This window comes from Canis lupus, chromosome 6 (assembly GCF_011100685.1).
Source record: "Canis lupus familiaris isolate Mischka breed German Shepherd chromosome 6, alternate assembly UU_Cfam_GSD_1.0, whole genome shotgun sequence".
Classification (NCBI taxonomy): Eukaryota; Metazoa; Chordata; class Mammalia; order Carnivora; family Canidae; genus Canis; species Canis lupus.
This window is the reverse complement of record NC_049227.1, coordinates 36,590,130-36,643,836: the sequence shown is the minus strand read 5'-3', so window position 1 is coordinate 36,643,836 and position 53,707 is coordinate 36,590,130. Positions and strand designations below refer to the sequence as shown.

Genomic DNA, 53,707 nt, shown 5'->3' with positions numbered 1-53,707 from the left:
GTGGGGGGGCGTGAGCTGCCCGTGGGGGGGCTCCGGGGCTCACACGGAAGACGTAGGCCCTGAGCTGAGGGCCAGACAAGTGTGGGGAGAGGTGCCTGCGGCAATACCTGCCGTGCAGGTGAGCTCCCGGAACTAGGAGGACTGGCTGGAGAAGTCGGACTTTGTCGGGCAAGGAGGGTGAAAGAAGAGTAAGAGGGCTTCTGGGGTGGTGGGGGTGGGGAAGGAAAGGAAAAAATAATTGTTTTCCTTACACGATTTACGTCTGGAGTGAAAGGCAAGAGACTCGGCAGCCCACCGTGCTGCCCCTGGAAGTTGAGCTGGGCTCGCAGTCTAACGCGCTTCCTTTTAGCACATCTCTCATAAAACTCCATTTGGAAGATTCGAGAGCTAATTTGCTAAATATACTTGCAGAAGGTAGATGAAGGGACAGATTAAATCTTATTACCCCTTTCAGATGAGAAACACCGAGCCCTGCTCAGCTCCGAGAACGAGAGAGGAGAATGAATTCTAATTGAATTCATTTATTCTCCTATCTGTTGTTCTCCCACCAGCACCAGGTGAGCTCAGGATCCAACACAAGAATGGTTTTTCTTTTATTCCATTGACCCCGTTGATTTAAATAAAGATGGTGGACTGTGATTATTGCTGTGTTTTTACACAGAATTAATGGTTTCTGGGTCGCACGTTGCAGAAACCCCCTTAGTCATAATATCCTGAGGTAGAATCACTTGAGATATGGCGATGAGTCTCGGCCAGGGCTGAGTCTTGGTCCTAAGGGAATGACGCTTCAGAACTGGGTCAGGCGGATTGGTCCACTTTTGCTGTTTTGATCAGCTCTCTGCCTGCAGTAGACAATGAAAACCAGTGGGAAAGGGTCAAACTCATAAATATTAGGCTCATTCTGTTAACTCACATAATAGCTATTAATTGCCTTTCTTCTAAGGAGCAAAAGGGCATGTACAGTCAATGCCATAATAAGTAATACTGTATGATGTTATACTAAGATATTAATAAATCTAGGCTGGTTCAGCCTTCCCTGATGCCATAGAAGGAATGTAGGTTGGGAAAGGCCCCCCAAGTGGGGCATAGCACCGACTTGCACTTGGAAGAAACCTTTACTTTGGGGTGTGAGCTCTTAGGAGAGACAAAGGTCACAAGGTCATATATCTCAGATCTGAATCTGGAAGAATCAAGGCACTGAAGGGATTTTTTTTATGTCTCTGTGACCTCCTAGATGTACGTTCAGGTGTAAGAGATGATTAGGACTGTCATTTAACACAAAAACTAAAAATTCCAGGGGGTGTCTATATGAAGAGAAGCATTACGACACATCCCACAGTCCTGCCAGCAGCAAGAGGGAATACGTATGTGCACATGCTATATTAAAGATTTGGTTTCTGGATTTGATGCTTCTAATAATAGTAATAGTAATAGTAATAATAATAATAATAACCACCACAACCACCACCACCTAATACATTTTAACTGTATGGAATGGTTGCCTTTTAGAAATTATGCTGTGGGCATGGCAATTTAATCAGTACCTTGAAGTTTTTTCCTTTATCTCTCCTATAGCTAATGGTTTCTGTAGAAAAGGACCAATTGATTTCTTTTTAAAATGTTGCTTCAGGGTAGAGACCTTTATAGGTCATGTTTCAACTTATAGGAAATTTTTATAGTTCAAATATAAATTACATTAAATGTGGGTTTTGTAATGGAGTTAAGGTTAAGTAAAGTTCTCACTTTCCTTAGGCTGTTTATGGTGTTCAGGTGCCTTCCGTTCTATAGAGATAGGAGCTGTGTTAAAGCAGAATAATGGCCAGGGTTGGGTATAATAAGGAATATAATTATTGAGATATAGAAAGAGGTGCACCAGGCTCTATAATCCTATGGTTGGTGGCAGAACCAGTGTTACAAATTAGATTGTGTCTCTCCCAGAAAAAATGTTGGAAGTCCTAACCCCTGGTACTTAGGACCTTATGATACTAGTGACCTTATTTGGAAATAGAGTCTGCAGATATAATTAAGATGAGGTCATCCTGGCTACAGAGGGCCCTAAATACCATGACTGGTGTCCATATAAGAGAAGAGAACACGGTAAAGATAGAGACACAGGAAGAAGATGGCCATGTGATGATGGAGGCAGAGACTGGAATGAATGTATCTATAAACTGAAGAATACCAAGGATTGCCAGCGACCACCAGAAGCTAGAAGAGGCAAGGAAGGATTCTCCCCTACATGTTTCAGAGGTGGCCTGGCCCTGCCGACAACTTGATTCTGGATATTTACCCTCCAGGTCTGCAAGACAATAAATACCTGTTGTTTTAAGCTAGCTAGTTTGTGGTACTTTGTTACTGCAGCTGTGGAAAACTAATACATGTAATTTGGGGGGTCCAGTACAAGATGAACATAAAGGGTCCTTGTTTTTTTTTTAGGTTTTATTTATTCATGAGAGAGAGAGACAGAGACATAGGCAGAGGGAAAAGCAGGCTCCCCACAGGGAGCTGGACGAGGGACTTGATCCTGGACCCCGGGATCATGCCCTGAGCCGAAGGCAGACACTCAACCACTGGGCCATCCAGGCGTCCCTGCAGGGTCCTTGTTAAAAAAATCAAGAATTCTGAAATGGCAACAGCAGATTATTAAACCAAGTTGGGGACTCTCCTGAGCCTTGGGCCTTGAGTGGTTACTCAGGTCACAAGTCATGAATCTGGCCCCTGGTTGCTGGGTTCTCAAAGTTCAGGACCCCTTTTGGTGTGCAGGAAGTGCTTGAAGTGGATTATTACAATGTGCACTGATTAACCATGGGAAGCCCGAAGAATACTCACTTCTTTTTCCGATGAATGGCTGTGTATATCACGCTACCAACAAACAGAACTGCAAGAAATCCTGTGACACTCGCGAGACCCAACGCTGTCTTTTGGAGAGCCAATGTCCTCTGTGTCTCTGCTCCTGATAAAATATCAGGTGGTTTTTATTTTTTTAAATTTTTATTTATTTATGATAGTCACACACACACACACACACAGAGAGAGAGAGAGAGAGGCAGAGACATAGGCAGAGGGAAAAGCAGGCTCCATGCACCGGGAGCCCGATGTGGGATTCGATCCCGGGTCTCCAGGATCGAGCCCTGGGCCAAAGGCAGGCGCTAAACCTCTGCGCCACCCAGGGTTCCCTATCAGGTGGTTTTTAATTGTCAGATTATTAAGAGGCTGTTCTGGATGCTCCTGGGTCCCTGGGAAGTTTTCAATCCAGGCTCTGGTGAATATTAATTAAGGAAATGAAATGTACATTTAACCCAAGAAAGTGCTCACTGTAGAGAAACCTTGTAGGGCAAGTCATTGAAAGCCGATTTACTAAACGACCTATTCGCCAAATGACCCATTTTCCTAATGACCACTTTGCCAAGTGACCAATTTGCTAAAAGCCAATTTGCTGAAAATCAGTTGGTGGGACATCCTGCTTATTGGTAACTGGAGACAGTCAAAAACCTTACACCAGGCTCCCAATGGGCTATGGGACAGGGGCAGGGGCCAAACAGTTGTAGCAAAACTCTAAAACTTAAAAAAGATAGTTTGGTGAATTGGTCATTCATTTAATTAATTTCCTATAAAATGGCCTGCTTCCTGTAAGTTCACAAGAATATCGTGGGCAAGGGCACCTGGGTGGCTCAATGAGTTAAACATCTGCCCTCTTCTTAGGTCACGATCCCAGGGTCCTGGGATTGAGCCCCATGTTAGGCTCCCTGCTCAGCACCTGCTTCTCCCTCTCCCTCTGCTCTTCCCCCTGCTTGTGCTCTCTCTCTCTGTCAAGTAAATAATAAAATCTTTTAAAAAATATTATTTATTCATTCATTCATTCATTCATTCATTCATTCATTCATTCATTCATCAGAGAGAGAGAGAGAGAGAGAGGCAGAGACAGGCAGAGGGAGAAGCAGGCTCCATGCAGGGAGCCTAACTGGGACTTGATCCTGGGTCTCCAGGATCACACCCTGGGCTGAAGGTGGCGCTAAACCGCTGAGCCACCCAGGCTGCCCAAATAAGAATAAAATCTTAAAAAAAAAAAAAAAAAAAAAAAAAGGAGGACCGTGGGCAAGGCTTAGAAGAAGGGAAAAGGTTGTCCTTTGTACTCTGTTTTAATTGAGCATAGTTGTTTTAAGTATAATAAATCACCGGGGACTTTCTAAGTCTCTCACTGCAGAAAAATTGCTGGCCAGTGTTTGCAAACAACTGAATTCTCAGAGATGATTCCATTCTTCCTTTATATCACCCAGGTTTAAGATTTTGAATTCTTAAGAATTAGCAACCTTATTTACAGGAACCACCTCCTTCTCCCTTTTTTCAGCAGTGAGTGGAATGGTAAAGCTTCATTCCTCCCTCCTCTGTGAGCAGCTTTCTTCCAGGCACCAGCAAGGACTGAACTGCTGAAGGAAGTCTGCATTTCTGTATTTAGAAGGGGAATCAGGAGGCGACTGCATGTGATTTCTGAGGCTCAGAAGGATTATTGCTTGACTTTTTCTATGGAGAGCCTTCCTTTTGCCCCAGAGGCATTATATGTAATGCCACCAACATGTGGAGGGATTCCCTACTTCCTCTGCTATCTGTTTAGAGCTGCTGCTGTCTTGCACTGGGGGTGCCAAAGCTGCCAGGGAAACAGGATTTTTCTGCTTGATTCTGTCACCAACCTCCCCCTCCTCCACTCCAACCTATTTTTGATTCTTTTCTCAGGACAGAACAGACCACACTATCAATTTTCCAGTGGTTGTTTTTGTATCTCACCTGGCTGCTGGTCATATGAGTCCACAAGCATTTCCTGAGTGACTGCCAGGGAGCCATTGTGGGGCTCTGGGGTAACCCCCAGGAGCTTACACATGAGTGGGTAGATGTGGATGCTGTCAAAAGGCTCAGCTAGGTGATTCTTCTTGAAATCTGGCCCAAAAGCTCTGAATATGGTCTTCATGTCCATGAGGACATTATCAAAGCCATGATCTCCTTTGTTGAAATACATTATAAATTGCTGAAAAATAACAAAAAAGCCATTTTAGATTCCAATCCCCTGAAAGAAAACTGTCCCTTAGTTATTGTCATGCTTGTCAGATCCATGAAATCTTTGAAAATCTAAATAAGGAAGGAAGGACTCTGCTCTGTAGTGCCAAAGAGAAGAACAGGAATGAAAGATCTTTAAGAAAGAGAATAAAGAAAGCATACCCATTCTAAGCATACACAGCAAGAATACTGACAATAGGCTCAAACATAGTGCCTCTGGTGATGGCCTCATGTGCTTTGCAAGATCCTCAATCATGAAGAGAGAAAAGTAACACCTGTAACCCCTACTTCACTGTGCCCACCAAAGCAAGCAGGTGGATGGGGATCCGAGAAGTAGACTCAGTGAGAGGAATTAAGACTCGAAGGATTTTCTGCCTAATGATCAGTTCAGAAGGTTCCCTACTCCCTCAAACCTGGTTGGTTATGTTGGGAATGTGACTATTCATTAAATTCCTTCACATCACTCTCAACTTGTTATATCATGAAGATTTACAAAGAGGCCAGTGACTGTGGGATCTCTCGGCAAGACCTGAGCTTTGGGCATACATCCTCAATAACCTGGGCCGTGTGAGGGATTGCAAACTATCAATAAATTGTTGCATTTTGCTGTGACTATTTCCATCAATGTTAAACAATAACCTTATGAGTTTTCCCATACCTATTATACTCTGAACTTGTAGCAATACAAGAGTATGCAGATTGCAAACATCATTATAATGTTCAGCTCCTGTCCATAGTCTAGGATGAGCGTTCTTCAAGCTATACCTGGGATGGTCTTCTGTCATGTGATGTTTAGATACCACCTAAACTTTGTTCTGCCATGAATTATTGGTTGGTAGTTTACAAAAAACAGACCACCTCATTTATGTCTCACAATTAACTTTGATTTTGGTATTTTCTTCTTTAGATTTGCTTATTATTATTTTTTTTAGATTTGCTTATTTTTTCATAGCAGCTTTGTTGAGATATAATATGTATACCATACAATATACTCATTTAAAATGTACTACTCTGATTTTTAAAATTTTGAGAGCTGTGCAGCTATCACTACAATCAATTTTATTTTACTTTTTTACAATCAATTTTAGAACATTTCATCACCCCCCAAAGAAACTCTGTACCTTCATCAGTCACTCCCCATTTTCCCCTGACATCTCTCACCTGCTCTAGACAACCACCAATCTGTGTTCTGTCTCTATAGATTTGCCTATTCTAAACATTTCATTTAAATAGAATCATACAATATGTAGTTCTTTGTATCTAACTTCTTTCAGTGATCATAGTGTTCTCAAGGTTCATTCAAGTTGTAGCATGTATCAGTACTTTGTTCCTTTCAATGGCAACATAATATTCCATTATATGGATATACTATATTGCGCTTATCCATTTATCAATTGATGGGCAGTTGGATTGTTTTAATTTTTTGGTTATTATGAATAATGCTTCTGTGAGCATTTGTGTATAATTTTGTTTGTGAACAAGTTTGCTTAGTATTATTATTATCATTATTATTTTTGATATGTGCAAAGGGCAACCAGCAGGTGTTTTTTGTGTGTGTGTGTTTTTTTTTTTTTTTGGTTGTTTTGTGTGTGTGTGTGTGTGTGTGTGTGAATATACTGGTGAACTGTGCATAATGATCAAGCACACAGGCTTGGGTTCAAACCTCAGGCTTATACTTTTTTTTTTTAATTTTTCTTTATTTATGATAGTCACTCACACACACAGAGAGAGAGAGAGAGAGGCAGAGACATAGGCAGAGGGAGAAGCAGGCTCCATGCACCGGGAGCCCGACGTGGGACTCGATCCCGGGTCTCCAGGATCGCGCCCTGAGCCAAAGGCAGGCGCTAAAACGCTGCGCCACCCAGGGATCCCTCAGGCTTATACTTCTAATCCCAAGTCACTTCTCTCTAGCTTTGGTTTATTCCTCATTAAAATGGGGGAGATAAGAGTATATATCTTTAGGGTTGTTGGGAAAACAAAAATGAAATAACTCATGTTAAAATTTTAGTACAGGGCTGGACAGAGCCTTGGTCAGGGAGGGATGTTTGTCATTATTATTGCATAGTGGTAACATGGGAAGGGTTGGTTGGGTGGGATATGGGGTTGGGGGTGGGAAACACTTAGGAAACAGTGGGTTACCGCTTATATTTTAGTTTTTTTTTCAGAACTCTTTCTCTCTAGAGGCTGTCTCCCAGACCCAAGATGACTTTATTCATTTTAGAATCAACTCACCCCATTGATGTTATAACCAGAGTCGGCATACATCAAGATTGGCAGGACCCGCTTGTGTTTGGCAAAATGGAAGCGTTCTGGGAATTCCTCCTTCTTGTATACATTGAGGTGAGGGTGTGCATTCTTCAGCGCTTGGTAAAGAGCTTCCTCTTGCCCTGGTTTGGGCAGGAGCATCCCAAAGCCACCATAGTCCACGATATCAAACTTGACCGAGTCGTTGAACTTGATGTAGTCAATCAAGAGGATCTCAGTGACATTGGGTTTCTTTTTTACAGTAGTCATGCCATGGTCTGATGTGATGATGACATTGAGGTGGTTGGTCAAGCTGTGCCTCTCAATGGCTTCCACCAGGTACCCAATAGTTCTGTCGATTTGCTGAATAATCACTCGTCTGTTCTCTGTCTCAGGCCCAAATTTGTGTCCCACGTTATCTGGCTCTCCATAGTACAGAGTAACAAAGTCAAAGTCTTCCTTGGTGAACCAGTTCATGACAATATCAATGTTCTCCCTCCACTCTGTCTCGTTGCTATCTGGGTGAGTATAAGACTCCACCAGGGACCGCTGAACAGCCTCCCCTTTGTACTTTGCACCTCCCCCAGGATAGTGGAATGATGCTGTCTTCCTCCCCTGTAAACACAGGAAGAGAATTCTATTAGGGCTGTTTCTTATATCTTTGTAATAATAGGCAAAGCTTAAGTTGTTGATGTCCCTGCCCTAGTCCAAAGGCATAGAGAACACGTGAGCTTTGGAGTCAGATGGGATTGGACTTCATTCCTGGCTTCACCAGGATCTCATCAAATCTACAACACTGTTTGTTGCAAGACATGCTATTATTTTACGTGCTCCTAGAAGAAAACTGCTGCCTGTTTTTTTTAATATTTTATTTATTTATGATAGACATAGAGAGAGAGAGAGAGGCAGAGACACAGGCAGAGGGAGAGACAGGCTCCATGCCGGGAGCCCGACGTGGGACTCAATCCCGGGGCTCCAGGATCCCGCCCTGGGCCAAAGACAGGCACTAAGCTGCTGAACCCCCCAGGGATCCCCAAAATGCTGCCTGTTAATCCACAACACTCCACTGATTGTAAGATGCACTCCAACTTTAGAGATGGTAAAATGAAAAAAAAGTGCCTTGGAGTGGAGGAAAAATGATACTTTCTATGTTGGTGATGGTGAGTGAGTTCTTTAATATCTTATGGTTCAGTGTTTCTACATATAAAATGCCAAAAAGTTGATTGTATTTTTGTGAGGATTAAGCCAGATAACTTCAAGATGAAGTGTTGGGATTATGTTTTGCATGTGGTAGGCACTCTTTTCTTTGCCTCCAGCTCTAGCAAACCACCACAAAGCCTTCCCCAAATTGTGTAGAGGATAGTTAATAGGTTTGCCCAGCACCCATTCCACTTCTGCTGGTTTAGAGAACCCTCACTTCCCTTAGAGACTCTGCCCTTGCTTCTGGCTGGTTTGGGATGTGTGGATTTCACATCAGGCTCCAGAGGTGGGATGTGATTGTGGCAGAGGATATTGCATCCACTGGCCACAGCAGTTGGTTCAGTCTTGGGCCCATGTCTCAGTCAGAGCCAATGAAATTTGATCTTGGGACTTCTGAGTAGGAGGAGAAAGGGCCAGAGGAAGGCTTTGGACCAAAAGTGGGGTTATTTTTAACAACATACATGATTGCAAAGTCATGAAAATATTCTTCAGTGATCCACTTCAGCAGAAAGGTGGCTTTTGACAAAGCTTGGTAAAATTGTTAGGAAAAAGAATTATATATGCTCACCGATGAGCTAACAATGAGATGGACACATCTCACTAAATAAGTCCTGTTGTAAAGGAGCTCCTCCACCAGGACATGTACATAGTGGGGGCTCAATGGATTTTTGGTTTAGTGAATGAATGACCTCATTTGGGGAGCAAGTACTTTGTTTTGTCTTAGCAAAGCTATTAACTTGAAGAATGTACTGTGACACTTCCTGTATCAGCCAAGATTTTGATGTTCTGAAAAACTCAAAAGTTCATTGGTTTTAGGAGAACCAAGGATGATGGTGGCATCAGTGTGTTGATTTGGAATGGAGAATAAATGACCAGGAATAATTTTGGGATAATGGCACCTGGGTTGTGGCTAATTGGTCAACAAACGAGCAGAAAAGTATGACCAAGAGTAATGACAGAACTTCCAATGTACTGTTTGAGAGAGAGAGAGAGAGAGAGAGAGAGAGAGAGAAGCAGGAAAGCAATTTGGAAGTTGTAGGGGATACTGTTGGCTTTCTACCCAGATCCTCTTACAGGACCATTGTGCTCGCATTCACTTCAGCTGCTCCACATTCCAGAAAATTACCTTCAGACTTTCAGCCAAGTGACCAAATCTTGCCTCACCTGGGAAGGTGTTCTATAATGCTCCTTCACTCCTAGCTGCCCATGGCCAGTGATTGACTGTTGGGAGGACAAAAGACCAGCTTCCTTGCCTCAGGTTGGGATACCATGGAGGTGCAATTTATGCTCCAAGGTCTTTGTGGGATTAGGCTGAAGCTGGTCTCTAACTGTGATCACATCTCACTTACCTTCTGCCCTTTCAGTTTCCCTCACTCCTATCTCCTGAGAACTCTCCCTCAATGCCTTACATGTACCAAATCCCTGAAACTTGAAATAAGACAGAAGTCTTTTATTTTAAAAAGATTTTATTTATTAATTGATGAGACACACACACACAGAGGCAGAGGCATAGGCAGGGGGAGAAGCAGGCTATCTGCAGGGAGCCTGGGGCGGGACTCCATCCCAGGACCTTGGGATCATGACCTCAGCCAAAAGTAAATGCTCAACCACCGAGCCACCCAGGCATCCCAAGACAGAAGTCTTAATACTAAATACTGTGCAAGGCCCAGAAGCTCTGCTATTTATAGCTATAGGTGAAATATTGTATCCTCTGCCCTCCAGCATTCATTTTCTATCATGTGGTTTAGTTTTATTTTCTCTAAAGCACTTTACCCAATCTGAAATTATCTTAATATGTTTCTTGTTTACTGTCTTTTTCCCTCTCTCAGAATGTGAGTTCCATGAGATCAGGGACCATGTTGATTTTATTGACTGCTCTTTTCCTGGGACCCAGAAGAAGCCTGGCTTACAGTAGGTGGTAATTGTTGGTTAAATACATGTTGAATGAATGCATGAATTGCATCTGCTTTTATGGGTGCAAAACCCATCCTATTCTCACTTCTGATTAACTTATGGAAATAGTTACAGAAGCTCTTTCTTTTTTGGGTTCTAGCATCTTATTTGTAATCTCTTCAGGCAACACATTTTCATTTCTGATAATAGAATTTCTATGGTTGCTTTAACTTGCAAATCCTCTAATATTTATTTATTGCATTTCTGATTGGCATTACTCATAATTCTCAGTTTTTAGCGATGGTACTTTGTTTAACTTACATATAAATTGACTTTGCTCTGAAGTATGGAATTGGCTGGAAGGATAAAACTTTCAACATTTTGTAGAACATAGTTTGACTGGCTATTTTATTATCTAGAATAAACTGACATTAACATTATGAGGGACTTAGGCAGCTCTACATATCCGGTTGACTTCTTGATGTTTCCATGTTAAATCTCAGGTGTTCCCAACTTGAAATTGGTTTCTTGTGCTGTATTCTCAATGCACACCTTCTTTTTTTTAATATTTTATTTATTTATTCATGAGACAGGCAGAGACAGGTAGAAGCAGGCTCCATGCAGGGAGCCTGATGTGAGACTCGATCTCAGGACCATGGGATCACACCCTGAGCTGAAGGCAGATGCTCAACCGCTGAGCCACCCAGGCGTCCTACAACGCACACCTTCTTTAAAGATATCTCAAGCTGTAGCCTTAGGAAACTATGATTTTTTTTTTCATTTTGTCCTATAGGGATTTTAAGAGTTATACTGCTCCATGGAAGAAGCTACAGAGAGAAATGCATGTTTGAGTGTGTGTACACACACACACACTCACACAATTCTGCTTATTTGGGACCTGTGATAATCAAAAGTGCTATTTTCAACAAATACTTCTGAGAAATAATCTGAGCACTTAATAGGATGCAAAAGAGTGGGTATTTACTATTCTACCCTTTAATTAGCATAATCAGTGTTTCCAGTAGCAATAGCAATTGGAAAATCGCTGGTTTTATTAGGTTCATTATTCTTCCTTAGTGTAGTGTTGCATCAATGTGGCTATTACTCTTAAGTTGCTTTTTTAAAACGAGAGTTGGTACTTCCTATGGGCAAAATCCTTGGGTTTTGAACAGAGTCCACCAAACTTCTCAGAACTAATCATTAGAACAGAAGTTTCAGTTTGATTTTGCATTTTGTCTTGTCTTCCTTTAGGATAGAGTGAAAGTCACAAGGTGAACTTGTTTTAGGAAGGCCCTTGTAAAGACTGCTAACTCTGGGAAACGAACTAGGGGTGGTGGAAGGGGAGAAGGGCGGGGGGTGGGAGTGAATGGGTGACGGGCACTGGGTGTTATTCTGTATGTTAGTAAATTGAACACCAATAAAAAAAAATAATAATAAAAAAAAAAAAAGGAAGGCCCTTGAACATATTTCTTTCTTTCTTTTTTTTTTTTTTCCTTGAACATATTTCATCATGGTTGTGCTTTGGTGGGAAGTATGTGTGGTTTAGGGAAAGGAGTTAGTTTCTCCTTTTAGGAAGTGATTGAGTGGAAAGAGATGGACTCCATGTATGTGATATTCAGAAGTCAAGGTTGATTCTGAGTGTTTTCATTGCTTTTCTGTGCTCCAGAGGAGTCACTGAACGGAAGGAGACAGGTGGCCAAGATTCTATTTTTCTCCCCTTCCACACCCTTTTGGAGGTCAGATTATTATTCTTAGAGCCTTTTGATGCATAATAAAGACATGCTTTGGGTCAATATTGGGATGAATTATCTTGTTATTAATGCTCTAGGCAAAAGCAGCTGGCATCATCTTGCTCACAGCTCTTCCAAGTCTAGGAGACCTGGCTTACAGTGATAGCTGTAGCTGCCCTCCCCACCCTCTCTCCAAATCCCCTTTTAGTTGTAGCCTACAATGGTCCTGATAGAGACTCTTGGCAGCCATGGGGATGTCACTCAGAACATTCCCTTCCATTTCACTCCTTACTATGCTCTATAGGTCCTCCATAGAGAGGTAAAACATGCTGCTAGGTTTTTATGGTTTTCCTGGGCCTTTTTTTTTTTTAAAGATTTTATTTATTTATTCATGACAGATACAGAGAGAGAGAGAGAGAGGCAGAGACACAGGAAGAGGGAGAAGCAGGCTCCATGCAGGGAGCTTGACGTGAGACTCTGTCCTGGGTCTCCAGGATCACACCCTGGGCTGAAGGTGGCGCTAAACCGCTGAGCCACTGGGGCTGCCCTGGTTTTCCTGGGTCTTTAAGTCATGGGTGCCTGCCTTTCTCTGAGGATTAGGACTTCTGAACTTGGTGAACCACTTCAGTCATTAGTCATGTTCAGTTACCAGGCATGCTCATTTAAAATCCAAGCTTGCTCTAAAATGGAGCATCTTTTTTCATACCCTGACCATTAGCGAAGTCTTTCTGGAGTCTGGATATGTTCCTGGGCTGTGAATTATGGAAACAAATGTGGCCAGGAATCCTATTTTTTAGGCATCATCCACAAGGCATGTCAATTCTTATGTATCTTGATGGACTCTGGAAGCATTAGTGTCATGGAAGGAAAACATTTTAGTCCTATTAAAGGTGAATGCCTCAATCTCCACCAAGCCTGCCTGGAAGAGACTCAGGAGAAGGATGGATTTTCCCAGTGATGCATACAAGTCAGGCCACTCCCCTAATAGATGGGCTCCTGAATAACCTTTAAGGCAGTTGGTATACTGTTACTGGGAGGCTGACCTGGGGCCATAGGTTTGCTCTGATTGAGGCAGCTTTCCTGGCAACTCCTCAAGGAGCTGGCCAATGGTCCTGTCCCATGGCAGGATGTCAATGGTAGAATGAGATATACCAGCTTGACTTTCACTTGCCAAACACATGGCATGTTGTCAGTCACCTGGCCCTGCACCAGATCCTGTTTTTGCACAACCACTTATGAATTCAGCAAAGAGGAAGAACACTCTGAGTATGAATTGAGCAGAAGGAAACAAAGTCCTAAAAACAAGTGGCAATGAGACAAGAACCATGAATAAGAAAAACTACAGGAAAGAATGCTACCAGAAGCCTCATATCAATGAATAAATACCATACCAAGAGACTAGGGAGGTCCTGGGTTTTGAACAGTGAATTAATGAAGACTGCCCACACCTCCCTAGCAGCAAGACAAATACGTGATTCACTATGAAATCCACGGCTAAATGTATTAGCCAAAGAAGTAATATGTTATGGTTAAGAGTTAAGAGTTGCTGAACCCAGAATGAATTCAAATCTCAGCTTTGCCTTTTGATAGCTTTGTGACTTTGAGAAGTTATGGCAGTGCTCTCGGCTTCAGTTTACTTCCCTGTTAAATGGGCATAGTCAAAGCACCTACCAAAGAACTATTATAAATTAATAAATGTAAAGCACTTAAGTCAGTACTAGGCACATATAGTAAAGTTATGAATGCTATTTTTTTTTTGGCGGGGGGGACAGGATTAATTTGCATGATCTCTGCCTCAAAGTTAAAAAAATGTGACAGAGGGGCACCTGCATGGCTCAGTGGTTGACCTACGCCTTCGGCTCAGGTCGTCATTCTGGGGTCCTGAGATTGAGTCCCGCTTTGGACTCCCTGCATGGAGCCTGCTTCTCCCTCTGCCTGTGTCTCTGCCTCTCTTTCTGTGTCTCTCATGAATAAATAAATAAAATCTTTTAAAAAAAAGTGACAGAAGAGGAAAGAGTCTAGAGCCTGACAGGGGAAAGATGGAGCTGAAGTAGACTCATTGACAATCCCCTATGATTCCCTGAGAGCTAATTTGCCCAATATTGTAGCCTTTAACCACACGTGGTATTTAGATTTAAATTGAAATTAATAAAAATTAAATGCAATTAAAATTTTGGTTCTTCAGTCTCATTAGTCACATTTCAAAGGCTCAATAATCCTATGTGGCTGGTGGCTTCCATGTTGGACAGTGTGCAGTAGAACATGTCCATCATCAAGGAAAGTTCTATCGGATGGCTCTAGCTTAGAGCTGTAGTGACCAGCTGAAGCACTATAATGATTCAGCCTCCTTTAATGACTAAGAATTTTTGAACATTTTGTTTTCAGCATGTTATATGCATTATCTCAGTTAACCTTCCCAATGAGCTTAAGAAGCAGGGACTCTGATAATCTTTATTTTATGGGTGGGGCAAATCAAGCACAGAAAAGAGGTTTTTGCCCAAGGTCACACAGGCGGACAAGGGTGGAGCTGGCCAGATTCTGCTCCGGGAGTCTAAGTCCACAACCTGCATTCTGAGCTGCAACAGCACTACCTTGCTGCATGACACGCCTGTGTATGTTGGAGCACAGGGATGAAGTGCCAGTGAAAAGGGGACCTTTGGAGCAAAGGTTAGTATCTTGGGGAAGACGAGGAGGTTCTACTCTGAAGTGATGATTGTGGAAGCTGATTAAGAAAACACGAAGCTGACAGAAGATTTGGGACGGGGACTTAAACATGCAGCTCTGATGTCTGCCTTTTTGAAGCAATAATAAATGGCCACTGGAATCCTTTCAAGTGAATGTTCTCAGAGTTTTTCATGGTCTGAAGATTCATTAAATGGTCAACTTCATTATTAAGGGCTTTTATGCTTAAGTCTGAGGCCAGTGTATAAACAGTTATTTCTGAAAGAGCTGCTGAATTCAGACCCTAGGGTGAGCCCTGGAGGTACAATCATGTTTAAGCTAGACTCTGCCCTCAAAAGACTCATCCGTCGATAATGGCTAAATGCATATTTCATTTAATACTTACATCAAATCTATTAAATAAGTACATCATTGTTATTCCCATTAAACATTTAGGGTAACATGTTTAGAGAAGTTAAGTCACTTTCTCAAGATCACAGCTTTTTTTTTTTTTAAAGATTTTATTCATTTATTCATAGAGACAGAGAGAGAGAGGCAGAGACACAGGCAGAGGGAGAAGCAGGCTCCATGCAGAGAGCCCGACGTGGGACTCGATCCAGGGTCTCCAGGATCACGCCCTGGGCTGCAGGCGGCGCTAAACCGCTGCGCCACCGGGGCTGTCCAAGATCACAGCTTCTAACCCCCGTCCCACATGCATAGGAATGAGAAGCAGTGTCCCTGGAAGTCAAACCAGGGTTTCTGATAGTACCTGTCTCTGGGCTGTGATCCAGAGGGGGAGAACACCATTGTCCCACCACTCAGTCTTCTTTTGTGTAGTCTTGAAGGAGTACTTCCAGCGTGTCTCTGTGTTAAACATCATGTTGTGAATCACACCATGATCTTCAATCCAGCGACCTTGGGAATGAAAGAGGGAAGGTGCTGGTAAGTTCTATGAATGGATACTGCCGGGGGTATCAAAGTGATCTTAAGATCTCCCCCAACATCCTTCTGGTTGGCCTACTTCTTCTGGGGGATTGCTGCTCTGGGTGGCTGCCCTGGAGCTTCAGACTTGGTTTTCTGGAGGTGCAAATGTTGGTGGCCATAAAGGAAGGGCTAATTGTATCTCACAACTGCCAGATTGGATCTACTCCCTGGAACAGACCTCACAGTCTTGGAGGAAGCTGGTATTGACTGTGGAGCCTGATGTGGGAGGGAAGGCAGGGCATGGGGAGGCCAGGTTACTTGGGTTATTCTGTGTCCAGAAGGTAAGAGCCTGGAATTTGGATATTTCCTATGGAATGATTTTCCTTGTCTTCTGCTGGCAATGATCTGATTCAATATTGAATATCCAGTGGGCCCAATTCTTGGGAAACATCACAGGGATTTTCCTAGGACTCCCATGCTGTTTGAGGAAAACAATGGAATTAGGAAGGATTTCTGACATAGTTAGGTATAGACCTTTTTCTCTCTCCTTAGAGAGGGAAGGCAGATATTGAGGAATGTGATTAAGCTAGATTATTCTTGAAAACATAAGAATGAACCAGATACAGAAAAAACCTGTAACCTTACATTGTGCCAAGGAAAAGGGGAGTACATGTTGGGGGTCAGTCTAAAGAGTGAACCAAAAGATCCATGGGGATAGCAGAGTCCACTTCCTTACCTGCTGGGACAGAATCCTCTGGGTGACCCTAGTGATTGTAATAAGATAGTGATGATTTCTCCTATTTCCCAGTTAAATCAAGGCAGGACATTTTGTGACTAGAACTTGATAGTCATGGAAACTGAGAAGGGAAAGCTCTTCACTGGCTCAGTCATTGCCAGGCTGCTGGTGGGTAAAGTCCCCTTAGGATGGCCAAAACCCTCAGCTGGGAAGAAGCAAAAACCATTGTTGCTTTATGGTTTCTGCCTTGTAGGTAGACCACACTTAGGGGCACTGAAAGAAGTTGTGCTTCTGTCAGGGATTAGGGCTTTGGGGTCAAGATCCCTGATCAGGAATAAAATTGGATGGTCAACAGTGGAAAAGCATGGACCTAGAGTCCAAGAGAGCTGAATGCCAACCCTGACTTGGCTTTTGAACTTGATGTGTGAACTTAAACAAGCCCCTAACCTGCCTGGCCTCGGTTGCCTGAATACTAGCATATAGGGTTTGTGTGATGAAATCATGGCACATATTTACCACCATGTCATAAGCTAAGATGTAGGGACATTAACTCATCTAATGCTCCCAACAACCCTGCAAGGTGGCTACTATCATAGCCCCTCCTTTAGAGAGTTCTCTCTTTAAGGAAACAGGCGCAGAGTTTGCTCAAAATCATGTAGCAGAACTGGGCTTTGAATCCAGGAGGCTTGGCCACAGCCCATACTTTTTTTAATAGGTAAAATTCACATAAGATAAAATTAACCATTAACATTTTGTTTTTTAAAGAATTTATTTATTTATTTGACAGAAAGAAAAAGAGAGAGAGAGAGCACAAGCAGGGGGAGCAGCAGAGGGAGAGAGAGAAAAGCAGGCTCCCCACTGAGCAGGGAGACCAATGCAGGGCTCTATATTAGGACCCTGGGATCATGACCTGAGCTGAAGGCAGATACTTAACTAACTGAGCCACCCAGGCATCCCAGCTATTAACATTTTCAGTGCACAATTCAGTATCATTTAGTATAGTCACAATGTCATGCAATAATAATCTCATTCTTTTTTTTTTTTTTTTAAGATTTTACTTATTTATTCATGAGAGACACACACAGAGAGAAGCAGAGACATAGGCAGGGGGAGAAGCGGGATGCGGGACTCAATCCCAGGACTCCAGGATAATGCCCTGAGCCAAAGGCAGATGCTCAACCTCTGAGCCACCCAGGCATCCCTAATCATCTCTTTCTAGTTCCAAGGCATGTTCATCACCCTACGCAGAAACTACGCATTAGCAGTCACTCTCCAGTCCTCCATTCCCCCAACCGCTATTGACCACTAATCTGCTTCTGTCTCTATTGATTTACCTGCTCTGGACATTTCATAGACATGAAAGCTCACAATATATGACCTTTTGTGTCTAGTTTCTTTTACTTAGCTTCATATTTTCTAGGTTCATCTATGTTGTAGCGTATATCTGTACTTCATTCCTTTTTTTTTAAAGATTTTATTTATTTATTCATGAGAGATACATAGAGAGAGAGACAGAGACAGAGACACAGGCAGAGGGAGAAGCAGGCTCCATGCAGGTAGCCTGACATGGGACTCAATCCCTGGTCTCCAGGATCACGCCCTGGGCTGAAGGCGGTGCTAAACCGCTGAGCCACCCAGGCTGCCCTGTACTGCATTCCTTCTTATGGCTGAATAATATTCCATTGTATGAATAGACCAGAATTTGTTTATGCATCCATCATTGATGCACATTTAGGTTGTTTCTGGGTTGTCTGGCTATTGTGACTAATGCTGTTATGAGCATTCATATATAAGTATCTGGTTTCAATTCTTTTGGGTATATATCTCAGAATAGAATTGCTGGGGTTACATGGTGACTCTATGTTTTGAAGAGCTACCAGACTATTTTCCGTAGTGGTTGTGCCATTTTACATTCCCACCAACAGTGTCTAGCAGTTCCAGTTTCTCTACATCCTCATCAACACTTGTTATCTTCCTGTTTTTGGTTATGGCCAACCTAGTGGATGTGCAATGGTATCTTGTTGGGTTTGATGTGCATTTCCTGAATGACTGGTGGTGTTGAGCATTGCAGTCTGGGCTCTTAATCCCTCTGCTATACCGTATGTCAGGAGTGGGGTGAAACACCACAGGTGAGAGTACTTTGTTATGGATAGGTGGGGCCCAAGTAGGCAAGAACTTTTAGAGCCTCGGGAATGAGTAATGGAAGCCTTTTGAAATCTACAATGAATTGTCTCCTTGTTATAGTGTCCAAACTTTCTCATGGCTGAGCTGTGCCATATCACAGCAGATGAAACGGAAGTACAGGGTCAAATCATCCAGGGAATAGCTTGCTTTTGCCTTTTTTTTTTTTTTTTTTTAACTTGTAAATCCTGGATTCTGTTCTAGGTGACTCTTCCTGCCCAGTAAAGAGCAAATCACCCTAAAGTGACAAACATCTGTCAATTCACCTAGTCTAGTATTTATCCATGGTATTTTATACTGCCAACATTAGAATCAATTGAACTACTTGTTAAAAATCACAAATTCCCTGGTCTCCTTCTAGGCCTTGCTGAATTCACACCTCTTGGGTGGGGTCTGGGAACTTGCATTTTGACAAGCTCTCCAGGTGGTTCTAGTGCCCACTGACATGTCAGACTACTGGTTCAGGGGCTATTAGCCATTCACATATGGATGTGGATTAGTTCTAGCAGACTGCTCATTACTCCAAAATCTGGGTTGATAGCAGCTCCTCTGAGTGACCAAAGGGAGAGCAGGTAGCCATCAAAACCTGGAGTACTTCAGTATCTGGGGAAGCTTGGGTGCCCAAAGACACTGGGGGATTTGGAGGAGGGATTGAAAGAAGCAGAGGATGCTGCAGGCACAGAAACTTCTCCCTCCAGTAATTCTGTCTTCCAGGCTCTGGGACCCAGAGGTCAATTATGATATCAGTTAAGTAGACTACTCTGGGAACCAATAATAGAATCCATTTTTCCCTCAAAGAGATGTCACCCAAGTTTCAAACACCTAACCTAAAATGAGTTCAGGGAGTATGACCCTTCTATTCTGTGGCATGGCTAGTCCCAGTAATTGCACAAAGGGAACTGTCTCCATGGTGTTTGGGTTATTTCCACTCTGACACTTAAAAGGCATGTTCTAAATCCAGCCAGCAGCTGGGACCAGCAATGACCCAGAAGACATTTCACTGCCCCTTGGTTCCTCCTTCCTACTGCTCAAGGCTCTTTATCCTGGTTAAGGGCCAGTTCTGGAATGTGGGCAGAACAAGACAAAGGATGGGAAATGCTAAGAAATGAACAGCTGCAGAGAGCAGCAGTTTTACTAAAATTGCATTTTCAACTCTGGAGAGAGTCAGGGACCGGACTGGAAAAGCTGTGTGAAGGCAACACTGTTGATCGTGCCTGGAGTTCCAGTAGCAGCAAAGGAACTGGTTTCACTTGGGTCAGATGACGCTGTCCTCCCTGCAGTGCAATGGCACAGAGGGGGCTGCTTTCAGAGGTGGGACACCTTAGTTTGGCTCTTGTAAGCACCTGCTCTCTCCCTGGGAATCAGTCTTCCCCTCCATAAAAGGAGAGGGTTGAGGGACGCCTGGGTGGCTCAGCGATTGAGCATCTGCCTTCCGCTGAGGGCGTGATCCTCGGATCTGGGACCGCGTCCCACATGGGCTCCCTGTGGGGAGCCTGCTTCTCCCTCTGCCTATGTCTCTGCCCCCCACCTCTGTATCTCTCATGAATAAATAAATCTTTTTTAAAAATGAAAGGGTTGATGATTTCCAAGGGCCTTTCTGGCTTTATCCATTCTGACAGTCTGTCATCCATGTCATTTACATGTCTGCGATGTGGGCAATTACGCAGGTTAAATAGGAAGTAGGATGAGCTCTCCTAGAGAACATGATTCCTGGTGCTTGCTACTTATGCTTTAATCAAGGTATAGGGCAGCCCAGGTGGCTCAGTGGTTTAGCCCTGCCTACAGCCCAGGGTGTGATCCTGGAGACCTGGGTTTGGGTCCCACGTTGGGCTTCCTGCATGGAGCCTGCTTCTCCCTCTGCCTGTGTCTCTGCCTCTCTCTCCCTGTCTCTCATGAATAAATAAATAAAATAAAAAAAAATCTGGGTATAATGCCTACTTCCACACCATACCAGTTATGGCAAGGCGCATTCACTCAACTGAGCGTTTCAGGTGTGGGAACCAAGCCAGCTAGATTTGATTCCTTTCTCTTGATTTTCAGAGACCTTTGTTTATATCTCAAACACTTGCAGGGTGAATTTGGGAAACCATCAAGTCCAGTGTTTGATCCAAATCCTCTCTTTCTCAAACATTTTGAGCCAAGTATTGTCCTTGATTGTGCCATAGCATTTACAGTCTAAGGGATGGGGGGAGAGAGTTAAAAAGAGATAAAGGATGTTCTGGGGTGCCTGTAATGCTCACAGGTACCTTCTCTTAGAATTCCCCTAGGAGGGATGCCTGGGTGGCTCAGTGGTTGAGCATCTGCCTTCGGCTCAGGTCGTGATCCTGGAGTCCCGGGATCGAGTCCCACATGAGGCTCCCTGCATAGAGCCTGCTTCTCCCTCTGCCTTGTCTCTGCCTCTCTTTCTTGGTGTCTCTCATAAATAAATAAAATCTTAAAAAAAAAAAAAAAAAAGACCTCCCCTAGGAATGGGCCTTGCTGAGAGGCAGGGCTAGGCACCATATTTTTACCACATGACATCTCTTTCCCACATTCAATTGGTTGGTGAGAAACCCAATTCTCTCTTTCAAGACTTAAACCAAGAGATGCAGTAGCTAATCAGCTCATGGTGGGCTCGGAGCAAAAAGAGAAAACTGGTTGTGAGTGAGTAGAGCAGAGACAAGAGAGTTCTTGGGGCTGATTAGAAGACACTAGGCTTTTGAGAACCAGAAACATAAGGTCTGCTTTCTTTCACTCTGTTTTCTATTTTCTCTGTCTCTCATTTGGTTCCCTTGCTTGAGTTTGCCTGTTAGAGCCTTGCAGGGCAGTTGTTTCTCTTGAGCTAGCATGAAAGGATTTCTGTGTTTTAACAGCTGTTGTTTCCTGACATAGCTGGTGATCAACACTTCAATAGACGCCGAACAAAGTGCATTGGGAACACAGAAAAGGGGTTCAGGGAAGGCTGCACAGAAGAGGTGATGCTGGAGCCTGGTGGAAGGCAAGAGCAAATGCAGTTCAACCTTGAACAATATAGGCTTGAATTGTGTGGGTTCATTTATACGCCAGGTTGTTTTCGATAAATACACTGCAGTACTGTTGATGTATCTTATCTTCCTTATGATTTTCTTAATAACATTTTCTTTTCTTGGGAGCCTGGGTGGCTCAGTTGGTTAGGTGTCTGTCTTTGGCTCAGGTCATGATCTCAGGGCCCTGGGACTGAGTCCCACCTTGGGCTCCCTGCTCTTCGGGGAGTCTGCTTCTCCCTCTACCTTTCTCTTTCTGTCTCTCATGAATAGATAAAATCTTTAAAAATTTTTTTCTTTTCTCTAGCTTAGTTTATTGTAAGAATATAGACTATTATGCATATATAAGACATATTAATCATCCCTGTTATTAGTAAGGCTTCTGGTCAATGGTAGGCTATCTGTAGTTAAGTTTTTGGGGAGTCAAAAGTTATACATGGATTTTTCAACTGTGTGGGGCTTCACCTTCAGTAACCCCCATATTGTTCAAATGTCAACTGTATTTGCTGTGATTTTTAACTATTAAAACTAAGCAGTTCACTGCTTGGGCAGAAGTAGATAGAGATGGTTTTATAATATCCTGCCCCAGTTGTACCCATTGTCAGTTACCTTGCTGAAAGGATTATGTAGCCTGGGTTTGCTTAGTGCTTTTTTTTGTTAATGATCTAAACTTCTCACATGGTATGCACTTGGAAACAAGCGAACAGTGTTGTTCAGTTATATTGTTGTGGGCAAACCACTCTCTTGGCCATTGTTAGAAGACTTGAGAGGTTAGTTCCAAAGTTTGAACTAAAATAGGGTCTGGTATCTACCCAGTAAGACTGCTGATGGGCTTTTCTTTTTTTGATTATGATGAAAAAAATGGCTGAGTTGGTTCATAACTTGTTTTTTCTCATCATCTCAGTCCTGGATTCTTGGCCCAGAAGCTCTGCTCTAGAACCTGCAGATTTTTCCGTTTTTGCTGATGTTCTAGGCTATTCCTGGCTTGTGATAGATGAAAGCGATTCCTTTTTTTTTTCCTGATCCTAAGGTCACGACTAGACCTGACTTACACCTATCTAAATACAAACCTTCATGGGCCTTCAGATCATACAAGAAATGGGTGCCTCTGCTGCATTGCAGAGGAGTCAGGGAGTACCATTGGAACTGGGCACACATGGCACTCATGCCATTCTATCCTGCTTATACTTTCCATTTTTTTTTAAAGATTTTATTTATTTATTCATGATAGTCACACAGAGAGAGACAGAGAGGCAGAGACACAGGCAGAGGGAGAAGCAGGCTCCATGCAGGGAGCCCGACGTGGGATTTGATCCCGGGTCTCCAGGATCGCGCCCCGGGCCAAAGGCAGGCACCAAACCGCTGCGCCACCCAGGGATCCCGTATACTTTCCATTTAGCATCCATCTCATTTCCTCTTGAATTTCAGATGATTGCCTACAAATATGTTTATTCCATTAGTTTATAAACTTCCTAAGAGTAGGGCTGTGCCTTGTTTATTCTGATATATCCCTGGCACAAAGCATAGGATTATATCCTTACTAGACATTCAACAATATTTGTTGAATTTAATTGAACAAACTCCCTCTTACTTCTGCCCCATTTGCAGATGGCTGGGTATGATCTGAACAAGTAGTAAACAGAAACTAACTTAGTTCAAAGTCAATTTGGGAAAAAATATACTTTAATGGATTAAAAGAATCCATACCATAACTTAATAACTGAATAAGGGCATGCCTCCTCCTCTGCTCTAAACATTTGCTCTGTTCCTACCTACTAATTTTCAGGTGTGACAGTGTATATTTACAGATAGTCCATTTGGGCATAGATACACTTTAATGCATTTCTTTCTTTAACAAAAATTTGAGGAACTGCTATATGTTAGTCACTAATTCCTTTAATCTATCATATAGACTATAAGCATGTCTTCATTTTCCTCCTGATTTGTGATTCATTTAAGTTCACATTCCCAAAACCAAAGAAGAAAATGTTGTGTTAGCCAGCTAGTATGAAATCAGTGAGGAAAAAACAGTTGCCAAATCACATCAACCAACCACCATAAATCAATCCAGTGTTCCATTCCTGAGCTGACAAGCTTATTGAGAAGAACAGCCAAGACACTGATGGGAAGACAGCCCCCACTGGAGCTCAAAACCACACTCACCCAAGTTTACACACCAGAGTGCCACCCATTGATAATCTACTGGACCCATAGCAAAAGTACTTGAAATGAGGACAGGTGAACCAATCAAAATTTAAAACCTTATCAACTACTGTTACAGAATTGAGGCTTGTCTCCAACACGAGGACTCATGATGGCAGCCATTTTTTGGACAGAGAATATAAAATCTTAGAAGCCCATTTTACTAAACTGCTCTTGCTCATGGGTAAGTGCAAATGAAAAATGCTGCTGCTGCTTTTTGACATTGCTTTTTAATTATGCTCATCTATAAGTCATTTTATCCTTGAATAAGACTTGAGAATGGCCCTAAGGCAGAGGCATGATTCCTTAGGAACTAGGCCAACAGAGAATGGGCTTTCACATACTCCACCTTTTCCTTTAATCTGCTGTCAAAAACAGAAACTTTCTCTCTGAATAGCTGGAAGCAGACAGCTGCACTTGAGTTCCATCTGGGAACTCTATTAACACACAGTTCTACCCTTGTCCTGCCTTACTGGCCACTGTTACAGAAATGAGATCTGTCCTCTACATTTTTTTCTCACTTCATTTTCTCCTCTTACCACTATAGTGGGCTGAATGGAGCCCCCCACCGAATTATATGTTCATATTCTTATTCCCAGAACCTGTGAATGTTGCCTTATTTGGAAACTAGGTCTTCACAGATGTAATTGGTTCATGATTTTGACATGAAGAGATCATCCTGAAAATCATTACATGAAGAGATTTACCCATGTTGGCTCTAAAACCAAAGGCAAATTTCCTTATAAGAGACAGAAGAGGAGGGGACACAGACAGAAAAGGAGGAGGCAACATGACCGTGCAGGCAGATATTGGAAGGCTGTGACCACAAACCAAGGAATGCTGGCAGGTACCAGAAGCTGAAGAGGCAAGGAAAGATTCTCCCCTAGAACCTGTAAAGGGAGCATGGCCCACTGATATTTTGATTTTGGGCTTCTGGCCTCTAGACTTTGTATTGCTTTAGGCCACTCAGCTTTTTTTTTTTTTTTTTTTTTTTTTAGGCCACTCAGCTTATGGTACTTTTTAAAAATTTTTTTTAATTTTTTATTTATTTATGATAGTTACAGAGAGAGAGAGAGGGAGGCAGAGACACAGGCAGAGGGAGAAGCAGGCTCCATGCACCGGGAGCCCGATGTGGGATTCGATCCCGGGTCTCCGGGATCACGCCCTGGGCCAAAGGCAGGTGCCAAACTGCTGTGCCACCCAGGGATCCCTCTACTGTGTAATCCATAGACCTGAAGCATCAGCATCTGATTTTTCTACATGTTGGAAATTAGCGTAATGAAAAGTTAGGAAATATCCTGGTTTTCCAGCCTTCTTTATTTTCGTGGCTTCCTTTTTTCTCTCCTTGTGGAAATGACTGGTGCTGGAAGCACATCTTTTCTGTCTCCATCTGTTTTTCTTTGCTTTGTTCATCTATGTTTTGGGGAGTTTGTTGACTTCCAGGACTTTTTCAGTGGAGAGTTGTTTCTGGGGAAGCAGGATGGGAGCCGATTAAGGTTTATGGCATCTTCTATCCAGGTTTCCAACAACATCTGCATGGTTTGTATTATTATCAGCAGCAGGGATTTAATTTCCTTTCCCTTTCCCTACCTCTCTTACCTCTTTCAGACTCTGTTTTTCACTGGTTAGAGTGTCACATGGGTTGCCTTTGGCTTTCTGATTTACATGTAATTTGTGTATTATATGTCTAGTCCAAAGATTCTCAACTAGGGGGTGATTTTGTACCCCAAGGAACATTTGTCTGGAGACATTTTTGTTATCACAACTAGGGGAGGAATGGTGCTGGCATCTTAGAGGCTAGGGATGCTGCTAAATGCTCTACAACACACAGGATAGCCCCCCTAAGACAAAGAATGATTTGGCCCAAAATGTAAGTGGTGAGATATTGAGAATCCCTCCCTAGTCTTAAAGATCATCCAAGTACATTTGTCCGTGCTTCCTTTACTCCTATGTCAGGTAGAAGGAGGGGTGGATTCATGAGTGGTTATGACATCTATGAAGAATTTTTACCTCTTATAGATTGATTTTGGGATAGAATGTAAGCAATCGATCATTTGTGCAAATTGTGCCCTGTGCACCTCCAGGGGATACCACCAACATAGTGTTAATGAAAATAACCTTCCTAGAATTGTGCTGTACACAATCTACACAGTTATAAGTGGTGGCTCTAGTTTTGGGGTTGTCCTGGTGGGGTTCTGGAATTGGGAAAGACTTAATTTCTGGCTGGTAGGGAGCTGGAACCTACCATTGAGTACCCTTTCAGGAAAGGAGAAAATGTTGAGCAGAGAGGACCTCACTTTTATTATTCTCAACCATCCTGTAGTTACGTGAGTTCCCTTTTCACCTCTGATCCATATCTATTTGACTAGATGTAAAATTGCCGAATTATAATATCATAGCTTACGTTTTCTGTAGCCTTTGTCTGAAACGTGGTGATAGCTTCTTATTTTCAGTAGGTTCCTTGGGGGAGAAAAATATATGCTGCTGCATAAGACTTCCTATCCACCCACCACTTGCTTGGCGGGATTTCCTTAGTTTCAGCAGTATAAGTTATTCTCACTGGTCCTCAATCACTTTGCAATAAAAACTGAGATTGCAAAAATGTTCACTGTCATTACCAGTGATGGAGCAGTAAGTACAGGCTTCTGGAGAGGGAGAAGGAATCAGGTGATTTAAACTGGGAGAATGAGCTGCTAACCGTCAGAGAATGGCTTTTCATTTTGGTGAGATCTGAGGGGAATTGGGACAGTTCAGAGAGACTGGGGGGGGCCATCCTGGAAGATGGCTGTTTGCACGTGTGCTTACTGAATCTACAGGGAGCCCATGCCCACTGAGCAGTCCCAGAGGTGAAGGTGTGATTTTTTGGGACTGAGTATTGGGGCACTGGATCGCATACCTCCATCTCTACATCAAAAGCACCATCAGGCTAGTGAGGTGGACCTTGGCACCTCCTGCCAGTCCTTCCTCCATTGCTCTTTTCTCTTATAACGGTGCTTGACTTTCCACTGAGAACTCACCAGGCCTCCACTTGCAGTCCACCTGATTTGTGTGGTGCTTGCCAGTTGCCTTAACCCTGACCTGGGGGTGGACATGTAGTCTTAGCTTGGGTGTTCAGCATTGTTCTACCCCCCACCCCAGGCCACAGAGGTTGGTTCTGAGAAGTAAATTGGTCCAATGAAAGCCAATATTGGGAATTTTGTGGTCACTCTTAGAAATAGAGAAAGAAAGGGAGGGGGAAAGGAGAGAGATTGATCATTCTGAGGACTTGGATTATTAATGCCTATAGATATTGATTACGTCTCATAGTACTGTTGTGGGTTGAACTATGTTCCTCAAAAAGGATACTTGAAGTCCTAAGCCCCAAGACATCAGAATGAGACCTTATTTGGGAATAGGGCCACTATAGAGTTGAGGTCATGCAGCAGCCCCTAATCCAAATGACTCGTGTCCTTATAAGAAGATGGCCATGTGAAAACAGAGACACAGGGACAATTCTGTGGATTGGGTGGAGGATGGAATCTATAAGCCAAGGAATGCCAAATATTGCCAACGAACCACAAGAAGTGAGGAAGACAGAAGGATTCCTTATAGATTTGAGAGGGAATGCAGCTCTATTAACAGCTTGATTTTAGGCTTTTGGACTCCAGAACTGTGAAACAATGCATTTCTGTTTTTTTTTTTTAAGATATTTTCTTTTCTTTTATTTTTTTTAAATTTTTATTTATTTATGATAGTCACAGAGAGAGAGAGAGAGGCAGAGACACAGGCAGAGGGAGAAGCAGGCTCCATGCACCGGGAGGCTGACGTGGGATTCGATCCCGGGTCTCCAGGATCGCGCCCTGGGCCAAAGGCAGGCGCCAAACCGCTGCGCCACCCAGGGAACCCTTAAAGATATTTTCATCTTCAAATCATCTTCACACCCAGTGTAGGGCTTGAACTCACAATCCTGAGATCAAGACTCACATATTCCACTGACTGAGCCAGCCAGGCACTCCATACATTTCTGTTGTTTTAAGCTGCTCAGCTTGTGGTACTTTGTTATGGCAGCCCTAGGAAATGACTATAATTACTTTCAAATTAATACTCTTCCTCCCCGTCCTCCCTTCCTTAGCCCCCTCCCCCCCATCATTTTTGCCTAAGCAACAGAAAGAGTTAATGCTGACGTGGTGACACACTATGATTGGAAAGCCCGGCCTCTGTGGACATCCATTATCTCCTATGGTTCAGGGATTAGCCATAATTCTGCAGGCTTTCTGGAGCTTCACTATGGGGGCGTGTCCTGTGTTACCTTTTGCCTTTCTACAAAGACGGATGCTCACCCCCTGTTTATCTGAGCCCCATCAAGGACCTTGTCCATGGTAGACAGAATTCCAAAATGGCCCTCAAGGCTCTTGTTTTCTGATATATATGCCTGGTATAACTCTTTTCCCTTGAGCTTGGGTGGGACCTGTGGCCTTGTTTCTAACCAACAGAACATGGAAAAGTTGAAGAGATTCTGCAGATCTCTTGAACCCTAATCAGTTCATTTTGAGTTAATCAAAAGAGAGTTTATCCAGGGTGAGCCTGACTTAATCAGGTGAGCTCTTAAGAGAGGATCTAGAGCAGAGAGGCCCTCTCTTGCAGCCTCAAAGGAGAAAGCTGCCATGAGTCCTATAGCTGCAGGGAAATGAATTCTTCAAACAACCACATGAGCTTGGGAGAGAACCCCATCCCAGTCAACGCCATGATTGTAGCTTTGTGACACACTGAACAGGGGCCCCAGCTCAGTGGTGCTGACTCCTGTCCCATGGAAATGGAGAGATAATACAAAGGTGTTGTTCTAAGCTGTTAAGTCTGTGATAATTAGTTCTGCAGCCATAGAAAACTAATACATCATTCTATTTTAAGAAATTTCCAGGTGCTGTGGCAAAGCTCCTGTGTGTGTGTGTGTGTGTGTGTGTGTGTGTGTGTGATGAAGATTGGGGGTGGGGATGATGAAACCAGGTGGGAAGAAGAAAACGATCTTTTTTTTTAGAAGAAAAGTATCTTGGAGGAAGTAATGGTTCATTCAACCAGGGAGGGGATGAACTTAATTTTAATTAGTATGCAGGTCTGTGCCCAGCTTTGGGGAGCTGGAGAGAAAATGTCTCCTCTAGAACCAGGGCTTGCTTTGCACCTGGGAGCTTTTTTTTTTTTTTTTTAAGATTTTATTTATTTATTCATAGAGACACACACACACAGAGAGGGGCAGAGGCACAGGCAGAGGGAGAAGCAGGCACCATGCAGAGCCTGACATGGGACTTGATCCCGGGTCCCCAGGATCACGCCCTGGGCTGCAGGCTGTGCTAAACCACTGCACCACCAGGGCTGCCCTGCACCTTGGAGCTTTGATTCTAGATAGGGGCCCCACTTCCCCCTCTTGCAGGTGGTACTGGGAGGGCCGATACTTGGAGGAAAAATATACATTCTTTGTGAGGATGTAAAGATTGTCTCATGTGGAGAGGTGATGAGGTAGGATATTTTTAATAAATAGCCAGTTTTTAAGAAATCCTCCCTCCCTGAGTTTTTTGTTCAGGACGTCTGTCCTCTCTGCTTCAAGGAGAGGGAGAAAGCATGGGAAGTGGGTATTCCTCCTAAGCTCTGCCCCTTATGGGAGCTAGAGGAGCAGGTGGTGCAGAAAAAGGTTTGGTGGGGACACAGCCAAGTGAGAATACATTTTCTCTGTCTGATTCCTTAAGCTGTCAGAGAAAGGAGACAAAAAGGCACAAGAAAGGGGCTCTTCATCTCTCTCCCTGGCAGAGCTACAGAGGAAAGGAAACAAACCCCCCAAAACATCTGTGGAATCTGGGAACAGAGGGGACATGAGACTGTGTCATGAGGTAAGCCCTAGGAAGTGGCAAGACCTTGGAGACACTTAAATGTAGTTGGCCACTGTTGCCGCTCCCAGGCCCAACAGAGATGCTAAAACAATAATTGTTGAATGAAGAAATGAATATGTTGGAAACTCTTTAAAACTCTCCAGGAAGACTTTCTTTACCAGCAGCAGGGGAAATTGATGAGGGTCATGTGACCCTGGCTCTGGGGTGAGGGCTGAGATATCCACACACCTGACAGCCCCCTGGCATGAGGAGGCCCTGCCGTGGAGATAAGGGCAGCAGATGGCGGCGGGGGGGGGGGGGGGGGGGAGGGGGGCAGCATACTGGCCCCAGGCAGCTTTGTCAGCTATCTAAGGGAGGCTTGCTCATGGATCCTTGTGCCTGGGGCATGGCTTCTCCCGACCTTGGTCCTTGCCTGAGATCGCCTGGCCTCTGCCCCTTGAACTCTGTCTAGGAAGCTCAGAGAGATGGCCACATGGCTTCCTGGACTTGAGCCTGTGTTGGAGCTGTGCGTAGTATTGCAGCTGAGATGTGAAGCAGTGTGTCAGGTTCCTCCTCCTCCTCTCTCTTCTGTGTTAAATCGCCCAGAGGTGTTTGTAAGAAGACCAATTAATTAGTCATTGAGCTAAGAGAGCCCCCTTTCCCATAGTTTGTGTCAGGCTTACACCCTGGAATCTGATGAGGTCTTTGGGTGCTGACAGTACGAATTTTATCCATTATTTTTTCTATTATGGATGATTCTTTCTCACATTAGAGTCAGACAGAGGTCTGCTTGAGCCCAGCTCACGAAGACAAATGCTGGGGATTTTGTTAGGCCTGGGATAGCCTCTGTTTTATTAATACAACATATTCAGGATATATACTTATTGCCTGGAATCTCTGAGGGTGGGCAACATCTTTCAGAGGGGTTTGGAATGATTACTTAATTAGAATCAAAGACGGTGGCGGGCTGTAGTCATGCTGGAGGGAAGGGATTGAAGAGCCAGTGACTGTAACCATCCAGGACTGAGTTTGAATCCTACCTCTGCCCCAGAAAAGATTTGTGCATCTTTGAACCCCTGACGTCTAGCCTGTAAAGAGGGAGGGCAACCTGAGCAACCTAGGCTCCGTGAAAAACCTGTTTTAAAGTCAAAGTCGAGTGAATGTTTACCTGCTCAATAAATGGCAGGTCTGGTTAAAAATAAAAGAGTTCAAAGGAACATTTTTTTTTTTCACAGTGAGCTAATTAAAAAGATTATTTGATGTATAACATTTTGTTATTTATAGGCAGTACATTTCATTTGGTCTAAGATCTAAAAAGTACACAGGAGGTACAGTTCAAAGTCTCCCACCCACTGCCCTCCCTGGAGGAACTAGTATCATCAATTTCTTGTTTATTTATCCAGAGGTCTTCTATACACCTATAAATAATTGCATATAGGGGCGCCTAGGTGGCTCAGCGGTTAAGCGTCTGCCTTCAGCTCAGGGTAAGATCCTGGAGTCCTGGGATCTAGTCCCACATCGGGCTCCCTGTATGGAGCCTGCTTCTACCTCTGCCTATGTTTCAACCTCTCTTTCTCTGTGTCTCTCATGAATAAAATCTTAAAAAAATAATTGCACATATATATATATATATACACACACACACACATATTATATGAACCCATATATGCATGCTACTCACATTCTTTGCATCTTGGTTTTGTCACTTAATCCATTTTGGAGATAGCTTCCTATCACGGCACAAAGAACTTCTTCATTTTTCCTCTTAAAGGTAATAGATTATGACATTCTATGGATGTCTGGTATTTTATTTAGCCATTCCCCTTTGGGTGGATAGTTAGGTTGTTTCTATTTTTCCTGTGGTTATAAATGCCAATGCAATGAATAACTTTGTATGTACACTGTACATCGTTTTCTACCCAGCAGATATATATCTGTGGGATAAAGTCCTGCAAGTTGAATTTGCCAAATAAGAAAATTTGTAAGTTCCTGATTGTACTTGATGTTGCCTAATTAATTATAAAGATTTTATTTATTTATTCATGAGAGACACAGAGAGAGAGAGAGAGAGAGAGAGAGAGAGAGAGAGGCAGAGACACAGGCAGAGGGAGAAGCAGGCTCCATGCAGGGAGCCCAACATGGGACTTGATCCCGGGTCTCCAGGATCAGGATCTGGACTGAAGGTGGCGCTAAACCGCTGGGCCACGGGGGCTGCCCCGATTTTGCCAAATTACCCTGCATTAAAACTGTACCCATTTCCATTTCCCACTGGCAATGAATGTAGGAGAGGAATTGCAGTGATTTTATAATTTTAAAAATTTTCTCTTAACTGTTTATATCTTCTCATTGAAGACCTTCTGGGAATAAATAAAAGGTGGGCATGCCTTATAATATTTTGTGCCCATCATATTCTCAGTGTTCAGGGACCCAGAGTCTGCCCATGGGAGATCTTTTAAGTGTTATGAAGTTAATGCCACTGGGAAGTAGCATTCGGTTTCTCCAGAAAAGGGCTATTTAGTTCCTGCTTCCTGGCACTAATAGTTCCCGAATGACTTGCTTCTCAAAGAGTTTACATATAGGAAAATCTCTCTCAGCAGATCTCCCTCTGAGTGGTTATTCAGCTTTATTTTTTAAGTTTCTGATTCAAGTGTCCCTTTGAGAGTCTGATGGAAGTGATAAAACCCTCTCCCCAAAAAAGGTACCAGCAGTGTGTGTATCATTTTGGAGGCTCCGGGAGCTGCCCTGGACTCGAAGGAATGGTTCTCTGGGTAGGGGTGAGGCTCATGCTGCCAGGCACCACTCTTTACCCCATGAGAGGGGTCTGTGGATCCCAGACTCATAGTTGGGCAGAACTAGTTTCATGTGGCCAGGGACATATTCATTCTAGGCCTGGCTTCCCCCTGGCCCAATTCTTGGCCAAGTCACTGATGAATTAGTTATTCAGCCTCTCTGAGCTTTGTTTTTCTCATCTGTGGAATGGGGACAACACTTGCTTTGCAGTATTGTTGTGTTGGAGATATTGAAGCCAAAGCACCTAGCACATGCCTGGCTTCAGGCCCATGTTAGAGAAATGGAAGCTGTTCTTATTCTTACTATAATGAAATCCTTTGCATTTTGGCAACTGGAATTTTGAAATGACCACATTCCTTCCTATCACAGAAGCCTTGAATATGGGAACACTTTTCCTTTCTCTTTGTCTCCTGAGGTCTCTTTCAGTTTTCAGTTCAATTGTCCCATCTCAGCCTTTCCCTGCCTCCAACTGCAAGTCAATTTGCCCTTGCTGTTTTCTCTTGAAGAAACTCTCTTCTTCCTTCTCAGTGCCTCTCCTCATTGATGAGATCTAGTAGTGTCTTTGCTTGTCTCCCCCATTCGGACTACGTGCTCCAGGTGAGCTAGGGAGACTGGCAAGGGCAAAGGCCCTGAGGCAGGTGGGGGCTGGGTGGAGATACAGACAGGTGGCCTTTGTGATCTGGAGAGAAACATGTGAGGGGAAGAGAGATGAGAGAGGCCAGGAAACAGTGGGTCAGGGGCCAGGTCATGAGACTTTCTGGGGCACAGAAAGACAAAATTTGAATTCTCTTCAAAGAGCACATTGGTGGGGCACCTGGGTGGCTCAGCTGGTTAAGCATTTACCTTCAGCTCAGGTCATGATCCTGGGGTCCTGGGATCAAGCCCCCTGCTTAGCAGGGAGTCTGTTTCCTCCCTCTCCCTCTGTCTCTCCACCCCACTCATGCTCTCTTTCCTCAAATAAATACATAAATAAATATAATCTTTGAAAACAAAACAAAATAACAACCACCAAAAAAAAAAAAAAAAAAATCAAAGAGCGTTGGTGTCCCTCCAGCTTTTCAATAATAAGCCAGGGAGTCATCTAATATAATTGAGTTCTTTAAAGTTTAATATTTTATTATTTTTATGAAGTTCTTTTAATGATTTAGTTTTGGAAAAGATCACAAGCCATTGTGTATAAGGCAAGGTAAAGGGGCAGGGGGGCCCAGGGAGCAGGGAGCGGGGGCTGGAGAGGTCCTAATTCTGTCTGCAGGCTGGTGCCCTGTAGCCAGTAGGGTTCTAAAAACCGGAATATTCTAAGCTAGTGCTTCTTCCAGTTGCATGAACTGCCTCAGTCTCCTGAGAGCTGACTGAGAATGGGCTCTGTCTCAGGGAATAACAAGTACTGAGGCTTCCACTAGCACTGGCAGACTGGCTGCAGAGCAGAACTTACCTGAGATGGTGGTGAAGTGGGATGGAGAGGTCATTGTCACGAAGGGTGGTGTGAGGTACTTGGCCTTCACGCCCTCCTGGGCAAGGCGGTCCATGTTGGGGGTGTCCACATCCTGGTCGTAGTTCCAGCGGAAGCCATCGAAGGATATCAGCAGGAGCTTGTTGAAGTTCTTCCTTCCGGGGATGGGGTGGCAGCTGGCCAAGCCCACCAGGATGGGCAGCAGCAGTGAGAAGACCCCAAGCCCCATCATGCTGCGAGCACTACACATCACAGAGTTTGTGGGCCTGCTCCTATTTTTCTCCCTTTTTTATCTGTGGTTGAACAAAGTCCAAATTGATAATTGTGCCTGAGCTCTGTTGTGGATTGAAACACCTGGAGTATAACAAGATGTCATGGTTTACGTGATGAAAGGTTCTGGAAATGGATGGTTGTGATGGTTGCACAGCATTGTGAATGCACGTAATGTCACTGAACTGTACCCTGTAAAATGGTAAAAATGGTAAATTTTATGTTATGTATATTTTACCATGATAAAAAAGTCAAGCTATGTGAAATATTTTGGATTTTTCTTTCTTTTTAAAAAGATTTTATTTATTTATTCCTGAGAGACACACACAGAAAGAGAGGCAGAGACACAGGCAGAAGGAGAAGCAGGCTTCATGCAGGGAGCCCAACGTGGTACTCTATGCTGGGGTCTCCAGGATCATGCCCTGGGCTGAAGGTGGTGCTAAACCGCAGAGCCACCTGGGCTGCCCTGGACTTTTATTTCAATTCCACTATTGTGAAGGTTTGAAGAACAAATTAGACTGGTGCTTTCCTTTGCTCAGTATATTCTGTTTTATAGGGAGAACAAATTATTGTTCATTATGACTATGAAAGCAGCTACCATGGATTGAGGGCCTGAGAGGGCCAGGAACTACATACACATTATCTATTCCACTTAAAAAAAAATCCTAGGTAGGTTATTAGTTGGAAATTTCCCATAAGAATTTTAAGAAGTTATTGTGGTTAAATACACATAGGATAAGATTTATCATTTTAACCACTGGGAAGTGTATAAATTCAGTGACATTTAGTGCATTCACAGTGTTGTGCAACTATTGCCTCTATCTAGTTCCAGAACTTTTTTATCCCATCAAAAGGAAGCCCTGTACCCATTAATAGCCACTCATTCTTCCCTCACCCGGTCTCTGGCGACCACTAATCTGCTTGGTTTTACCTCCTCTGGACATTTCATATACACAAAATCATGTGGCCTTTTGTGTTAGGCTTCTTTCACTGAGCATGTTTTCAAAGTTCATCCACATTGTAGTATCCATCAACATTCCATCCTTTTCATGGCTTATTAATATTCTACTGTTTGGATATGCCACGTCTTATACTAAATATACTAAATATCCATTCACCAGCTGATTGACATTTGGGTTTTTTCCACCTTTTGGCTATTGTGATTAGTGCTGCTATGAATATTTGCTCGAATACCCTCTGCTTTCCACTTAATTTTTCCAACATATCTATGAGGTAGTTTTTACTTAGTAGCGAGGTAAACTGCTCAGAGAGGCTAAGGAACCATTTCAAGGTCACACAGTAGTTATGAGGCTGAGACTGTAATTTTTATGCTTGGCCACATGCTTACTGGGCATTGGAAGAGTATGTTAAATTCCCCAAGGGCACAAATTGCTTTGAATACTCTTAATCATCTTCCCATCTGCCCCACATTTTTTGAGCACATACTATGTCCTAGGTGTAAGAAATACAGAAATATAAATGCAGAGGTTGCCTGTGGGTGGCTCAGAGTCTAGGGGACAGGCAGACAAGTAAAGTGATACACCAGGCTCTGCTAGAAGTGTTCACAGGAAGTGATGTGGGAGCAGAGGTAGAGGGTCCCAGCCTCGAGAAGCCGGGTAGGGGAGGGGTCTTTGGAGGAGGTGGTGCTAGACTTGAGTTTTGCAGGCCGGGAGGAATTAACCTGTTGGAAGCACTGCCACTCCACCACTCATCTGGATATGATAACATCTGCCTCTGGCCTGTTCCTGCAGGCAGTGTTTGCACTTTTAGAAAGATCTATGCATTGTATAAAGATGTCACCAATGGACAAGAGTTGAAGGTCTACTCTGGTGTTCAGGTGAAGGTTTTGGAAAATTTTTGTCTTGATGTGGGTAGACTAAAAGCTGGGTATCAGACCCAGATGGATAACCTATTTCCCCCTTGCTGAAATTGCCCAGAACTCTGTTTCAGGTTTTTGCTGAGGTTGAATCTTTGGGGTGAAGAGGTGTTGTGTCAGGGGAGTTCTATTTTATATATATATATATAACTTGGCTTCTATTAATTAGCGTGTGTTTTGCTATTTGAGGGATTTTCATAGAATTTTGTGATGAGTATGCAGCATTGTGGTTGAGTGTGTTTTGAAGCTTGGGTTCACATCTTGACTCTGCCACTTATTACCTATGACACCTTGGCGCAAGTCCCTTAACTTCTCTGTCTCTATTTTCTCCTCTGTACAAAGGAGTAATGGGGATCCCTGGGTGGTGCAGTGGTTTGGTGCCTGCCTTTGGCCCAGAGCGCGATCCTGGAGACCTGGGATCGAGTCCCACATCGGGCTCCCGGTGCATGGAGCCTGCTTCTCCCTCTGCCTGTGTGTCTCTGCCTCTCTCTCTCTCTCTCTCTCTCTCTGTGACTATCATAAATAAATAAATAAATTAGTTAAAAAAATTTAAAAAGGAGTAATGGTATATTTTCTAAGGTGGTAAGACTTTAATGAGATATTGCACATTGGTAGGAACGCTTACTGCTCATGGGATATCCATGTTCTCCTCCTCATTTCCCAGCACCTTTGTATTTACAGCGGATGTGCTGTGAGTGGAAGCTGCATGCATCACTTTTAGCCTACAGCTGTCTAAGGCTGGTAACTAACCATCTCACTCTCTCATCTTCTGCCACTCTATTAACTAGAGTCTTTTAAAAAAATATTTTGTTTATTTATTCATGAGAGACACACAGAGAGAGGCAGAGAGTCACAGGCAGAGGGAGAAGCAGGCTCCCTGTGGGGAGCCTGATGTGGGACTTGATCCTGGGACCCTGGGATCACACCCTGAGCCAAAGGCAGACGCTCAACCACTGAGCCACTTGGGCATCCCCATTACTTAAAGTCTTGTGTTGAGATGGTAGGCTTTCCATCATTCTGGGTCTCTGAATGACCATATGGAGCATAGTCTCCATCTAATCCATGGTGGAAGGGAGCATGGGAAGTCAACCTTTGTTGCCAAGCCATTGAGATTTTGGGGTTCATTTGTTGCTCTGGCATAACCCAGTATATCCTGGCTAATGCAGCAGGTAAAGCACTTACATTGGTCCCTAGCAGTGTGAGTGCTCGATGTTAGTTACTTGTAGGATGATAATAAATTGCCACTGGAAGTTGGGTTATGTGATCTGATGATGCCAATGATGCTATTTTATGCTTGGACAAATTGGACTTGGCATTCTTTCTAGCATGTGGGAGGGACAGATATTTGAGGGACAATAAAACATTATTACCTTTAGTTTGTGTCCCTGGATACCCTTGGTGGCAATGAACAACATACAGTACTCTTAAGAAAGCCAGACCCAGAGGAGAGTTGCTGTTGATCCCAGAACTGGGATTGTTCAAGGAGAGAATCTTGAGTCCCTGGTGTGTAGCTTCTCCAAGGGAACTGGAATACTTGTGGTTTGGCCCTTTGGGAATTATATACAATTATATAATTATAATCAGTTAGCCCCTTTTTGGGACAATCAATACACATTTCAATATTCTGGAAACATGGAAAAATTAGCTAGCAGTTATGCCACAGACATTCTCTCATGTCCACTGAAGCATCCTTGAAATCTCATATTTGCGGTAATCAGCAGAATTTGGTGGAGGTGGTTGGTTAGAGAAAATTCTCATTACAGTCACTGTGATACTTATGGTCATAGCACTGTACTGTGCCTTGGTTTCTGTTTGGGGCACTTGGGTGGCTCAGTCAGTTAAGTGTCTGACTCTTGATTTTGGCTCAGGTTATGATCTCAGGGTTAGGAGATGGAGCCCTGCATTGGCCTCTGTGCTGAGTGTGGAGCCTTCTTAATTCTCTTTCTCTCCCTTTGTCCCTCCCTACTCTCTCTAAAAAAAAAGGATGCCGTTAAACTTTTTAGAGAAATCTGTATATTTATGACAGTCACTAGAGTGGAGATGGGGAATTCCAAACAGATTTTGGGAATCATCCCAGAGAGAGATAATACATAGAACTCTTGGTTGCAAGTGACAAAAACCCACATCTTATTAGTCTAGGTAAGAAGAGGGACTATGTTTTAGTCTAATTTTGCTCTGGAGCAGACTCTGAAAAAAGGATGGGGGTGCAAATGGTTTACTGGGAGGTGATCCCAGGGAGCGCCAACAGGGGAGTGGGGGAGTGATTTAAGGAAGGGAAGGAGGCCAACATGAGGTGTTTTAGTCTTGAGTGTATGCAGTGCTAGAATGATGAGTACTATGTGCTATGGACATGGCATCTGCTACAGGTTTTTTAGGACATGATTTCCCATGTTACTGAAATCATTCTGCAGAAAGGCAGGGATACCTCTGGGTTCCACAAGCAGAGACTTACTACCCGATATTCTGTCTCTGTGTCTGCCTCTGTCTGCATATCCACCTTAATTTTCTTTCACTCAGGACTGGTTTTCTCCATAAGGTGAGGAATATGACCACAAAAGCTCCTGCTTTTCCTCATTCCAGAATTCTTGTCATCACAGAGAATAACTGTATTTTTCAGTTCCAGTTAGGAAAATTAATCCAAGGGAAGAACTCTGATTGGCCTATTTAGATCCCTGGACCAATCAACTGTGACCAGAGGGTAGAGTCATATAAACTCATGGCAGTCCACTAGAGTAGAAGAAAGAGTACAAGTCTTCTTGTACTAGAGTAGGAAGAGGTACAAGTCTTAGTAGAAGAAAGGGGTAGAAGGCTGAAAAAAGCAATAGATGTCTGTGGTGTAAGGATCAGGAATGCATCCTGTTAAACCTAGTAATTACTGGAACTTAAAGAAGCTTTTTGAATATAAAGTTTCATTGTTCTCTCAGGATGATTCAGCAGAAAGGAAAATACCTATGTGAACTGAACATTTTCTATGCACAGTCTGTTGCTATGGATTCAAATCCTTATTGACGGATCCAAGGATCAATTAAAATGTTTCTCAAGAGATGTAAACTCTGGTAGGGAGTGCTTATGATGAGGCCGAAGTTAAACAAGAAGAGAATTGGCATGTAGGACATTCTAACTTCTTTCTTCCATTGAATACTGTCAGGTTTAAGTTATGCTGGCAGTTATGTACCTCAAGGGAGGATTGCATATAAAGGTGTGTGCGTGCGTGTGTGTGTGTGTGTGTGTGTGTGTGTATGTGGGTGTGGTATAGGTAGTTTCCAAAGATGACTGTAACATCCCACAGATGCTCTTTTGCAGTGTGATTGGGAATTCTTCTGTTAGAAACTGGAGTCATTTCCTTCTCTTGAACCTGGGCTGGCTTATGACTTGCTTTGACCAATAGAATGTGGCTGAGGTGATGGTCTCTGACTTTTGATCCTAGGCCCTAAAAGCCCTTGTAGTTTCCCTTATTTTTCCTCTCTTAGAGGCTCTGCCTCTCCTGCTGAAGGTGCTGTGTAGAGAGGGGCTCTGGAGGATAAAAGACCACGTAGAGAAAAACCAAGTTCCCTAACCAATAGCTGGCATCATCTGCCAGGCCATTGTCAACCTTCTGGTGCAGCTGGGTCTCCAGCTGCATGCAGCCACACAAGTGAGCCCAGGTGAAACCAGCAGAGGAAGTGACCAGCCCACTCATAGAATCATGAGAAATAATAAACTGATGTGGCTTGAAGCTACTTAGTTTTGGGTGTAGCAGGAATAGCCCATGAGGGTGTAAGCACATGAGGTCTGCATTCCCCATAGGATTCAACCCAAAGCTGACTTATTTCCTTAATGTCCTCTTGTTTGAAACTTCTATGAAAATTTTTTTAAAGACTTAAATTTTTAGAGCAGTTTCAAGTTCACAGCAAAATTGAGAGGAAGGTACAGAGATTTCCCACACATTCCCTGGCCTCACGCATGCACAGCCTCCCCCACTATCAACATCCCCCACCAGAGTGGGACATTTGTTACAACTGATGAACACATCCTAGTCACCTGAAGTTCATGGTCTATATTATAGTTCACTCCTGGTGTTGTATGTTCTGTGGGTTTAGAAAACTTCCATGAAATTTTTACAGATTTGGACCATCTCAGGGAAATCTCAAAGCTCAGAAATTATTTTGCCTCCTGGAATCTTTTGCATATGGTTGAGCCTTACGAATTCCTAAGAAGGATCTGACATAAAAGAAAAATTTTAAAAAATGTATTCTTGTGGCTTCAATTCAGCAAGATTCACGTCAACTGTTGAAGTAAGTGCTGGTGTTATTCTAGATCATGTTTTCGAAGACTCAGATGGCCTCAGGGTTAGCAGGATCAGAACAGCCTCCCAGCATCTGTGACATACCCAGAAGGGTTGGTTCAACCCTGGTTGAACCTGGGTTCAACCCAGGTCTCTGGGGGGTTATGTACTATTTCTTTAAGACAATGCCACTACCCTCCTATAAATCTCCAGATACAACCCCAGAAGCATTTACAAAATACTGCTTTAACTGAAGATTGTACTGAAGAACTGAACTTTTGTAAAGTTGCCCGTTGTATGGTCACATCGCTTTTTCTTTCCTCCCCATAATTAATCCTCTCTGCTCTTTCTGGCCACAGTCCTTTCTCCAACATCACCTTGCCTTTTTCTTTTCTTTTCTTTTCTTTTCTTTTCTTTTCTTTTCTTTTCTTTTCTTTTCTTTTCTTTTCTTTTCTTTTCTTTTCTTTTCTTTTCTTTCTTCTCTTCTCTTTCTTTTCTTTTTCTTTCTTTCTTTCTTTCTTTCTTTCTTTCTTTCTTTCTTTCTTTCTTTCTTTCTTTCTTTCTTTCTTTTACAGGAAAACAAGCTTTTAATAAAATTCAACACCCATTCATGACAAAATGGTCTTGCCTTTCAAAACCCCTTCAGCTTGCATGCTTCCTTTAACAAAATCTCCATCTAAACCTGCATACTCCTCGCCCCCCAGGGCATGGGAGCACAGTCCACTTGCCACCTATGGACATCCACTAGCATCATCTTCACTACTCTGGGCATTCTGGTGTGAATTCTATGCCTGTTGGAGAATTTGTTTTCATACTTAGCTGATCCATCATCCTGTACCTTCAATTTCCTGTCCCTTGTTTGACACCTTGGGCCACACTGAGCAGCGTGAATTCCTTTCTTACAGCAGGTGTTCGAATGCAGGCATATTTCTCCTCTCTTCCTCTCTCTCTCTTGTTCTGTTCCTTTTCAGACCTGGGTTGGCACACTTTTTCTGTAATGAGCCAGATAATAGTTTAGACCTTGCAGGCCTTACAATCTCTGTCACAGTGACTTAACTCTGACACTAGCATAAAAAATGTGAAAAGCAGCCAGACAAAACATAAATAAATGGATGTGGCTGAGTTCCAATAAAACTTTATTTACAAAAACACACATTAGGTTGTAAACACACATGAGCCATAGTTCCCTGACCCCTGCACCAGAATATTCTCTTTGGCCTGAATATATCTAAATCTTTTGACCATTTCTTCCTTGATATGACTTTGATTTTCTTCTCCATTGTGGTAACTGTTTTCTGAATGCCTATTAGCTTGTCCATGTCTCTTCAAATGTGGCCCCTAGAACAAGATGGATCATTCTGCAAATGTGACAATGTAATACTCTCTCATGCCCCATTCTGAGCAGGAGAAAGAGAACAGGAGTACCATCATCCTTGAGAACTCCAACCTTCTGAACATTTGATGACTTCAGTGAAGGTTGTAAACCTATTAATCCACAGGCTGGAAGGAAAGAAACTAGAAGCATGATCTGTCCAGCTTGAGTTTAACATTTGATGCACAGAGATCTCTGACTTTTCTGATAAAGATTTTGAAGGGGAAACAACCTCTGAAACTGAAACAACCTCTATGCCCAGATGAAGATCCAGTAGATAATCTTGTGAGCAGAACTCCCTGAGAACTGAGAGGAGGGAAAGAGGTGGTGTTAGGACAGTGAAAAGGTCAATAATTAAGGCTATGACCATGCTGGGAGAGGTGAAAGAAGAAAATTAGACTGCCAGGCATGAATAATGAGAAATCTTTGATGGAATTAGCAGTGCAGAACAGATACTAAAGCCTTCTTTATTCCTCTCATAGTCAAAAGTTTTTGCTTAGGCTGGATGGGGGAAGGAAAAGCAAGTATGTTGAGAATTTTCTTTCACTAAATATGGAAGGAGGATTTTGGAAAAGATCTCAGAAGAAAGAGAGACATGTAGTTATTCCTTGGAAGAACCCAGAGGCTGAGCCCCCTCTTAGCATAATGCAGGGATTGGGAAGTGGGAGATGGCATTCAATCAGGTCTTCGTTTGTCCAGCTATATCACCTTTTAAATATCAGCTGTTCTCATAGCCTAGTCCTGACACACTTCTCTGCTCTCTCTAGACTTGCTTGCTAGGTGAGCCCATCCATTCCCATAGCTTTAGCTGACATTTCTGGGCTGATGACTCCAAATGTCTATCTCTGGATTAGACTTCTCCTTTGAACACCAGACTTACACATTTAGCATTTTTCTTGGTTTTTCCACTTGTCAACAAATTTGGCATGTCATTTTTAACACATCCAAAGCCACCAAAGCCAAATTCTTGCTTTTCATCCTCTTCCTTCCTTGTACCCCAAGCCTCTCCCATTCCTTAAATGGCACCACCATCTACCCAGCTGTTTAAGACAGTAAGCTGTTTAAGGCAGTCCTCTTTTGCCCTTTACCCCCATCATCAAGGCCTGTGACTCTAAACTTTACCTCAAGTTGTCTATTCTCTCCATCTTTACAGTTCTTCTTAGTCCAGGATACCACAATATATACGCTGGGCTATGGCAGCTTCTGACTGGTCTTCCTGCTCTTGCCATCAGCCTTCAGCAATCCATTTCCAAGCTGGCAGGAGCTAAAGTGATCTGAGGGTCCCTGCTCTGGCTTCCCATTGCATGGAGAATAAAATCAAGACCTTGAGTCTTTTGTAGGCTCCTGCCCACCTCTGCACCTCCTTCCTACCTTCCTCCCCTTTGCCTCCTCTGCTTCTGTCACCCTAGTCTCCTTTTAATCTTTGAACCCAACAAGCCCCTTCCCATCTTAGGACCTGTTCTTCTCTGGGAAAGATTTTCCTCAGCTTCTCCCCAAACTAGCCTGTCAGCCTTTGTGTCTTAGATTAAATGTTGTCTCTACAGAAAGGTCTTTTCTGACCCCTTTTATGGGGTGGACTTCCTGTCATTCTCCATCTCAACCTCTTGCTTCTCCCTTCATGGATTTTCTTATTTTTTTTCATTTTATATATTTGTTTTTAAAAAACTTTTATCTCCCCAGTAGCCCATGAATTCCTCCAGGGCAGGGCCATGCCTAGTTTGTTCATCATTGAATTGCCAGCACCCAGCACAGTGCCCGACACCTAAGAGTTGCTCAATAAATAAATCCATTTTGAATGGATAAATAAATGGAGAGTTACTTCTTTGAACTACAGACAATGAGCTTGAATACTTTGTACTTTTCTTAGTCAGACATTATGTGCAATTAGGCATACAATAAATGATAATGGGACAACATCTGTGTCTTGCCTGATGTTCATCACCAATCACTAAATTAGTCAGTTGTGTCTCTTTTGACAGTTCTGTTTTCAACCTAATGATTTGTTCCTTTTAACTTATGGCTGTTGGCTTAGTTTGGGTCTGTTTGCCTGACAAAGTGCAGGTTATGTTGGTATTTGCTCATTTATTTATGATGTCATTAACTTGAAAAATACTTTTGCTTTTGGTAAAAAGCCTTAGTTAGGGCAATGTATTAGTCAGGATGGTTTGGGTTAGCTGTTGTAACAACAATCCCTAAATCTCAGTTGTGTCATGCAGCAAGGTTTACTCTTGGTCACTTACATGTCCAGTGTATGTCTGGGCACTGTGGGAGTGGTCTTTCCATTCTTATCACTTAGAGATCCAGGCTGATGAAAGTCTATCTGTATATGTCTGCTTGATCACCATTGCTGGGGAAAGGGAATGTGGTGAATCACAGTCTCATAATTCTCCTACTTGGCAGTGACATAAGTTACTTCTGCTTATATTTCACTAGATGAAACAGATCACATGGTCATGCCCAACTTCCATGTGCCTGAAAGGTGAACCAAATAATTGTGAGCAGCCTTGTTGACTACCCCCATCAGTTACACAGAAGACCTCATTTAAGTGTACTTATTTGTGATTCCCCTGAAATTGAAATCCATTAGCCTTCAGAAGATATGTGCATTTCCAAGCTATTATTGGGTACTGTTTGGTTTCAGAATGTCAGACTTAAGTTGTTACAGGATGGTGTGCTGTGATAGCTAAATGCAGAGCTCTGATGTTAGTTTGCTTGCGTTCAGGTGCTGTTTCTACTGCTTCGTGGCTGTGTGATCTCTGGCAACTTTCTTTACTTTTTCACGCTTCTGTTTCCTCAATAATAAAATGGAGGATATATTTAAAATAATAATAATAGTATGTACTATAATTTTATAATAAAAATATAATAATATAATAATATCATCTACTCATACTAAAAAAAATAATATCATCTACTCTATGATAGGGATAACTCTGTATTTGAAACATATGGGTTCAAAAGTAGTATTTATTATTAATTTTGGTATGTAGTTACTAAATTTTCTCAAAATCAGGAGTCCAATAACTTTGAATAGTTGATTGAGATCCATCGTTGAAGGAAATGGTTTCTGAAGAGCAAGGCTGGGGGAGAGGGGCAACATTTTGTAGGTGTTGAAAGGATTGCAGACTTCAGCTGTAGGGACGTGGGGCTGAGTCCTAGCTTGCATGCCAGATAAGGTAGACTTTGCTAAGTTCTGTCACTTCCCTGGGCCCCAACCTCATCTGTAACAAAATGGAGTTAATACCATTTTTCAGGGCTGAGATAAAGATTATTTTGTAAGAGAGAATGAAAACTTACCTCAATGATCAAAAATTGTAGGTTACTTCTGTATGAATTTTCTATTGCCATATAACAAAATATTAGTGGCTTAAAACAACACCAGTTTATTATCCCTTGTTTTTCATGGGTCATGAGTCTGATCAGGGCTTACCTGGATTTCACAAGGCTTCAATCAAGGTGTCAGCTGAGGCTGGGGTCTCATCTGAAACTTGGGGGTCTTCATTCAAGCTTATTCAATTTGTTAGCTAAATTCAGTTTCTTGTGGGTGTTGGGCTGAGGACCTCAGCTGCTAGAGGGTGCCCCTCTCCACAGGCAGCTCATAGCATGGTTGTCTGCTTCTTGAAGGCCAAGAAGCGAATCTCCCTGAAACTTCACCTTCTTTAAAAGGGATCACCTGATTAGGTCAGGCCCACCCAGGATGATGTCCCTTTTCATTAACTCCAAGTCAACTGATTAAGGACCTTAATCACATTTGAAAACCTCTTTCCCCTTTCTATTTAACTTAATCACAGATTTTGCCCACACTCAAGGACAGGGGGTTATCGAGGGCATTGGACACCAGGGAGTGGGGATCTTGGAGCCATCTTAGAATTTTGCCTACTGTGCTTTCCATATGAAGAACAGATGTTAGAGGAGGAGTTATCACAGATGAGCACATCCCAGAGGTCGAGAGAGCCTGATGTTGGGCTCAGATAGAGGAGGCTGGGAGGTAAGTGTATAAAACTTTGTTCATTTTGTGTTTCTGTCGGGGGCTGTGCCTTCCCAAGCCAAGATGAAGATTAAGGTGGTTTAGATTCTTTTCTTCCTCCCTCCCCAGGCACTGCCTGTACTCTCCCAGACCTCCCCCTCCCAACCTGAGAGCCTTCAGCTGTGAGTTAGAATCACCAGGTGCCGTGATCAGAGATGCAGGTGAGCAATAGGTGGAATCACAGGGACAGAGAAATACCCACAATACTTCTTCCCAATGGCTTTGCAGATTGAAGGCAAAGGAAAATAAGCCTCAAGTGAAAAAAAAAAAAAAAAACCCAGAGAGAAAACGCATTTTAAGTGGTGATGTTTTTTCGGAATCTGCCAGATGTCAGAGGCTCTTTGAAACAAAACAAATGCTGTCTCAGTTCTGCAGAAGGAGGCCTGCAGAAGCTGGTGTGATGTGCCGAGAACCAAACTGCCAACCACCTGTGCAGGAAAATAGTCTCTTCTTGCTCATGGGGCCACAGGGCACACTTGACAACAAGCAAGACAAAAATCAAGGTCAGCTAGAAACAAAAAGCCACTAGCCCTGAGGTCTCTAAGTTCCCCTCAGCAAAGCCTTGAGTATGACAGGATCACTCCCAGGGAGTGAGCTGAAAGAGTCACTGAGACCTCTTTGAGAGGCCCTATGACAGATGCCCACAGCTTTCCTAAGGTGACTGCAGTGGAGCAAATAAATGCCGAGGGAGGTCTTGAGCTGGCCCAAGAGCCCCCTTCACTCCCTCTGCAAATCCAGCTCCGTTCTGCACTCTGAAATCGCTCTTAGTACTTGTCAACATCTGCCCTACGGAACGGACGAAAATTGCTTGCTTGTACATCACTGCCAGGCAAGATGGAAAAGGACCCTCCTCTGTCAACAAAAAAGGTGGCATGATAGAGTAAGATGGAGCGTCAGTTTGGATTATGAAGGATTCTTAGAATTGATATAATTCCAAAGGGGGAGGGAGAGCCTCAGCCAGCCGGGGTTTGGAATGACATTGATAAAGCTGGTGGTGTTCAATGGGATACAGATTAGAAGAAGCCTTTGTCCTTGCCCGATGCTAAATGGGCTGCCTGTAAGATGAACTAAAACTCAGAGTTGGAAAACAATTGCAAAAGACCACATATCATTGAGCGTTGTTGATAAATGTTAATGAGACAGGAGCAAGCACTGAGATTGGGCAGTATTGATTAAGAGAGGAAATAAAATGTGCCGAGCGGTTCTTGACAATCTCAGGCAATGACTGCATTTTGTTTAAAGTATCTCTTGCCACAGTATACATCCTTGTATATCTGGGGTGTGATATATGCTCTTGTCTCCTCCATTTCTTCCCCAGTCCCTCCATTTCATTCATTGTTGCTCATTCATTCATTCAACAAATATTTGAGCTCCTACCACCTATCCACACAGCACCAGGTACTAGACTTACAAAGGTGGGCAAATAGACACAGTAGTTTCCCTTGGAGTTTACCTACAGTGGTAGTAGAGATGCATTAAAAAGCAGTTTCGAGGGATCCCTGGGTGGCGCAGCGGTTTAGCGCCTGCCTTTGGCCCAGAGTGCCATCCTGGAGACCCGGGATCGAATCCCACATTAGGCTCCCGGTGCATGGAGCCTGCTTCTCCCTCTGCCTATGTCTTTGCCTCTCTTTCTCTCTCTCTGTGTGACTATCATAAATTAAAAAAAAAAAGCAATTTCGAGGGGCACCTGCGTGGCTTAGTGGCTGAGCGTCTGCCTTTGGCTCGGGTTGTGATCCCAGGCTCCCTGCATGGTGCCTACTTCTCCCTCTGCCCGTGTCTCTGCCTCTCTATCTCTCATGAATAAATAAATAAGTCTTTTTTTTTTTTTAAGGCAGTTTCAAGGGAGGTTGGTGCCTGGGTGGCTCAGTCTGTTAAGCTGATTTTGGCTTAGATTATGATTTTCAGGGCAGCCCCGGTGGCGCAGCGGTTTGGTGCCGCCTGCAGCCTAGGGCGCGATCCTGGAGACCCTAGACCGAGTCCCACGTCAGGCTCCCGCATGGTGCCTGCTTCTGCCTCTGCCTGTGTCTCTGCCTCTCTCTCTCTCTCTCTGTGCTCTATGAATAAATAAATAAATAATCTTAAAAAAAATTATGATTTTCAGGGTCAGGATGCGGAGCCCTGTGTTGGGCTCTATGCTTAGTGAGAAGTGTGTTTGAGGATTCTCTCTCTGTCTCTCTCCCCTTCTCCCTCTACCCCGCCCCCCGTTTCTATCTCTATCTAAAATAAATAATAAGTCTTTAAAAAATATGATTTCTAACTTATACTAGAAACTCAGAATATGTGGCACAGTCAGCCAAAGCTGAGAGGTGACTGTCCTCTAGATGGGGACTCTGCACTTGACCCCATCCAGCCGCCGCGACTGACTCAGCAACCCCAGTTAGCACCATAATTTTTGTGTTTATGCAGCTTTCTTCCTTGGGGAAAACTGAAGGAGCAGGTGTGCCCCTCTCACATTTTCCACCCTCTGTGCTACCTTTTCCCTATGGCTGCTGTAATGAAGTACCACAAACCAGGTGGCTTAAGACCACAGAAATTTATTCTCTCATAGTTCTGGAGTTGGAAGTCCAAAATCAAGGTACCTTGCTTCTGAAGGCACTAGAGAAGCTTGTGGCTGCGTCCATCACACGCAGCCTTCCCCTCTGCCTCTTCCGTGTCTCTGTGTCTGACTCTCTCTCTTCTTTTTCTTGTGAAGACATTGGATTAGCCCTCTCCCCCACCCAATCCAGTATGACCTCATCTAAATTTAAGGCATCTGCAAAGACCTGATCAAAATAATGTCACATTCACAGCTACCAGGGGTTAGGCTGGGGGGTATCTTTTTAAAGGGACACTGCACTGTTAACTCCACTCACTTCTAGCTTCCTTTCCTATCCCTGCCTATCCCAACTGCCATACCCTACCCCCGGAAATTCTGCTCTGTCCCCTCACCCCTTTGCCTTCACTGGATGCTTTTTTTAGCACTCTTCCTGACTCTGCCCCATTCCTACTCCTTCAGTCTCAACCCAAGCCTTATCCTACCCCCTGACCACCCATAAAGGGCCTTTGTTTCCTCCCAAATTATACCCCATTCCTTAAAACTGCCTTTTAAAGATTTATTTTATTTATTTTTAAAAGAGATTCTATTTATTTATTCATGAGAGACACACAGAGGCAGAGACACAGGCAGAGGGAGAAGCAGGCTCCCTGTGGGGATCTTGATGCGGGACTTGATCCCAGAACCCCGGGATCACAACCTGAGCCCAAGGCAGATGCTCAACCACTGAGCCACCCAGGTGCCCCGAAGGATTTACTTTATTTATTTGAGACAGAGAATGAGAGATAGTAAGAGAGAGATGAGGGGGTGGGGAGGGCCAGAGGCAGAGGGAGAGAATCTCCAGCAGACTCCACCCTGATCACAGAACCTGATGCAGGGCTCAATCTCACAACCCTGGGATCACAACCTGAGCCAAACCCAAAAGTGGATGCTTTTTTTTTTTTTTTTTTTAGATTTTATTTATTTATTACAGACATAGAGAGAGAGGCAGAGACACAGGCAGAGGGAGGAGCAGGCTCCATGCAGGGAGCCCAACGTGGGACTAGATCTGGGGACTCCAGGATCACACCCCGGGCCAAAGGCAGGTGCTAAACCCCTGGGCCACTGGGGCTGCCCCCAAAAGTGGATGCTTAACCAACTGTGCCACCCAGGCCCCCATAGAAATCATACTAAACATGCAGAAAATCCTCACCTTTGAATATTGACAATTAATTAACAAAATTTTAAAACCACTGTGCAGGCAAACCCAAACAAGTCTGCATCCCTGATTTGGATGGTGGCCTAACCGTCTGAGACCTCATGAGAGAAGTTTAAAAGTATGTGAAATCATCTACATAGCAAAAAAATTTTTTTTTTTTTTTTTAGGGACAGTATAAAAATGACCAATTTCCCATTAATACTGAAAAAAAACAACAACAACAACAACAAAAAAAACACCAAAGAAAGACTCTGCTGTCTAGGGAGACCTAGAATAATTGTCTCAGAGATAGCCGAGGTCTATAATTGTCTCACTCCCAAATTTTCTAAGATAGGTAACCTTATACGATAGAGGACTTAAGGTCCTATTCCAAGGACACTTGGGACCTCAGGCTTTAATGTGTACATACAAATCACATAGGGATTTTTTTAAAAGATTTATTTATTTATTAGAGGTGGGGAGGGCAGAGGGAGAGAATCTTCAAGGAGACTCCCCACTGAGTGGGGAGCCTGACACAGGGCTAGATCCCACAGCCTGTGAGATCATGACCTGAGTTGAAATCAAGAGTTGGACGCCTAACCAGCTATGCCACCCAGGCACCTGTAGGGATCTTAATAAAATGCAGAAGCTGATACAGCAGGTCTGGAGTGGGGCCTGCATCTCTGATGAGCTACTGAGTGGGTGCCAATACCAAAGCTGGCTAGTTCAAGAACCTCACTTTGAGGGATGCCTGGGTGGCTCAGTGGTTGAGCATCTGCCTCTGGCTCAGGGTGTGATCTCATGGTCCCAGGATCGAGTCCCCCATTAGGCTCCCTGCAGGGAGCCTGCTTCTCCCTCTGCCTCAGTCTCTGCCTCTCTCTCTGTGTCTCTCATGAATAAATAAATAAAATCTTAAAAAAAAAAAAAACCTCACTTGGAGTAATTAAGTTTTCAAGGATTTGTGCTACCACTGGGCACATAAGAAGAGAAATTCCACAGCTGTGACACTCACTGAAACTAGCCTGTCTGCCCACCGTCTGACGATGGATGGGGAGCTAAGCAGGAGACGTGGGAACCACAGGTACTTCACCTTTAGAAGCAGGGAATAAGGTACATTGCTCAGGGTGACAGAAAGGTTTTGGGGAGGTTCTTCTTGCTACCTTTGGGTCGGTGGACGGAGTGGGAAAAGAGCAAGTCTGAAAGTGGGGAAACAAAGGTATTTGGAGAGCCAGCTGCCCTCCCTGGACCAAATTCCAAGTTTGGCCTCATGGAACCCTGTCATCTCTATCTCACCCAAGCCTGTGGCATCTGGCCTCTCTTCCCATGCAAACATTTTTCTTTGTACTCTTGGAAAAACTGGACCCATAAATTGAATCCACCTTCAGGCAGTTTAACTTGCATGGCCAGCACTTACTCAGCAGATAACCACCAGCCTCATTAACCTTGGCTCGTTCTCAAGAGGTTTTTTTGGGGTGGGGGGAGGTGGTGGTGGTGATGGTTGTAGAGCTTATGAATTATTCTTTGATAATTTCTGCAGTATGGTGGGGAGCAGAGTCGTATATTTTGTTGAATAAACATAGTTGGTATTCCAATCCCTATTTGTTGGTATTGTTGATGTATGCCTACATGTGTATTGTGAGTGTTGGTGTGCGTGCACTCATTTTAAATGCTGAATAGTGACCTCTCCCTGGAGGTGTCTCTTACCCAGCTGGTATTGACAGGAGATCTGAAAAACTAACGCTCTGGGTTTTCTGAACACCATGTTTCTCAAAACGTGGTCCTTAGCCTATCTGAGTCAAATCACCTAGAGAGCTCACTAACATGCAGATTCCTGGGCCCTTCCAGGGGCCTACTGTATTAGAATCCCTGGCACTGGAGCCTAGGAATCAACCTTTTTATCAGCCCACCCTGGTGATCATGATGCACAAGAATATGAAGAATCACTGCCATAGAGGAGGCTCAGAAGGTTCTTTCTGCGTGTCAGCTGGGTCATTCTACTTATCTTTGGATGGTTGTCTTGCTTTTGTGATACACTTATATTTTATATTACAAAGAACTTGTTTCACACGGATCACTGGGCTGACTTTTTAAATGATCACTGTGGCCCAGCGAGTGACATTTGCTGCTCACCTTCATTTCCTCATGTTCTGTCAACAGCCCTGGTTATCATCTGGGGACTCTTGCCTCCTCTCCTCTCCCAAAGTCCTACAGCTGCTAGGTGGAAGAGTGGGAATGCAAGCCCAGGCAGCCTGGCTTCAAGTCTGCTCTCTTATTCACTGTGGCATGTAGCTATAGCAGACACTGGTGGGGGCTCTGCTTCATTGTTCAACGTGCACACTCCTTTGTATACAGAACTTCTTTCGGCACCCATGTTCTGCTTGCTCAGCCAGTGCATGGGGTAGAGCAGATGTACCAGGAAGTTACTGTGCCAGGAGCAGTCCTCAACCAACCACAGGCAGGGGTTTGTTGTCAACCCTCAAGCTTCCTTCCCCTTCAGGAGACAGGGTTCAGAGACATGCTGTATATAGTCTCCTTGAGTTGCCACAGCAGGACCTGCTCATCATACTTCTCATATTGGTTTCTTCCTTACTGTCTCATGTCCCCACTCCCTTATCAGTGCTTCTCTTAGGATCATCTCCCAAATCAACTACGTATTCCCAAACCCTTATCTCAAGGGGTCTGCTTCAGGGATATCATGTGCTTAAACTGCCTTAAGCCTATCATCTTATTTAATCTTTGCATCATCTTTGCCCAATAGGAACCATGATCAGCCCCATTTGAAGGTGAAGAAAATGAGGCTTAGAGAATAGAAGCCACTCAGCCAAGCTTAGGAGCTGAACCAGGACTAGAGCCTGGGTCTTTTGACACCAATGTTCAGTTCTGAGTCTGCACTTGTACTGTGGAGTTTATGGGTAATTGGTAGGTAGCTTGTGGCATGCGTTGGATTGAGCTTCTGATTTGTTTTTACCATGCTTCCCACACCTAGCTGAGAGGGGGGGCATCATGGTGCCTATCAGTATGGGTTGAGAAGATGAGAACCTGACCTTAGGTGTGGCTGACATATTCCCTGTTGAGCCAGTGTGCCCACCTCAGTTCTGGCGAACTTATGTACCAGCTTTTTGATAGTGACTTGAACTGGACTCTGCAGAGTGAACTCCAGAGAAGACAGATCCTTTCGTGTGGAGTGGCCCCCAATCGTCACTGCCCCTGGCCTAAGCAGACCCCCTCTCCCCTCTGTGAGCCAACCTCTGGGTCCCAGTGAAATGCTTCTTTCAAAATCGACTTTTCTTGGTGGGAAGCCCTTCCAGGGTTTTTGTGTTGATCAATTTCAAGCCTATGATCTTGTTTGCAGCTGCCTGGGTTGTTCCCAAGGTCCGCCTTAGTGTTATAATTTTGCACTTGAAGCCCACAGGCTATTCTGTCAAGAGTAGAATTTCTATTTTTAAGAGAATAAATAATAAACTGCTCTGGAATGGTAATAATTTCCAGAGCCTCCTTAGGTCCAGCCTCTCACTTGGTGAATCCAGTGAATTATCAGACTCCACAGATGTGAGGAAGTAAAGTCAAACACCCACCCAACAAATATCCATGGAGTGATTAATACATGCAGGCCTGTGACTGTGTAATCACAAACACAAGATGACATATTATGGAAAAGAAATAGTGATTTGAGAGAGAATAACAGTGGACCAAATTTTAATACCATTATTGCATTTGTTGCGTTGATTATTATGGAATTTATGGATTTTATAATTAAATCATTATAGATCTTATAATTATTATTGATAGTAATAATTCTAGATTATTCTCCATACTTACATTCATATAAAGTGTGCACATGCACATGTGTACATGCACACACAGACACATAAGTGGGATTATTCACCACCTAGCTTGTTTTTTTACTTTAAATATATCACAGACCCCTTTCCAAGAGTGTACATAGGACTGCTTCATTTAAAAAAAATTTCTTATTGGGGCACCAGGGTGGCTCAGTGGTTGAGCATCTGCCTTTGACTCAGGTCATGATTCCAGGGTACTGGGATCGAGTGCTGCATCAGGCTCCCTGCAGGGAGCCTGCTTCTCCCTCTGCCTGTGTCTCTGCCTCTCTCTCTATGTCTCTCATGAATAAATAAATAAATAAAACCTTTACAAAATAATTTAAAAATTTTTATTGAGGTATAATTGACATACAATGTTAGATTAGAATTGTTGAAGACTGACTCATTTAAAAAATTCTTTATGAAAAAAAATAAAAAAAATTCTTTATGATAGAAACTTTTAAACAT

At 43.4% G+C, this 53,707-nt stretch overlaps 1 protein-coding gene across 1 annotated transcript; it reads right to left on the bottom strand.

The window, feature by feature from the left end:
- Window positions 1-7,272: 7,272 nt before the first annotated feature.
- LOC119872302 (ectonucleotide pyrophosphatase/phosphodiesterase family member 7-like) lies at window positions 7,273-34,131 on the bottom strand. The gene is made up of 3 exons (XM_038538932.1): window positions 33,882-34,131; window positions 15,547-15,692; window positions 7,273-7,908 (listed from the first exon to the last, which is right to left on the bottom strand). The coding sequence occupies exons 1-3, from the start codon at window positions 34,129-34,131 to the stop codon at window positions 7,273-7,275; spliced, it is 1,032 nt and encodes a 343-aa protein (XP_038394860.1).
- Window positions 34,132-53,707: the final 19,576 nt, after the last annotated feature.

What these genes read in the sequence shown, in the direction of transcription:
- LOC119872302 (XM_038538932.1), bottom strand. Translation starts at nt 34,131, where the DNA reads ATGATGGGGCTTGGGGTCTTCTCACTGCTGCTGCCCATCCTGGTGGGC. An exon ending in CCACTTCACCACCATCTCAG is followed by an intron (nt 15,693 to 33,881) that starts GTAAGTTCTGCT and finishes TTCATTCCCAAG; the next exon opens with GTCGCTGGATTGAAGATCAT. An exon ending in GGATCACAGCCCAGAGACAG is followed by an intron (nt 7,909 to 15,546) that starts GTACTATCAGAA and finishes CTGTGTTTACAG; the next exon opens with GGGAGGAAGACAGCATCATT.